The sequence below is a fragment of the Chenopodium quinoa genome, unplaced genomic scaffold (assembly GCF_001683475.1).
Source record: "Chenopodium quinoa cultivar QQ74 unplaced genomic scaffold, ASM168347v1, whole genome shotgun sequence".
NCBI lineage: Eukaryota > Viridiplantae > Streptophyta > Magnoliopsida > Caryophyllales > Amaranthaceae > Chenopodium > Chenopodium quinoa.
The window spans coordinates 7083826-7155914 of record NW_018742204.1 but is presented as its reverse complement, the minus strand read 5'-3'; the positions used below and the strand labels follow the sequence as shown (position 1 = coordinate 7155914).

The 72089-nt window shown below is 37.3% G+C and overlaps 1 protein-coding gene and 2 long non-coding RNA genes across 3 annotated transcripts; 2 read left to right on the top strand and 1 right to left on the bottom strand.

The window, feature by feature from the left end:
* Positions 1-36598: 36598 nt before the first annotated feature.
* Positions 36599-37651, top strand: LOC110692308. Its single transcript, XR_002505445.1, has 2 exons — positions 36599-36932; positions 37428-37651. It is a non-coding gene; the product is annotated as an uncharacterized LOC110692308 (long non-coding RNA).
* Positions 37652-54768: 17117 nt separating this feature from the next.
* On the bottom strand, positions 54769-55890 carry LOC110692249. Its single transcript, XR_002505442.1, has 3 exons — positions 55689-55890; positions 55252-55353; positions 54769-54994 (listed from the first exon to the last, which is right to left on the bottom strand). It is a non-coding gene; the product is annotated as an uncharacterized LOC110692249 (long non-coding RNA).
* Positions 55891-62297: 6407 nt separating this feature from the next.
* Positions 62298-63292, top strand: LOC110719872. Its single transcript, XM_021898876.1, has 2 exons — positions 62298-63018; positions 63147-63292. Exons 1-2 carry the CDS (start codon positions 62298-62300, stop codon positions 63290-63292), a joined length of 867 nt encoding a protein of 288 aa, XP_021754568.1.
* Positions 63293-72089: the final 8797 nt, after the last annotated feature.

Here is a 72089-nt window from a genome sequence, read left to right as displayed (position 1 = left end):
AATGCAAAGCAAATTAAAAGATTTTGATAATTTGCGCGCCATTACGTCTAATAACAAGCAAAAACCGTTGGAAAATGATCAAACGGATCAAAATCTGGATACCGGTCATTTTAGTGACCAGTATCTGCGCGCAACTCAATAGGTCGCGCTGGCCAGGCACGCGCATCATTCCAAGTTGCGCTGGTCTGTCACGCTCAAATAATTCAGTTGCGCGCAGCATTTAGTTCAGCAAAAAGAAATCGCTGAACGCGATTTTCATTTCGCACTCTCGCCTCCCTTTTCGCCATTTTCGAACCTTTCTCTCTCTAGAAAGCTTGTTTTCTTGTGATTTTTGAAGCTAAGGGAAGTAGATCTCGCTCTTAATTCATATTTGCCATAATTTGTTCATTCTTGGCTGAATTTAGGCGATTTTCGAACCGTTAAACCCCAAATTTTGAATTTGGGGTTTTTTTTATTTGACTTGTTTTCATGAATTTGTTTGTTTGTTGTTGTGACATGTTTAAGAAATATATTTTAACAAATTTCATGCGAAGTGATAAATTATTGATCATGTATGAGCATGTCAAGCATATATGTGTTGTTTTTTTTGTTCATTATAATTTTGACTTTGTGCTTGAACTTTATTTCTCTTTTTTGCTCACATAGACTATACTTGTTAATTTTAATGTAAATTGAAGTGTTTAGAACAACAATTATGCATTAAAATTATAAATAAAATTTTGAACTTTTATAATAGCATGAATTTGTTCTTGCGACTCATGTTTTTTTTTTCATGCGTAAGTTGCAAATTTGGTTTTATTAATGATAAAAAAATAACCGATGGTTATTATTATTCACTTATAAAACCGTGATTTCAAAATTTCCACAAAACTAGTTAGTTTTAGGAAATTCTTGAAGAGATCATCGAACTGGAATAGTTTGGCTATACTTCTTTCTTTTGAGCCCCCATTTTATGTTTTTGAATATTGTAGCCCCCAATGTGGGTGACTTCGATGACTTGTTTGTTTTTTAATAATTAGACCGTTTCTTGTTGCTTGAAATGGGTCTAGAAATCCCGTGTTTTGTCTTATTATGATAACAGCTAGGATCTTGGAAACGATTAAACTAGTGTGTTTAAATCGTTTTTTGACCATTCATTGTTTTAACAAATAAATTTGCTAAGTCTAGCAATATTGGTCATTCATTAGAACAAGTACGGAGAAAAATGAAATGTTGTTCAAATTTTTTGTCTATTCTTGCTACTTTTGAATTCTTTCTTTTGATTTCAAATTTTGTCACTGTTTTGAAGCTCAAGAAAGTAAATGTTATCCTCCTTACGAAAATCCAATGTGTGCAACAATGGAGAATAATTTAGAATGAAGAATTAAGGAGTCTTTGTTTACATTCTAACTCAAGAAATTGTTTGTCTTATGTTAATAATGTGTCTTGATACAATTTTCATGATGAATGATTGAGTACTAAACTTTCGTATGCGCAAGTATCATGATTTTGTTGCTCTACACTAGTCATACTCTCTAATATCTAAAGTAAATTGAAGTATTGAAACAACAATTATGCACTAAGATTAGTTCTTGAAGTTAAACTTGAAAATGGCTCGAATATGTAACTTGTTTCATGGCCAAGTTCAGTTGCAAACTTAGTTTTCAAAGGAATAAAATGATTATTAAATCATTGTGATGAATTTGAAAATTATAAGGCTTGAGATCTACAACTATTTAGGCGATTCTCGAAAGTAGCTTGCATTTTGTTTCTTTGTGGATAATGGAGCCCCTATGTGTCGGGTTATGCGCATTCTTGCTATTTATCAAGTCTTGGAACCCCAAATTTGGGGGAGTTCTAATGACTTGCTATTGTTTGGGCCATTCATATAATCATGATATTGAGATGGACCTATGTATATGTCCTATTTTTGTTTTGAGATATTTAGGACAATGACATGGCTTTCACATTTTAGTTAAAGTCATGTTCAAGAAAGCAAGTTAATTCTTTGCTTGTTTATAAACCAAAACAATTGTGTTTAAGGTTTAGTACTAGGATTGTTTGTAACCTTAAAGGTGATCCCACTGCAAGGAGGGTGATCCCATCGTAAGGGGGTCCTTCCTTAAATGCCCATTGACTCTTTAGAAGCCTAGGACTTTACACTTGTTAGGGTGTATTAGGATTTGAATTCCTGACTGTTTGGGAGACCTTAAGTTAGAAATGATACTCTCATCACGCTTTTTTGTAAGAAATAAGTAGGAGTCGCCAATGAGTTTTAGGAAAACTCATAAACCTCGTTCATGCCTTTCTCCCAAGTAGAGTTCAAGGGATAATTAGCACAAATCGTAAGTTTCCCATGCCCAAATTGGTCTACATAAACCAGAAATGAGTTCGGGAGCGAGGGTACTAAGATAACGTTCCCTTTAGAGGGGAATCGCTATCTTAGCTCTAGTACGGCCTCTACTAGCTCTTCCTTTTTCAACATTTCATTACCAAACAATATATGCAACGTGATACCTAAAGACTAAGTTAGTTGATTTTATTTACACGCATTAATCACGAAGGAATTACATTGCAAAAGTCGTTATTCTTTGTTTAACCAATATTCGTGAAAAAGAACAAAATAAACAATGTTCGCCTTGTCTTAAGTGATAAAACAACAATTAATTATCAAATTCAATTCTTGATTAACAAAAGAATACGATGTGAATTAATTAATTAAATTTTTTTTTACAGTGATCAAACAACACTATTTATTCAATTAAAGTTATTTAAACAATAAAGGAAAAGTGATTTATCTAAGTGCTCAGGAAACTAACCGTTCTTCTTTTATGCTATATCTCCGTTTAATGTGTTTATGGACTTTCTTTCTTCTTCGTACCTTCAAGAGCTTCAATGGATGGATTAGGGTTGAAGAGTAGTTGGGAAGAAAGAGGGAAAAGGAGTATGATAATAAGAGAAGTAGAGAAATTAGGTTTTTTTTAGAAAAATAAGGTTTTAATTCTGATTTTTCCAGTCCTCGTAATGCTGAACGACCCCTATTTATAGGCATAGGGATCTAGGTTTAGGTTTTTAGATCCGATCTGTCAGGTGGCGCGTGCAACTCTTTGAGTCGCGCTGGGTGCCACACGCATCTCAATGAGTCACGCGCGCGTAACTGATTGAGTTGCGCTGGTTTGCGGTTTATGAAAGTGCGTTTTTAAAACTTTCATAACTTTTGATTGCGGAGTCGGATTAAGGCGTGTGAGATATCATTGAAAATATATGAATGTCTACTTTCCAATGAAGATAGTATTAGATAAAAATATGTTATGGATCAAACGTTATGGCTGTTGGAGTGCAAGGGTGTCTGTTTTGGGGCCCGATTTAGTGTTTTGATCATAACTTCTTCGTTTTGGCTCAGAATTGGGCTTATAATATACCGTTGGAAAGCTCTTTGAAAGGGATATCCATATGTATAGGCCTTGAACTGGAATTTGATGGTTGGTTTATCTGTTTGGCTCGATTTTCAACAATGTAGGTTCCATTGGATCCAATCATTGTATTTGACGCATTTGGGTTCGTTATTAATTAATCAAGTTTAAATATGTATGAACATGTTTTAGGCCTAATTAGTAATCGGACAAGGCTCTAAGATAACTTGGTGTCAAATATGGGTTTTAACTTACTTCATAATGCTTTTCGTGGTCCATAAACACTTCAACTTTGACCTAACATGAAGAACGGATTTTTGTAACATCATCACACTTCCTTTTGGTACAAGAGGCCAAAAAAAGGTATCTACAGTACCTAGTCGCGTGATTCTAAAAACTAAAATAATCTGATCCGCTCATTTTTTTAATTTGACGGCTGTGATGAGTTCCTAGTTCCTATTATAGAGCTAGTTGTCATTATAACCTGGTCCTATATATATATATATATATATATATATATATATATATATATATATATATATATATATATATATATATATATATATATATACACACATATACAACCAAGTTATAATGAGAACCAAGGCTATAATAAGAACTAGGAACTAATCCAGGCCCCTAGATCATGTTAATTGGACGATCTAACATACTTCCCGTGTCATTAATGACATTTTTGTAATATTTCAACTTTACAAAGTGATTTCCAGTTTCATTTCTAAAGAGTAAATGAAAAGTTAGTGTAGATACCCATTTGTGTCTCCCCAAAACCAAGCCCGGTGATGAATATTTTTCGCGTCGAATCATATTCGAATGAAGTGAAAGTGTGAAAAGTCTAATGTTGTGGTTAGTTTTTAGGAAAAATTAGAAAAAATAATCCCAACTTTCATCAATTTTCGTAGAATAATCCCAACTTTGAATTATACTGGAATAATCCGAACTTTGGGGGTAGTTCTCTTTCTTCAATCCCAAATACTGGTTACCGGTTCAATGGGTTTTTTTTAATAAAATGACACGTGTCGTACAGTAATTGGATAAAAAAAATTTAAAAAAAAAACAAAATAAATTACCCAGCCTGCGAAAACCCCAACCACCCTAAGAACAACTCCGGCAACCCGCCACCACCATAGCCCAGCCACCCGGTCGCCGAACCTTCGTCCCTCCCTCACCACTAGACTTGCCGCTCCGGCGCTTCCCCTTAACCACCTATAAAAACCCTCCACTACCCATTTTGAAAACTTCCATCCAATTCGCTTTGAGGGTGTTTCGAATGGTTGGAGGGGGCTTTCGTCGGTGAGGAGGTGGTTGTTGGGGGTTTTCGGGAGTGGGGGAGGGGTTTTGAGGGGTGTTTTGAATGGATGGAGGGGGTTTAAAGAGATTTTCGGTTATGGAGGGCCGAAAACCAAATCGAGAAAAGAGGGGATTGGGGGTGGAGGTGGGTCACGACACCGGCACCTGGGGTTTGGGGTGAAAGAGGCGCACGGTTGGGGCAGGGGAAGGGAGAGGTTGATGCGGTCGACGATGGCAGGTGGTGGTGGTGGGGGTTACGGGGGTCAGGAAGGGGGGATAAGGGTTTCCTAGTTTTTAAATTTTTTTTTTCTTTTTTTGGACCAATTGCATTTTGACACGTGGCATATAACCTGTAATATCAGGTCATTGACTTTTGTTAACCGGTTTTGGATTGAAGAAAAAGAATTACCCCCAAAGTTCGGATTATTCCAGTATAATCCAAAGTTGGGATTATTCTATCAAAATTTACGAAAGTTGGGATTATTTTTTCTAATTTTTCCTAGTTTTTATTAAAAATCTTTCTTTGTGTTTTCGAAAAACCTGCTCTATTTTATGAAAATAGCCCATCTTGTTTAGTTTGGTCTATGACAAGGGTCCAATAATGGTATAGTTGGAATGGGCTCGAAAAGAGCTTTCCAACGATATATTATAAGCTTAATTTCGATGAATAATGAGGAAGTTATGGACAAAATACTAAACTGGGCCCGGTTTGGTTCTTATATGCGACCCAATGATCTAGAGGAGGGCCTTTGATGAAATATCTTTCCTAATGCAATTATAGTTGATTATAGTCTTCTAGAATATTCTAGAAGGTTCTTTTAAATCCGAATGGGATTAGGATTGATAATAATATTTTATGAGTTTTATTTGGAATAAAAGAAATGTTTTAAATGAAAATACGATTTTACCCTTCATACGAATTTTACGACTCGATTTATCAAGAAATAAATTCCGCGTTGAAAACTTTCTGCATCGCCAAATGACAGGTTTGCCGCCTGGCGACGAGGCCTGTCGCCTGGCGAAGAGCCCTGTCGTTGGCGACAGGGAGGTGTTTTATTCCTTTTCGAGCTATGATTCGTTTCTATCGATTCCAGACTATTTTCTTATAAATAGGGTCCCTGGAACTCTTTTTTTAATAACCAGAATTCTCTAATTCTTCTGTCTCTTTAAGCTAAAGCTTATTCTCTCTCTCCCTCTTTCTAGCCTAACCTTTTACAAACACAATTTCTCACACATTAGCACTGGACACACCTAGCCAAGTTCGAAGGTTCCTTCGCCCAAGACGTGAAAGGTTTGGTATTTCTGAGGGTTTTGTCCCAAATCTCTCTTTCAATTATTTAATTTAATTGTTTGATTTTATATTTTCCCTGAAGTTACTAACGCGTATATTTTGTTATTAGAAGGAGATACGAGGCATCCAAGTAAGTACTTTAATTGCTTTATTATTCTTTTGATATAGAAATCATGTTTAATTAGATTGTTATTTTGATTCCTAGTATCATGGTAGGATGTTTTATTGCTTCCTGATATCATGTTTAGGGTAATGAATATGTTTCTAATATCAATTATGATTTCTATGATGCTTCCTAGTTCTTTCCTAATATCATGTTAGTATCATGTTAGGGCTAAAGATTTGATCTTTTTTATTTAGTAAAATGCTAGGATTTGTTATTAATCATGTTAGTATCATGACTAGGATCTTGCTATTAATATTATACATTATTCTTAACATGATTTTGATTATTTTAATTACGATTATAATTATTTGGGTTATTATTTCGATTATGATTGTTATTATTATGTTGCTTGATGTTTGTTATTGTTATTGCTTGATCACACCTTTTATGCATGTTTGAAGGGAATTGTTACTTGTAATCATGCTTAATAAGATAATTAATAATCTTGTTTAGGTTAATATGATTATAATTCAAGTGATCGCCAATAATAGTTTTATTTGTACATTAATATTCAACCAACATAGATTAAACAGGTTTAGGGTTAACCTATTGGTTGTATGTTAGTCAGAAAGCGCACATGAATATGAGTAGAATAAAGTAGAGACCTATTATTAGGACATGTTCTTTCTCTTTAGATTGGATTTGTACCTTCATTCCCGAACACCAGTCATGGTTACAAACCTATTGGAGTTGACGATCTCATGGATCGTTAAGGGGTGTACCTTCACCCTGTGAAAGGTTTACAAGTTTCTAAAACTTGTTGGTGACTCTTTTGCTTTAGCTTCCTTCCCTTTGGACGCCACCTTGCTTTAAATGTATGATCACAGTGGGGTTCAAGTTTAGAGTAATGCTTGAAATATTCTCTACAGTTAATAAAAGTAAATGAAGTCAGTCATAAAGTAAATGAAATTGCCTTAAAAGTTAAAAAAACTAGAAGATAGTTTTAAAAATTGTAAAATTACGAAAATGCCATTAATGAATACGAATGACATGTTTTTTTTTTTTTTTGTAAAATAACCAATTATATTTAAAAGTTGATGCGGAGTATTATTTTTTAAAAATTAATGAGCGTGGCATGGGACCTAAATTATATATATATGTACATCCAGGCCATAAGACAGTGACACTTGACATTCGAATATTTTGCCCAGTGTCGCGCCATGTAGACGAAAAATAGGTATTATTGTGACACATATGATGATGATGTGAGCAGTTTTGGATAGATTTTTTAAGATAAAAATGTTGTATAGAGTTTGATTATCACTAAACTTCTAATATTTTCTATGTAAAAAATTAATCATAAGTTTTATTAAATATCATATAACTCGATTTTATTTCTATCATAATATTTGTTTCAAAAAGTTTTTTAAAATGAGATCCATTTATGATATATTTCATTTAGTTAAAATATTATTTCATTTAGTTAAAAAATTAATACAGAATCGATAAAAATGATTTTGGTTTTGTAAAAATAATTTCAATTCACTAAAAATAATTTAAGTTCATAAAAATAATTTCAAGTCAATTATACAAAGATACCTATTTACAAACAAAACTACAAAAAGTACACTATTCTATTAAAACAAACATTTAAGAAAATCGGATGTATAATAAAATATTGTACATCCGTTATAAAGTTATCTTAAATGATCAAAAGCTACCATGATATAAATAAAAGTACTTGTTTCGGGGTTTTTTTTGCCCCTCGGGAGAGTTACGTCACCAAGACCGGAATCGGTTGTCTGTACCTGCAAAACAATGGAGACTCCGAGTAGTTGACATTCCGCCTCCGATGAACAAGTAAGTACGTGTACGGAGACTGTAAAAAGGTGCAGAAAAGGTAAAAGTGAGATCTTCTCGGATTCCAAGATTGGGTGTTTTCTCTAATTTAAGACAATTTAGGTATATTGTAATAAAAGAATGTGTCCCAAAATGGGGGGAAATCTCCCTATTTATAAGGTCATTCTAACTTAAGTTTGGTGGCTACGTGGTATTATGTAGAGCTGTCAATTCGGGTAAACGGGTCGGGTTTGAGTCGGGTTAGTGTGAGTCGGGTCATCTAGGGTCGGGTCAATACGGGTTAATGTCATAAAATATGCGGGTCGCGTTCGGGTTAGGTCATGCTGGAGTTGGGTCACGTCGGGTCATACATCTTATCGGGTTTGGGTCGGGTTTAGGTCGAGTTAGTAAAAGGTCGGGTTACATTCGGGTCAGGTGAAAAATAGGCCGGGTTAAATTCGGGTCTTTACGGGTTTAAACGAGTTAGGGTCGTTCTCGGGTTCGAGTCGGGTTCGGTTCAAGTCAATTATTTACGGGTTATAATCAGGTCGGGTCATTCTCGGGTTCAAGTCGGATTCGGTTCAAGTCAATAATTTTTGGGTTATAATCAATTCGGGTCATTTCCAAGTCGGGTCATTATCGGGTTTAGTTCAAGTCAATAATTTGCGGAAAACATGTTTCATCCGTGAAATTCGTCCCTAAAAACATGTTGTGAAACTAACCTCTTAAAATTCAAAGTGAAATATTGAAGGAATAGAGTTAGGATTCAATTTCCATTCCAATACCAGCATTAGATAACGACCTATACATATTGATTCAATAACAAGTCGGGTTGAATTTGGGTCAGGTCAATAACAAGTTGGGTTGATTCGGGTCGGGTTTGTAACAGGTCGGGTTGAAATTCGAGTCGGGTTTATAGCACGTCGGGTTAAATTCGGGTAGGGTTAGGAACAAGTCGGGTTGAATTCGGGTCAGGTTAGGAACAGGTTGGGTTGAATTCGGGTTTTGACGGGTTAAAACGGGTTTGGGTCAATTTCGGTTAAGGTCGGGTTCGGTTCAGGTTAATAATTTACGGGTTACATTCGGGTCGGGTCGTCTCTAGGTCGGTTAATGTTCGGGTTCGAGTCTCAAATACTCGGGTCAACTTGGGTCTAGAGTTGGTTTCAGCTCGGGTGCAGGTCACCAATATTTTCGGATTCTGACGGGTCGGTTAATAGGTCGGGTTAGGGTCGGTGTTTCGGGTCGGGTCAGCTTTTGACATCTCTAGCATTATGGCTTTCTCAGGATTTGGGCCATGAAGGCAAACTTTTTCCCAATAATTATAAGGGACAGTACACGTGTCGATTAGGGATCAGTTAACTTAGTGACTCTCCTGGGGTTACAAGTTGTAAACACCTAATTGTGTCTCCCTAAAAACCAAACCCAGCGTTGAATACCTTTCGTGTCATTTGATTATCGAACGAAGTGAAAGTGTGAAAAGTCTTGTGATGCGATTGTTTTAATAAAAATAGCTTTCTTTTTGTTTTCGACATGAACTCTATTTATGAAAATATCCAGTCCAATTTAGTTTGGTTCTTGAGAAGGGTCCAATAATAGTGTAGTTGAATTAGGCTCTAAAAGAGCTTTCCAACGATATATTAATATTATAAGCCTAATTATGATGAATAATGAGGAAGTTATGACCAAAATACTAAATTGGGCTTGAAATAGTTTTATATGGCCCAATGATCTAGTGCAGGACCCATTAATTAATATTCCTAAAGTTATTAGGATTGATTTAAATCTTCTAGAATAATCTAGATGGTTATTTTAAATTCTAATGGGATATGATTAATAATTGTATTTTTAAGAGAATTCTATTTGGATAACAAGTGTTTCAAAGAGATTAAATATGATTTTCAAAGATAAACACGGTCGTTAATTAATCGAATTTAATTAGATTAAGGATTCCGTACAGTTTTTAGAAAACACGTGAACCATGCGAAATGACAAAACTAGCGCGCCACAACAAGGTTGTCGCACAGCGACAAAGCTGTCGAGTCGTGCTGGACTCTGTCACGCCGATACAGAGGTAGTTTTATTCCAGATAGGATTCGGTCTCTTACTGATCGTTTCCGGGCTAATTTTCTTTAAAATAGGGTTGTATTTTCCCCTTTTTATGGAATCATCAATCTCATCTAATTCTATTCTCTTCTCTCTCAAACTAATATCTTATTCTTTCCCCCTCTTTGTAATCCTTCCCTTTTTAAATAAAATGCCGCGTTCACGAGTCTTGGACACACCTAGCCAAGTTCGAAGTTGCCTTCGCCCTAGACGTGTAAGGTTGATAATTTCTGAGGGTTTGGTCCCAAGTCCCTGTCCCTATTTCAATTATTTAAATTGATTGTTTAATTTAATATTTTCCTTGAACTTACTAATGTGTATATTATTTTGATAAAAAGAGATACGAGGCCTCAAAGTATGTAATATAATTACTTAATTATTCTTTTGATATAGAAAGCATGCTTAGATTTTATTTATTTCTAGTATCATATTAGGATGCTTTTATTGCTTTCTAATATCATATTTAGATTGCTTCCTATTTTCTTTTATCATGTTAGTACCATGTTAGAGTTAAAGATTTGATCTCTATTGCTTAGTGACATGCTGAGATTTGTTATTAATCTTGTTAGTATCATGCCTAGGATCTTGCTAATATAATTATGCTTTGGTGAGGATATTATTGTGATGATGATGATTGTTGTGTCAATTAATGTTATTATGTTGCTTGATATTATTATTGTTATTGCTTGTTCACGCCCTCTCTTGCAGGTTAAAGGGAATTTGTATTTGTAATTACACTTAATTAGATAATTAATAATCTTGTTTAAGCTAATATGATTATAATTCAAGTGATCGCCAATAATAGTTTTGTTTGTGCATTAATATTCAACCAACATAAATTAAACAGGTTTAGGATTAATATATTGATTGTATGTTAGTAAAAAAGCGCATATGACTATGAGGAGAATAAAGTAGAGGCCTAATTTTGTAGGGCAGGTTCGATCTCTTTTAGGTTGGATTTCTACCTTTATTCCCTAATATCCAATCATGGTTCAAGACTACTATGGAGTTAGCGGTCTCATGGATCGTGAAGGGGTGTAACGTTCACCCTATGAACGGTTTACAAGTTCCTAAAACTTGTTGGCGACTCTCGTCCTCTAGATTCCTTCCCTTTAGACGCCACTATGCTTAAGCGTTTGTTCACAGTGGGGCTCAAGTGTGGGATGCTTGAAATATTCCTTGCACACGTGTCACCTTCTGATAGGGCCATGTGACCTAGGTAATTTTGCCCAAAACATTTGCCCCTCACAAATGTAACGTGGCATGCCATATATGGATTTTAATTTTTATTTTCGCACATTCATGAAAAATCCTTTAAGAGAATATTTGAAAGAATATTTGACTTTATGAGAGAATTTGATTCTTGTCGTTTGCGTTTGATTCGCCTACTATAGTCGGCCTAGATAGTCTTGAAAATACCTTTCTTACAAGGTAAACGCCTACTTTTTCTTTATCTTTCTTTACTTTTAGCTTTCCTCACTGTTTATTATTCCTTGTTTTTCATAAATGGTTTCACAAACACACATGACACGCCTAGGATTGCTGTCAGCTGGTTACCTAGGACGGCCTGCCCCATTCTACAAACGAATAAGTTATGGCCAAAATACTAAACCGAGCCCAAAATGAACCTCATCCCAACTTACCTACGACCCAATGATCATGTGGAGGGTCAAAAAGCTTTAATCCATTCCTAAACCAATTAGTATTAATTAGAAGCTTCTATAAGTTTCTACAAGATCTTAATTATGCCTTTTGAAAAGATAAGAAGAAAAGATAAGATTAAAGAGTTTGAAATTGAATAAAACTTTTCTTTTCGAAAGTCCTAATTCTATTCGAATTGAAAGACTTCCAATGATAGACAAATATGGTTTTCGTAACTTGTAGTTTTTATCCAAATTTTATATGGTTGTATTTCCCTTGAAATTATCTTTCCAACGATATATTATAATATCAATTCCGAGTTATAATGGAAAAGATATGAATGAAATATCAAACTCTATCCAAAACTGACCCGTCCCACTATTTCGGCCATATATTTTATTCTACAAAATATTTTAATCTGATTCTAATTGGGTTAGAAGTAGACTTCAATATATTTCCAACGACATATTATTTATTTTATTCCGATTTCTGGATCAAAAGATATGATAAAAACAAAAATTGCTGTCTATCGAGTTTTATTCCTATTTAATTCGGATCTTATCTTAATTCTTCGACCCTTGTTTTTTTTCATTATAAAAAGAGGTCATATCACCCCTTTTTTCAATCATTAACAAACTTGATCAAGTCATTCTCTTCTCCCTCTTTAGCCTAAACACTAGACTCCCTATTTTTCCATAATACTTCCCCCAAGCACTCCAAGGAGTCCATACTTGATCCGAGGTTCTGTCCTTAAACCAAGGCGTGAAAGCTATAATTAATTGAGGGTTTGGACCAAATCAACTCTACTTTATATTAATTTAGTTTTCATTTGATTTATATTTTATTATTGAAATTACTAACAATTTATTCATGATTTAGCAATTTAAAGGAACGCGCGGCATGTGAGTAATTAATTAATTCAATTACTTAATTTATTTTAATATTTCTGGTATCATGATTAGGTTAATTTATATATGATTTGACTAACTATATTATTGTTAAATTGCTTCCAATATTAATGTTTATTCTATTATTTTTTTGTATCACCATATTGCATGTTTAAAGGGAATATGTAATTGAAAATCACGCCTAATAAGATAATTTGGACAATCGGTTTAGGTTCCTTTTTAATCTTATTGTTTAATCAAGTGATCACAATATTTTAGAATTATGTGTTGCATTAATATTCAACCAATTTAGCTTAATAATAGTTTGGAGCAAATTGAATCTTTGTTTGCATGCCTTTGAGATCGAAGGAATCACTTTTCACTATAAGAATTGAGTAGAGGCCAATACGGGCGAATGTGACTTCATTACTCACTTCGTACTGTCATCCCCGATCCTCCTTTCGTGGTTCCAAAACATATGGAGTTAGTAATCTCATGGATTATGAATGGGGTGTAACCTTCACGGGTTAATCGTTGTTGCCTTTCGTTGTCCCTTTATTCGTGGTTGCCTTTTATGATCTGTGAACGGTTTACAAGTTCCTTAAAAACTTATTGGCGGCTCCCTACTTTCCTTATCCCTAATCGTATATGTCAATTCCCACTTCCTATGAGTGCCAAGCATATTCACCCATGCTTTACGTAGGCGCACTTCAAACGACGCCTACAATCTGGCGACTCCATTGGGGAGGATTCTTGGGTATTTATTGATCTGAGTGATCGGTATTTAATTGAGATGAATGGATGAGGTTTGAAAGATTCTTGAATTGTGTTCTAGCGATTCAATTTGCATTGTCACATATGCATATGCATTTTAGCTTACCTATTTTTCCACAATAGTACGTGTTCTACGTATGTGGCTAGCCCGGGGGATTTAAGCTCTATCAACCCGAAAACGTTCATGACAATAAGGGTTCCTCCGAGTTTTTTAATCCACCCAAGTTATGGAGTCAAGTTCGATTTCATTACGAACTCGCAGAGCCGCCCGTTGGCATACACCTTGAAGGGAGGCTGCCTTGCTAACGCATCCAAACTCTTAAGCATGGCACCCTTTGACACCCAAATAAACTTGACCATTGTCGAACATAGAACTTGACTTTAGGCTGCGAACTTCATTGCATCATGCGTGACAATGTGCTTATATTTTCATTTTTTTTTTTACTTTTTATTTATTTATTTATTTTCTCTTATCAAACCCCCCCCTTTTTTTTAGGAAAAATTGCTCCCATTAATCTGAACTTTGCCTCATCCGCCAAAAATAATCCCAACTTTCGTTTATTATCTATCACTCCCAACTTTAAGGGGTATTAATTTCTATTCCACCCAAATGACTTGCAACCGGTTAATCAGGTAAACATTGCTGACTTGTCATTAATTGCACACGTGTCGCATCATGATAGGCATAAAAAAAACAAAACAAATTAAAAAAAAAAAACCCATGCACAGCCACCTCCACCACCACAAGCACCCTCAGTCGTCGAAACCCTAACCCCAACCCTCAATTTCACCGGGAAACGGTCGGACAACCCCCCGACTTCCACTAAAAACCACCGGCCTTCCTCCACCACCTATCCCAGACCCTAGAAACCACCTTAGCATAGTTGTTTTCGTGGCTAATTGACGGGGAAGGGGGTGCCGTTTTCGTGGGAAGGGGGTGAAATTGAGGGTGAGGGAAGGGAAAGGGATGGATTTCGAGGGTGAGGGAGGGATGGGCGCCGTTTTTTCGGCAACAGGGGAGGGGTTTTCGGGGGTGGGGGAAGGAAAGGGGTGAATTTCGAGGGAAGGGGGAGTGCTGAGCGGCGGATCTGGGGTTTTTGGGGTGGTGTTCGAAGCAAGGGAGGGGTTTTTGGGGTGGGGGAGGGGTTTTCGAGAGTGGGGGAAGGGGTGGGGTGGCTGGGCGGCAGTTTCCGATGGCGGGGGAGGGGGCCGAAATTCCGGCGGGGTGGGGGTGGGGGTGTGGTGTTTTCCGGGAAAGGGTAGGGGGCTGGGTGTGGTAGTTTTTATTTTTATTTTTTTGGACCTATCACGTGTTGACACGTGTCTAGGTAACCTGCTACATCAGGTTGGCTGACCTGTTGGGTGCAATAGAAATTAATACCCCCTAAAGTTGGGAGTGATAGATAATAAACAAAAGCTGGGATTAATTTCGGCGGATGAGGCAAAGTTCAGATTAATGGGAGCAATTTTTCCTTTTTTTTTATAAGAGTCGAGCCATAGATTTTTTTTTAATTTTTGAGTCACCCGGATTTTTATTCCCTATTACTATACAAGAGTCAACTTGTTTTGGTCATAGCCGGAGTTCTAGAAAGAGTTACGTGTCGTGCCAACTATGGATCTGTAGCCCCAAGTTTTATCTTTCATTTAGAGTTGGCTTCGTCTCAATAAAAGTCATAGATAAAAAGTTATAAATGATGTACTCCAACCTGTCCAGTTTAGGTGTCTTTTTAGCGTCAACTTTCTTTCTTTTTTTTTCTTTAATATCTTTTCCTGTCAAGCTAGTCTAAGTCAATTCCTTTAATCCATGTCAACTCACATAACATAAGATTATAGATTTTTATTTTTATTTATTTATTTTTTATACCCATGAGTTCTAACTCTTTTAGAATTCTAGTCCTCTTCCTAGTTTCTTGTGATCGATTTTTGTGCTAACCTTAACATGTGTTCTTTGATTTGATTGTTGTTGATCTTATTTATGACTAACAATTTCCAATGGACTATTTTCACCTGGTAAATAGCGTAAACATTAAAATTGGACAAAATTAATCAAGTGAGTTTATCTTTTAGTCTTCCGTGCTATTTAGTCATTGGGTCCTTTGTTTTTCACAACGTCCTCATGTCTAACCATGCGATCATACCGCGAGTCTTAACAAACTCACCTAATCACACATGTTGAGTCATTGCACACACTTTGTCTTCGAGTAATGCACTATATTGTTTATGATTGTATACTAGGACCATGCATGCGTCGTTTTTCGTCGTAATAGGAATGAGTGGAGCATTTCCCATCAGTTTTCAAAATTCTTTCATACACTCTTCCTTTCCAATCTGAGTATTGAGTCAATGCATCAAGCGAGATCATTTTGTTCCATAGTTCTCGAGTTCAAGAATCACTAGGTAAGAGTTGGAAGAATAAGGGTAACTGTAGACACCTAAAAATGTCTCCCCAAAACCAAACCCGATGATATATAACCTTTCACTGCCACTGTTGGTCGGGTTTAGTATTTAATCCCAAGAGTGCTTGAAAAATCGTATTAAATTCATACCTTTGAAAGGTCCATGGATTAGTCTTGATGTTTGGTAAAAGCATAGTTTTAATTTTAGCCCAAGCTTGTTAATTAATTTTAAGCCCAAACCTTTTTATTTTATTATTTTATTATTTATTTTTGGCCCAAATATTTTATTTATTTTTATTTCATTATTTTTTTTATTTTAGCCCGAATAATAAAAGTCAGGAAAAAGCCCGAAATTATCAATCGGCACTTAAAAAGCCGAAAGAAATTAGGGTTAAAAATGAATTTAGACGGAAAAATGGACTGGAACTGACCGTGTCACGGTACAGCCTGACCGTGTCACGGGAACCCTTCCCGTCTGACGGTGGGACTTCCCGTGACACGGGAGGTCTGTCGTGACACGGGATGTTCCGTGTCCTTTCCGCGTAAACCGTTAACGCATTTTTCATTCCGTTTTCAGAAAATTTCCCGCGTCACTCCAAAACTGACCGTGTCACGGGAACTTGTACCGTCTGATGGTACAGTCTAACCGTGTCACGGTACAGTCTGACCGTGTCACAGGATACTTTTTTAGGGTTTTTATCATTTTAGGGTTTCGTGTGCTCCCTCAGCACATTTCCCTATAAATACCCCTCATTTCTGATGTACGGGGCAACCAGAATTTTATGATTCTTATTTTCTCTCTTCTATGCTATTAACCTAAACACTAGCCTACCCTTTTAACTTCAAAATTCCTTCTTCAAGCACTCAAAGGAGTCCATATTTTACTCGAGGTTCTGTCCTTAAGCCAAGGCATGAAAGGTAGAATCGTTTGAGGGTTTGGCCCCAAAATCAACCTTATTTAATTTAATTTTATTTAGTTATTGTTTTATTATTTCCTTGAAATTACTAACTCGTTTATTGTTTTGTAGTTGCAAACAAACAGATTCAAAGTAAGGATCATGCTCTTTTCATTATTATTATTTTTCTAACAATTTTTTATGTTGTTGGAATTACGATTAAATTGGTTTTTTATATTAATATTGATTCTATTATTTATTTTGATCACCATATTGCATGTTAAAGGGAATATGTAATTGAAAATCACGCCTAATAAGATAATTTGGACAACCGGTTTAGGATCCTTTTTAATCTTATTGTTAATTGAAGTGATCACAATATTTTTAGAATTATGTGTGCATTAATCTTGAACCAATTTAGTTAAATAATAGTTTGGAGCGAATTGAATTATTGTTTGTATGCCTTTGAGATCACAGGAATGCTTTTCAATATAAGAATCGAGTAGAGGCCAATACGGGCGAATGTGACTCCATGACTCACTTCGTACCATCATCCCCGATCCTCCTTTCGTGGTTCCGAACCATATGGAGTTAGCAATCTCATGGATTATGAATGGGGTGTAACCTTCACAGGTCAATCGTTGTTGCCTTCGTTGTCCCTTATTCGTGGTTGCCTTTTATGATCCGTGAACGGTTTACAAGTTCCTAAAAAACTTGTTGGCGGCTCCCTACTTTATTTGTCCCTAATCGTTGTCCCTAATCGTAATGTCAATTCCCACTTCCTATGAGTGCCAAGCATATTCACACATGCTTTAACGTAGGCGCACTTCAAACGACGCCTACAGTAACATCATTCCTTCCTTCTTTTCTTCCAATCAAAGCATCAACAATAGCAAACTTCTTGTCACTTTTGACAGTAACAATAGCATCCTTATGTCTATATGCTATGTTCCATCAATGAGAATTTCTTTCCTTTGCATTCGATCATGTCATTCGCAAAAAAAAAAAAAAAAAAAATATTTAATTGTCGAACTAAACAGAAGGTACACCAATGATTTGAGGCACCTTTCCAACCCTGTCATTCCCATTAACCATTCAAGCACACATTCCATTTCTTCGTCAACCACTTTGAGCCTCGTCTAACGTTTGCCCTTCATTTCTTCAACACATTCACTCGACCCTGGAATTGGAAGATGTGTAATTTGTGTAACATTCAAAAAGCAAGTAAAAAAAAAACAGCAAAAAAACAATAAAACAATGTCTATGGGCAAGTGTTCCAATGGCTTTGATATGAACACATCTCAAATTGCGTCTCGTATTGAGTGCTTGGTGCCGTGACTGAGAAACATGAATGCTAAGTGAGTGATGGACCGCATGATATGAGATTGCCCATATTGATTCAAAAGAATGAAAAAAAACGAAAGAGAAAAAAAAATCAAAGAAAAGAAATGTTGAAAATAAACTTGCAAAATTCAATATGTTCAAATTCACAGTTACACATTTTGGGGATTCTCTCGGGTCTTGAGCCTTGTACCCTTTTCTTCTTTAAACCATCAACTTAACCATATTATAACCCTTGAAAGTCCTCTTTGAGGTGTACATACACTTGTGCAAAGTTCGGTTAGAGCTACGTTCGGCCTGATTCCTAACGAATACACAAACAACCTCACATTGAGATGCGGCCACATTCATATGCATGATCGAGTCGAAGAATATCCAATGCTTATTCCTATGACCCCACCCATTTAGAGCTAGACTTGGGGACTTGAACCCACATCACATTAGCTTACCCAGCCTAAAGAGTCATCATCTTTGACTCTTCTCATATATATTTCCGTCACCTTAACCTTTGCAGCCAGTCTTAGTATCACATTTACACACTTCACTCACACATCCATATCCATATCATCCTTCCCTTTAAGAACCCCTTTTCATGAAATCTTCACTAGTAGAATAAACTTAATGGGCAACCACAAATGGCAAGCGGTTATTGAATTCCACTTGCCAAATGTAAATGGCAAGAGGTTTTGGATGAACCGCTTGTCAAAATGCCAATGGAAAGCGGTTTTGGATGAACTACTTACCAAAATGTAAATGACAAGCAGTTTGAGCATTGAACAACTTGCCATTTGGTTAAAAAAACCCTAGAAAAGTAAAACCCACTCACGCGGCCTCATCTTCTTTCTCCTCCGTCCCCTTTCCCCTCATTTTCACGCTCTCTCTCCTCTCTATCCCCTCATTTTTTCTCTCTCCTCTCATTTTCACGCTCTCTCCTCTATCTCCCCTCCATCACGCCTCAGTTCTCTCTCCTCCATCTCCTTCTCTTTCTTCTCTTATCACCTTTCTCAGCCTCCCTTCTTTCCTTTCTCAGCCTCCCTTCTTTCCTTTCTCAGTTTTTGCATATATTATGTTTGTGTATAATTTAAGATTTGAACCTGGTATGTTTGTGTATAATTTAAGATCTGAACCTGGTATGTTTGTGTATAATTTTCGAGTTTTTAGCTTTAAAATTTTGTTGTTTATAATTTAAGATCTGAACCCGGTATGTTTGTGTATAATTTTTGAGTTTTTAGTTTTAAAATTATGTTGTTTATAATTTAAGATCTGATTTTTTTTTTTTACATAAAATATCTGAAATTAAGTTAATTATTGTTGTTTGTTTTTTCAATTTATTGTTTGGCAGATACGGTGAATCGGGATAGGGAGGTGGTGGTGATACGGGTTAAGGTGGTTGATGGTGGCGGCTGGTGGTGCGTGCGGCTGGTGGTGCGCGCGGCTGGTGTTGTGCACGGCTGGTGAACAAGAGTAGCATCCATTTTAATACTTGTATTTTTTTTATGAAAATGTAATATTACAACAATTAATTAATAAAAATATTAATGTTTTTTTTTTTAATTTGTAATACCCATAATGGGCAGCTACAAATGGCAAGCGGTTCTGAAACGCTTTCCATTTAAAAGGCTAATGGCAAGCCCCCCCAATGGCATGCGGTTCACAACCGCTTTCCATTAGGGGGTTTGAACCGCTTGCCATTACGTTTCTTCTACTAGTGCTTTTTTTAACACTATGCATGCTTCATCATTTTTAAAGACAACATTCATTAAAAGAAACATTGTATACTTGCTTAGCTTCCTAACCTGAGCAATGTTCATTGTTTCACGCATCGCATAATGTGTTGAGCAAAATTTATGTATCAATGATTTTTAATCATACAAAGCATATCGTGCTTAGATTCTTGACCTAAGCAACATTCATTATGCAATAATCAATTCATCTATATACGTGCTTAGCTTCCAGACCTAAGTGACGTTCAAGATTGCTTCTTTACACCATATGATGCTTAGCTTCATGACCTAAATTCATTCATCTATCGTGTCACATGATGTAATTTTCCTTAGCCTCCTTGCCTAAGGACATGCATCATGCATACATTATTTTCGAGACAAGCAATTCAATCCATACGATTCATTTCGTCTTGCTCAACGAGGAAGTTCTAACTTCTTCCCTTTTTCATGTATTTTCTTTTGAGGAAGTTCAAAAAACTTTTTCAAAAATTTTTCATCAAGGGAAAGTAAAAAAAAAAAAACTTTTTTTCACGTCTTTCTTTTTTTTCGGAGAAAGTCGGTATCCTCCACTCATGACAAAAATAACGGAAAATTTTTGCTTTTTTGCATTATCGTTTGCTTGTGTCTGCTCATACACTCAAATCACACATATACACACAATCACAAGTCATACACATGTCAGGTCATGTCATGTTAATTCAAGCTTAGTCAAGTCAGTTGGTCAAGTCAATTATACTCAATACGAGTCCCTTGGAAAATTTTATTTTGGAGTTCTCAATTACAGCCCACGTCTGGGGGCAAGCGGACCATCTACATCTCACGTTTGGGGACGAACAAACCATCTACAGCCCACGTTCGGGGATAAGCAAACCATTTCCAGCCCACGTTCGGGGACTATCGAACCACCATCATTTCACGCAAGGTTCTCGATATACATAGACTTACAATCTTATTAGACAAGTTTTTCCTCAAGCATAGAAAATTGTTGGTCGTTGTCATCTGTCAAAGCGAAGAAGTCAGCAATTACATCATATGTCGACTTTCCTCAATCATGGAAAGTATATCATTCGGTGAATTTCTTCAAGCATAGAAACCTGCCAAAACCTGCAAAAATCATTTGTCGACTTTCCTCAAGCATGGAAAGTATTATCCGGTGGATTTCTTCAAGCATAGAAAGCCGCCAAATTCATATGTCAACTTTCCTCAAGCATGGAACGTATCATCTGGTAGATTTCTTCAAGCATAGAACGCTACCAAACTCATCTGTTGACTTTCCTCAAGCATGGAAAGTATCTCAACGAAACGTCATCCGGTGGATTCCGTCATCCATAGGAAGCTACCAAACTCATTTGTCACCGATACACTGGTGTCAGATAAACAATCTACCCCTTTACTCTTTTATCTGTGGAACTAACACTATTTTGCAGGTATCGGCGTATACAGAGTGATTTACGATCGCATTACGTCTTATATCATTCTCCATCCCTATCGACTACTTTGACTATCATTTTCGAAAATAACATGTCTACAAACTCATTCAAAGTAGGGGATTATGTAGACACCTAAAAATGTCTCCCCAAAACCAAACTCGATGATGAACAACCTTTCATCGCCATTATTGGTCGGGTTGATTATTTAATCTTGGAGTGCTTAAATCCATATTTCCATTTCATAAACAAACCAACTCCTAGCCCATTTCCCCAAACCCTAAATTATTTTCCTCTTTTCGTGCCTTTAAACCCAAAATAATTCATTTCGTGTCCTTTAAAATAATTCATTTCGTGTCCTTTTTATAAAAACGTTTATTCCAATTTATTTTGTTCCATAATCTGGGTTCAATAATTGAATAGTTGGATGGGAATTTAAAAGAGCTTTCCAACGATATATTATAAGCCCAAATCCGAGTTATAACGAATAAATTATGGCAAAAATACTAAACTGAGCCCAAACTGAACCTAAGCCTACCTTACCTACGACCCAATGATCATGTGGAGGGTCCAAAAGTTTTAATCCATACCTAAAAAAATTAGGATTAATTAAAAGCTTCTATAAGTTTCTAAAAGATCTTCATTATTCCTTTTGAAAAGATAAGATTAAAGAGTTTGAAATTGAATAAAACTTTTCTTTTTGAAAGTCCTAATTCTATTCGAATCGAAAGAATTCCAAAGATAGACACATATGAATTTTATTCCTTATAGTTTTTCATCCAAATATTAAATTTTTGGATAGTCCTTGAAATTATCTTTCCAACGATATATTATAAATATCAATTCCGAGCTATAACGGAAAAGATATGAATGAAATATCAAACTTTATCCAAAACTGACACCATCCCAATATTTCGGCCATATCTTTTATTCTTCAAAATATTTTAATCTGATTCTAATTGGGTTAGAAAGTATAATTCAAGATCTTTGCAACAACATATTATTTATCTTATCCCAATTTTTGGATCAAAATATATGATAAAAACAAAAACCGAAAAAACTACTGTCTATCGAGTATTATTCCGATTTAATTCGGATCTTATCTTAATTCTTCGACCCTTTTTTTTCCATTATAAATAGAGGTCATATCACCCCTTTTTAAATCAACTACAAGCTTGATCAAATCATTTTCTGCTCCCTCTTTAGCCTAAACACTAGCCTTCCTATTCTTCCATAATACTTCCCCCAAGCACTCCAAGCCGTCCATACTTGATCCGAGGTTCTGTCCTTAAACCAACGATGAGGGTTTGACCAAATCAACTTTACGCTATACTAATTTAATTTTCATTTGATTTATATTTTTTTATTGAAGTTACTAACAATTTATTCATGTTTTAGCAATTTAAAGGAACGTGCGGAATGTGAGTAATTAATTAATTTAATTACTTATTTTATTTTAATATTGCTAGTATCATGATTAGGTTAATTTATATATGATTTGACTAACGCTATTATTGTTAAATTTCTTCTAATATTAATGTTTATTCTATTATTATTTTTTATCACCATATTGTATGTTCAAAGGGAATATGTAATTGAAAATCACGCCTAATAAGATAATTTGGACCAGTTAGGTTACTTTTTAATCTTATTGTTTATTCAAGTGATCGCAATATTGTAGAATTATGTGTTGCATTAATATTCAACCAATTTAGCTTAATAATAGTTTGGAGCAAATTGAATCTTTGTTTGCATGCCTTTGAGATCGCAGGAATCACTTAGGCCAATACGGGCAAATGTGACTCCATGACTCACTTTTACCATCATCCCCGATCCTCCTTTCATGGTCCCGAACCATATGGAGTTAGTAATCTCATGGATTATGAATGGGGTGTAACATTCACGGGTCAATCGTTGTTGCCTTTCGTTGTCCCTTTATTCGTGGTTGCCTTTCGTTGTCCCTTTATTCGTGGTTGCCTTTTATGATTCGTGAATGGTTCACAAGTTCCGTAAAAACGTTTTGGCAACTCCCTACTTTCCTTGTCCCTAATCGTATATGTCAATTACCATTTCATATGAGTGCCAAGCATATTCACTACATACTTAACGTAGGCGCACTTTGAACGACGCCTACAGGCGTCCTCCTTTGTACAAGAAGAGTTCACCCCTTAAGTTACTCATATTTTTGCTAGGACCCAAATAAATATACGGAAGAAATTTAATGACTTCTGAGACACCTATGTCACGGGGACCGGATATGAAATACATGTCCCCACCCTAGATGACACAGTTGTCTGGCCACCTCGTCAAAGCTATGAGTAATCTAGACTTGGGTTTTATGAGGTAGCTATATAGGCGGGCCTAAGGTTCCCCTTGGATCAAGTAGTTGAAAGGCTCTTAAATGGGTACTACCTGGGGGTGTGGAAATTAGCCCCCAACTCTTGGGTGAACACACTAGGGTATGTATCCACCTGTAGAATGCAAGGGGTGGAACCAGGGTTTGAGGCTTTTTCCATCATGCATTATTTGAGCAAAGCTCCAAAGTTAGCCAGTCCGGCCTTGTACACCCTTACCTGTGACAAAGGATTTATGATGACTCTTGGAAAAGAGTCCAAGTAGAAAGATTGGAGAAAAAAGTTATACATCATCTCTTCTCCAGATACCATTTGGGGACAGGAAGTTTAATTCCTAGAACAGAGATCTGTACCTCCTAAGCTAGAAGGCAATCCTCCCGCGTGCCTGTACTTAATGAAGGTTGGGATCAAATTCTAACGTTTAAGATTTTTAAAGTTAAAATCAAGACGGTAGAGGAAGGGAATGATAGAGAAATTTTCCCCAGCAGTTATGTCCCTAGGTTCAAATGACTTAGGGATCATTTCTTCCTAACCGCTTGTGGCCATAGTTTAGAGAAAAGCAAAGGTAGTTGGCCAGATGAGTATATTATTAAGCGTGTTTTTTATTTGCTTATGCTAATCATACATTAGGCCTTTTTGCCGAAGAAGTAATGTCTGAACTCTCACCAAGCAAGAAACCAAGCAATTCTACAACCGCCTATCGCCTGATGATTCGGTAGAAGAGCCAGATCTTAAAAAAGGATTAGCTCGATCATGTAAGCTCCCATGCATTTGTCATTTTAAAACAAGCACATTACACCGTTTTATACTAAGTCCTTTTATAATTTTCCAGGAAGGGTCAGTCAAGCCGCCTGTGCTTCCAACCTTAAGTGAGAGGCCTCCTAAGCGGCGCGGCCATTTAATGGGGAAGAGTAGACGCCCTTTGGGCAGAAGAAGACAACTGCGCAGAAATAATCTGCAAGCAGTTTTGACTCTCACCCCTATACTGGCGTAAAATCTCCAACTGCCATGGCGGCTTTGAATCAGGCGAAGGAGTCCAAGGCCTCCAAGGGTAACAAGCAGTGTACTATTGCTGGAGCCTTAACTGACCCTGGCAGGAGGAAAAACAATCGCCCCCAAGACCTGGTGGTTGAGATTCCAAGTATCAACGCCTTTCACCCATTGCCTTACCCTTGCAGGGTTAAGACTTACACTTAGTTGCCTAACCATTCTGAAACCTTTTGGCCTATTAGCCGAGTCTATGCCAATCTCTCACCAAATATTGAATGTGAAGATGTTGTTTAGACGCCGGATGTCCAACAATTTTCCAAGAACATGCTCAAGGCCGTCTCTGCTGAGCAAGGACTCTATATTAGGAGTCAGCACTCTCAAATTTGACGCCATACTAGCTCTGCTTGCTAAGGTAACTTGTTTTAAAGTTTAAATTTTTTTCAATCTTTGCTAGTCGTCTACATACTAACAGGCTTTTTTTAGCCGGATGCAGGCCATGCTGAGGGTGAATGGGCTTAAGAGGTAAGTGCTTCCAACCAAATTAAAGGCTCGCTTCTTATCTTAACCAGGCACTGTTTGATGTTAATAAAACTAAGGCACTAACTTAGGATATTATGTACTCGCAAGAGGCTGCAAACTTGCAAGTCAAAAAAGATTTAAAGGCGAACTAGAAGAGGGTGACTGAGCTTGAGGGAAAGCTGAAGATAGCTCAGACTGAGCTTGGCAAGTTGCAAGATATAGGCAGGGACACAGACATTCTCCGCCGCTTAAATAAGAATCTGCAGAAAAAACTTGCCAACTAGGAGGAGCAGCTCATAGTCAAGTATGTAGCCGGGGCCGAAGCGGAGAAGTGGCAACTAATTGAAGAGAATGAGGTTGATTGCATCACCCAGATTAAGATGGCTTTGACGACTTTATTCCCTAAGGACAATTACTCCATCTAGGAGTATTGTTTTGAGCAGGCCACCGACGCACTAGACGATGAGCGACAACAGAAGAAGCGAGGGGCTGAAAGCGATAGGGTTAAAATCATTGACGAGGACAAGGGTAATGAGAACCAGGAGCACAATGAGGACCACCCAGCCAATTCTGGTGAAACGCCGGCTGGGAATGAAGTAGAATCCTCCCCTCAAATTGATTAAATTTAAGTTTCTGCGGCCGAATGACCTTTCAAATACATTTCCGGCTTGCGTGCCGTGTATCTCTTATTGATGAGTGTCATTTATGGCACTCATTTGTTCTCTTTTAGGGTAATTTTAGATTGCTTTTACAACTCTTTTCTTTCTTTTTTCCTTAGTTTTTCTCTGTATTTCTTTAGTTTGCGCTTTCCTTAGTTGATTTTCCATTTTCATGCATTTCTTGGTCTATTGTATCTTTTTCCCTTTTATTTGTTTGTTTTCTTTCATTTTTAGGTTAAGATCATTGTCCAAGGATTCCGGAGGTTTCTTCTCGAGTTTTGCACTACTTGGGATGCTTAGTGTCTTCCATTTGAATCCCAAGTATGGAGATGTGCAAGTTCCTAGTGACCTTAGGACGTGCATTCAAGCCGCGGGGCACCAATTCTGGTTTTGAAAGCCACCGTCAGGGTGTTTAGGTTCTTCCATACCCCGTGTTCATCAAGCACACCAAGTGGAGCGCACGAGGAGCATTGAGGTGAAGGGAAAGGAAGTTTCCCTGTTTCCAGGTGCGGGCGCGCGGCCTGGTGGCGCGGGCGCACGTGGCCTCTGTGTGGATGCGCCTGTTACTCCCCCTGTTCCGTACCCTCTTTTGCGCGGCCGCACATCCTCTTGAAGAAGGTCGCGCCTGTACAGGTTTATTTTAGACAATCTAACTAACTTCCCTTTGTTAGTTTTACTATATATAGAATTTTCTTCAATTTTTAGAGAGAGAAGGAGTTTTAGAGAACCAATTGTAGGGAATTAATTAGTGTTTTTAGAGTAAAGGTTTTTAGAGAGAGAAACACTTGTTCTTAGATTTTTAAAGAGAGAAATTCATGGTTGATAATTGTAAGGATGGTGTTCCCATCGTAGGGGATCCTTCCTTAGATGCCCATGGCCCTTTAAAATCCTAGGACTTTACACTTGTAAGGGTGTATTAGGATTTGAATTCCTGACTATTTGGGGGACCTTGAATTAGAATTGATTCTGTCATTACGCTTTTTTTGTAAGAAACAAGTAGGAGTCGCCAATGAGTTTTGGGAAAACCCATAAACCTCGTTCATGCCTTTCTCCCATGGGGAGTTCATGAGATAATTAGCACAAATCATATGTTCACCCATGCCCAAATTGGTCAACATAAACCAGAAATGAGTTCGGGAGCGAGATTACTAAATTAACGTTCCCTTTAAAGGAGAATCTCTATTTTATCCCTAGTGCGACCTCTAATAGATCTTCCTTTTTTTTTTTTACAGTTTCATCACCAAACAATATATACAACGCGATACCTAGAACTAAATTAGTTGATTTCATTTATAAGCACTAATCACGTAGGAATTACATTGCAAAGTCGTTATTCTTAATTTAATTCAAATTCAAGAAAGGAGCAAAAGTAAACAAGATTCGCCTTGGCTTAAGTGATCTTATTTAACGCAAGATACTATGTAGAATTGATGAATTAACTAACCTTTTAAAGTGGTCAAACAGCACTATTTTGTTAATTAAAGTTCTTTTAAACAAGAAAAGTAGATGTGATTTATCTAAGTGCTCGGGAATTTACTACTTCTTTGTGTTAGATCTCCGTTTAGAACACATTTGGACTCCTTCTTGTTTGGGAACCCCCATCGTAGTAACAAGATTAAGAGGGGTGAGTGTTTAGGATAAGAGGGTTTGGTAGCACAAGTTCACAAGAGTTTCTACAAGGATTTTAGGTTAATTTATGTGTGTTTAAACCTCGTATTAAGCCCCTATTAATAGGGAATGGGTGCAATTAGGGTTTTAAGAATTCTGCCACATCAGGTGTCGCGCGCATTTGGATGGGTTGCGCGCTGCATCCTAGCGCAAGTGATTTAGTTGCATTGCTATGGGCAGTGCAAGTGATTTAGTTGTGTTGCTATGGGCAGCGCAACTGAATGTCTTGCGCGCGACTTTATGGTAAGATTCGATTTTATATTTTTACAAAATTCTAAATCTTCCGCGAGCGCATATCTAGAAGTTACGCTGGGTGTTGCGCACGCTAGACCAACGCGAATCATTGATATGCACGCAGTTTTTTCTGCAGTAGTATTAAATTTAACCTAGGCGCCTCTAAATCCATCATTATTGATTCTTAAGCATGGGCTTACGCCTAATTATGATCGGGTTTAGTCAATTGGACCTTGTTTTTATTTGTTTTTGGGTTAGGCTAGTCCTTTTGTGTCATTGCGGTTTAGCCAGTCATCCATAAGCATTCCTCACTTTGACCCAACACAAAGATGGTTTTATTTATCGTCATTGCACTTCCTGTCAGGACAAGAGACAAAAAGTAGATGACTATAGTTAGTCCCCACTTTGATCGAGTCTAGAATAGACGAAGATCAAAGTAGTCCAGAAAATACATCCGAGACTTATTCTGCAAAGTTCTCAAAGAGTAGAGAATCTTTTAGAAATGTTAAGGATGTCGGAACGATCCTTAATTCGCTAAGTGTTTGACACAAGTAGCTATTAAGGCTAGAAAAAGTATTTTCTAGTCTTACCACCCTAAAGAATCTAGATTGATCCTTTGCATTTATAGAAGGATTTTACAAGTAAAGGTGTTCTGGTTGATGTCATGTCATGAGAAGAGATTGATTTAAAAAGGATTAAAAGAGGATGATTTCCTCCCAATCATGTCATCGTTGGTCTAAAGACCCTTGATATGTCATTAGAACATTAGCCTGATTTTAACAATTTGAAAAGATGATAAAAATAATGTTTCGGCTTTCGCAACCTTTTGGCTTTCGCAGCTTAAACATTTTGTCTTTCGCAGCCGGAATAGAGTTCTTGACAATTCTCTTGTCAAAACGCAATACTCGATGTCTACAAGATAGAAATACGTGTCTCGGGACTGGAGGCATATATCCAAATCTAGTGAGAATGAAGAAAATAGGCAACTCTCTCAGCACTTTTGTCCACAAGATGAGTACACGTGTCTCAAGACTAGGGGCACGTGACCACACAGGTGCGACATCATCTCATCTCTCTTTATACAGGGGGTGGACGACACCCTAATTATCCGATAAGCTAGTAATTAAGCACACTAACTACCGTATTTGCTTCCAATCAAAAAGTGTCTGTTTCCGAATGGTTCGGCGGGCCTGTCGACTCGTGAGCTAATTCCTAAAGTAAAGTGATTCTCTACCTTTTAGTTCCGAGAGGTAGATCTTGCTTAGCTGGGGAAGAAGTGAAATTTTACCCAACACCTACGCCATACAATTTTATGCTGTATGATAACGCCTTGCATTTTTACACTGCATGATGACGCCTTCCTTTTTGCTGTGGACATGAAAAAAGAAGAAAAGCCGGACATTATAACGTTAGTATAGTAAAATGACAAACCTGTCTATGAGAGCTTTTACATAAAGCACCACTACATAACGTCTTAAGAAACTTTTACGAAAAACGTTCAAAACGTATGCTTAGGGAAGGCACAAAGCACGATGTGCATGCTGAATGATGCAAAAAACAATCAAAGAAGAAAGCAAACTACAAAATGCAAAGCAATTTAAAAAATATTTTTATAATTTGAACGCCATTACGTCTAATAACGAGCAAAAACCGTTGAAAAATAATCTAACGGATCAAAATCTAGATACCGGTCATTTTAGTGACCATTATTCACCCGCAACTCAGTGGGTTGCGTTGGCCAGTCACGTGCATCGTTATGATTTGCGTTGGTCTGTCACACGCCACTGTATCAATTGCGTGTGACATTTAAGTAAGCAAAAAGAAATCGCTGAGCGCGATTGTCATTTCGCACTCTTCTTCTTCTTCCTTTGCCATTTTCGTTCCTCTCTCTCTCTAAGAATCTTGGACTTTGCGATTTTCGGAGCCAAAGGAAGTAGATCTCACCCTTAATTCACATTTTTCATAATCCAATGTAAGTTTTTTTGTTTAAATTCGTTTGTTCTTGGCGGAATTTGGGTGTTTTTTCGAACCATTAAACCCCAATTTTCAAAATTGGGGGTTTTTGATTCAGACCATTATTCTTGAAATTGTTTGTTCCATGTTATTATGATATGTTTAAGGAGTGTTATGCAACAAATTTCATGAAAAAGGTTAAGTATGGAACCTTGTATGAGCATTCCTTCGTTTGAGTATGTTTTTTGCACTTTTCTCTGAATTTGGTTTGTTTCTTGTTATTTTGGTTGCTCATTTTGGCTAACTTGTTGATTATAAAGTAATTATAGTATTAGAACTAATTATATCTTCATAAATAATGTTTTGAAAATTTTGAATCCGAAAATTGGCGCGAAGTGTGCACTTAACTTATTTTTGCCATGTTTTGAAGTTTAAGATTGTTTGGTAGATGATAATTGCATTATTGTTACTTTTATTCGCCTAGGCGTAGTCAATTCTTTGAGATTTTGGAACATAATCCCTTGAATTCTTAGTTGAAACTAGTATAGGATGGCTTTTATGGGTGTTAGAAGCCCCCATTTACTGAGTTTAACTGCAGGTTTCGTAGCCCCCTAGTATGGGTGGCATTCTATTTTTGTGTTTTGCCCTTTCGGTAGCCGTTATGCTGTCGAAATGGGTCAAAAACATGTTCATTGGCTTAGTTTAGAAAAATAAACTAATAAATAAACTATATCCTTAGCATGGATTCGCCTCCATTCGTCAATGCTGAGGAGATTCTAGGAGATCCCGTGCCTGACGAGGCGGTTCGCCATCGAAAGAGGGTGACCCGTCCTGGTGAAGAGGTCCGGGAGCGACGCGTCGGAGCTGATTGACGTCGCCAGGGGGATGTGGTTTGGGAGGCTTCTCCCACCTAGGACCTAAACCATCACGTCTCGATCAGGGGTTGGCGTGACATTGTGAGTCCTTTGCGCGTCCGTTATTTTTTCTTCGAAACAAGTTATAACCACATTTTTACTCTATTTTGTGCCCTTCTTTTTTTAGAGTGAACCTAGCATGCGTCTATACGGCTCTGGTGACCTGCGAGGTCGTTTGGAGAGTTTACCCAAGGTGGTAAAGGACATTGTGGAGCTTTCAGGGATTAGCTCCCAGATGGCGACTCTTCGGGATTTATCGAGTCAGCCTGCATTGTCAGCTTTCCTTTGTGGATTGTTGGAGTTTTGGTGGGATTCCACCAACACTTTTCACTTTCTATGGGGAGAGATGACGGTTACCCCTTACAATTTTTCTATGATTACGGGTTTTCCTTTTGGAGGTGAGCCCGTAGCTATGGAGGTCGTCAAGAGGTTAGACGAGATACTACGTGACCTCATGGAGGACCGTCTTGCGGCGGCCCTTCATATGTATGTGCAGTCTTGTCCGTATTCGGTTCTTACTGATGAGTTGTCGGCTGATGAGGTTGATCGGTAGTGTAAACCTAAGAAGCTGTCTCGGATATACATTGCTCACGTTCTTTATGTCACTATGTTGAGTGATCGGGGAAAGCATTTCGCCACTGGGTTACTTATTTTCCTTAATGATTTGGGACAAGTAGGTAACTTTAGTTGGGAAGAGGTGTCGTATGCCCGTACGCTTACAGCTATGGGTAAGGCGACCCGGGTGATGGATTCCGCAACAGCTACTGAGGTGCCTCAAATCTCCCTCACGTGGCATGATCATATCCTTGAGGTGCGTACTTATCGCCATTTTTGTTTTCTTTTTCTTATTTTTTTCGCTTCTTATAGGCTTGCGGATATTTGCTCCTGCCTTTCTTAGCCCCAAGGACACTCGGGGCTGCTTGCTTTCCTATTGGCCATCGACTGGTCACGATTAAGAAGAGGCGAGCCACTTCAGCCGGCAACTTTTGCTAGAGGATCCTTTCGGCAACTCTTGCGTCGGTGAGTATTTTAACAACACATGTGCATCTTTTTTTTCGATTACTATTATTTTTTGATGATTTTCATGTGGCTGTGTTTGTAGATCGATCTCCGTCCTTGGAGTTTGATCGTCGGAGTCCCTGAGGCTGTCCGATCTGACATGATTTGTTGCCGTTTTTGGGCTTACTATTACTATTATTAAAGGCTAAAAACTAAGAGTCTGTCCGATCTGGCTGTTCGATTACTATTACTATTATTAAAGGCTTCCAGTGCTCCAGAGGATAGACGTTTAGTTTTTAGGCGAGCGTGTTCTCTGGAAGTCTTCATCCGAGGAGCCTACGATCCTCCGATCCGGATGTTGCGTCCGGACTTGCTGTCTACCGAGGATCGAGCCCAGGCGATCCTCGGTTATCCACAAGAGCAGCTGGCGCTGCTGGCTGCATCTTACCAGGTTTTCATTGCATCCAGGCTGACTCCTTTCCCAGCTTTTGTTTCGGTTAGTATTTCACCATATGTTTTTTTATTTTTCTTTTATTTTCAGAACGTTAACTCTTTTATTGCGTTTTCAGCGAGTCGAGCTAGGTGGTTGGGTGCCTCCTATGGCGAAGGTCACGTATATCGATGCTTTTGGATCGGTAATTTGCGAGATTCTCCCAGTAGCGGAGGAGGAGGAGGACATACCGTTTATTCCTGAGACGGTTGAGTCGGTATGTTTATTTCGTATATGTATTTCTTTTTATATTTTTTATTCATATACGTTTGTTCGTTAATTGTCCTTGTATTTGGAACAAGTACCGCGGGAGACCGTGAATGGCATGGTGAGGACTATACGTGCTTTCCGAGCTACTTATCGGAGAGCCCTCGTGGCTTTATCATGCCGTGATCATCGGATGGTCGCGGTAAGTTTATTTCTTTTTATTTTATCAAAGTTATTACACAGTTTGTGTATTAATCTTTGTTTGTATTTTGCAGGATGTACATTAGCCATCCAGGAGTCGCCGAATATCATGACTTCCTTTGTATATTATTATTATTTTTTGGAAACATATGTACATATATTATTATATTTTTTGTTGTACATATAACACACATTTTGTATGTATGTTATTATTATATTTTTTGTTTCCATGATTTTTTTTTAGAAAAGCAAAAATAAATTTCCCGAGGGAGGGAAAAGGGTTCCCGACTTACCCTCCTTGAAAAAAATAACAAAAACGGAACATAGAAAAGAGGACATGAAAAGGAAAGTTAAAAAGAAGTGGGAAAAAAGAAAGAAAGAGAAAAGGAAAATAAGAAAAAAATAAGAAAATTAAAAAAAAAATTAAAAAAAAATTCATAAAAAAGGACACAAGAGTTAACAAATTTAAGCGTATGATTATTCATAAGATTTCATCAACATTCCGTTATTATGTAGTTCAAAATATGGAAATAAATGAAAACAAAATGTCGCGATAGACTAGACGCGCGCAACAGGATGTCTTGCGCGCGGCTGTAGCGCGCATGTAAATTGGTTGCGCGCGGCACTTGCGGGTGAACTTTCCTGGAGCAAAATTTGCCAAAAATTTGCCCCTCTTGGGTCTATTTAAGCGTGGTTTTGTGTAGTCTTTTGATCATCTCGCATTCATTCGCTTAGTAGTGCTATAAAGAATTAAAAAGAATTAAACTCTCTAAATTCTTTCCCCCTCTCTCTCTCTTTTTTTTTTGTTACACAATTATCAATGTTAAAAACCTTTGAATAACGGTTGAAATAATGGGTCACTTCCCTTTCAACTGAGGATAAACTAGCCTTCAAAATATACTACCTTGACCCTCAATTGAGTTATATGCAACTAGTTTTAAACTTTGATTTTCTCCATGCCGTTGTCAATCATTAGGACTCGAACCACCACCTCTTTCTTTTCAAAGGGGATGAAATTGTCCCATTACCTGGCGATTTTGAGGCTCTACTAGGCTTCCATGCAAATACTTTCCCTATGACATATGCCTCTAGCTTGTCAGATCCCAAACCTATTTTTCAAAGATTTTTTGGTTTGAGTGATAATGATATGGTTAACATTTGAAAAGAAGAAGGCGTGGATTAATTCAATTTATTAAACACTTTGTCTCCCCTTGTGACAACTTGACTAAACAACGTTTTAAAATTCGTGCTTTATGTCATTATCTTGTTGTCAATTGTTTACTTAGGACAGGTAAAGAATACGGAGATAATTCCATGGTGTCCATAGTAGAGCAAATAGAGGGATGTCATTCAACCGCTCCTTTAGCTTTGGCGGAAACTGTTCTATGCTTGAATCGCCTTAGAGGAGACCCTAACAAGAATGGTTTCACGAGAAGTCCACTCCTATTACACGTACGTTTTTTTTTTCGTTTTTTAATCGACGTAAAGCAGCGCAAGTTAGGAACTTCTTCGATGCGCGCGGATGGCGCACACAACAGATTTTGATGCGCGCGCCACCTGCTCGTGTAATGTCGCAAATTAATGTTCTACGTTTTTTTTTTTCTTCAGATTTGGCTCATGGAGCGTTTGCGAATTTTTGAACAACCACAAAATTTTGAGGCTCACAGAGTGAGAACATTCCCTGGACGTCGAATTCTCTACAAACACAAGTAAAAAGAAGAATGGACGTCGTTTTTCTATTATGGGGTTCCTAATATACGCTTTATGATTCATTGGTGGAACATAAGTAGTATGGTTGGGAATAGTTTTAATTGTCCCTATATTAGGCTTTTAGGCCTTTCTAGTACTACTTACATCTTTCCTTGCAGTGTGATGAGACAATACGGAATGAAACAAATTATTCCCCCTCAAGATTGTCATGCTCCCAAAGATGTGATCTTTAAACCTGAATGAATTCCTCGTTTGATGGAATATTGGTTAAGTCTCCCTAGATGGGTAGTACAAAGCCCTACTGCGAGTATTGTGTTATCCTCTATCTACAAGGCTTGGATGAATGCGGCGGACAAAGGTGAATTAAACAGGGCTCGATCACAAAATCAAGTCACCTCGGCTCGCAATCCACCCAAACCTTTGATGCATTCGGCCACCACTACTCCCAGTGGCCAAAAAAAGGAGAGAAGAAAATTAGACTTCTCATCTCCTTAGGATCGTTCAAAGGAACCAAAGAGAAAGGCTCCTCATAAACCTGCGCAACAAGGGGTGAAGATTAAAGAACCTTTACCAAATACTCGCAGGAAGACCCCAACAATTGCTAAAGGAAAAGGAAAACAAGTTGCAAAGACCCCAATTCCTAAATTGAAGAACAATGTTTGGGTTAAAAACAAAAGTGAAGGGGAAAGCTCTATGGTTGCTGAAATTACTATTACAATGGAAACTACTCCTCCGTCGACTGTGACGATCGAGGATACAGTAAAACCTTAGAGTGTTACACAATTTATCATTAGTTTAATTCGAATAAAGTGTAATCACTACTATGTTTTTTTAAAAAAAATTTATTATCAAGTTCAACAATTTTTTTTTCTTTGAATTTTGAATGAAAAAAAATGAGCTTTATTATATATTTTTTTATATGACCGAATCATAAAGATTGCCTACGTATTCGTATTACGAAATCATGTCTTTGCGTAGTTCTTTGCAATGTTTGTATTATTATTATTATTATTATTATTATTATTATTATTATATATATATATGTATATATATATATGTATATATATGTATATGTATGTATATATATATATGTATATATATATATGTATATATATATATGTATATATATATATGTATATATATATATATATTTCTTCAACCTCATATGTAGAAATTAAATGAAAAATTAATCAAACTTTGTTTAATAATTTAAATCAAAGCTTAATTTTTATTTTCCGAGTATATGTTATTTTCGAGAAACGCCCACTTTTTTATCGCAAGTAAAAATCGCAATTTTATTCTCGCGTAAAAAAATTCGGGGTTCGCAATTCGTCATCAGGTGGCGCGCGCAACATCCAAGGTTGTGCAAGCCTATCATGCTCAATTGATTTCGTTGCGCGTGACATCCGCGCGCAACTGTTTTAGTTGCGCGCGACACCTATTCTACGAGCGTTAATTTTTTTTTTCGCATTATTAACCCCTAAGTGTGAAGAGTTTTTTGTGATGTTCGAAAAAATCTGAACACTTGAACGATCTATGTTTTTTTTAAATTACCCCCCCAAGTGTTATGAACTTTACCGTGTTATTCGGTAAAGTGCGTAACACTTAGAATCTTTTAATTGAATGCTAAAGAAAATGATTTATTTAATGAATGAACGAACGAGTTTATCCGGATTTCATTTGTAATATTTTGTAAGTCGATAAATGTTTATTAATTGGCGAATTTCATCACCTCCAATATCCATTAATCTGACAGCTCCTCTTGATAGAATTTCAATTACATGGTAGGTTCCTATACAATTAGGTTTGAATTTCCCTCTTAGATCGGTTGGTGGACCCCCTAACCTCTTTTAGTACAAATTCACCTTGTTTGATATTTCTAGGTCATACCCTTTTGTTAAAATGTCACTCAATGCGTCGTTGGTAGACTTGTACATGATGCAAAACTCTTAATCGTCGTTTATCGAGGAATAAAAGCGTCGTAGGGATGGTATTTACAGTTCAACTGGTTGAACTGCGTCCATTCCAAAAACTAAGGAGACTCCTATTGATGTTTGTATGGACATTCTATAACCCCATAGAGCAAAGTGTAGTTTATTCGGCCAGTCTTTATAATTTTCTTCCATTTTCTTAATGATTACTGTTATGCTTTTATTTGTCGATTCTACAGCTCCATTCATTTGAGGTCTATATGGAGATTAGTGATGATGTTTTACTTTATAACGACTTAATAGGGTCTCGACTTCAGCTTTGAATTGAGATCCCTGATCACTAATTAGTTCGTGTGGAACTCCATATCTACAAAAGATGTTTCTTTCAAGAAACTTTGCGACATGTATAAAAGTTATACTCACGTAAGAAGCAGCCTCAATCCACTTGGTAAAATAATAGATGGCTACTAATACGTAGGGATGTCAGTGGGGCGGGGATGGGTCTAGCTTTGGCGGGTTGCGGAGCGAGGATGGGTCTAAAATCCATACCCGCCATGGGTGATGGGGCGGGGGTGGATTTAAAGTAATACCCGCCCCATCCCCGCCCCGCCCCGCCTTACCCACCCCATACCCGCCCCGCCTGACCCACCCCACACCTGACCCATACCCGCATTATACCCGACCCGTCCCATATAATGCAATAACATATTTCGTTAAATATTATACAGCAAAAAAAAATGTTACTGACTTGATTAAGGAAGTCTCTAGACACTAGACTTCTAGAAGAAAAAAAAACCATATTCATTTTCATTCTCAACCCTAGCCGACACTATCACTCATTCACTCTCCTCTCTCCTCTCCTCTCCTCTCCTCTCAAGCTCTATCAATCAGACAATCACCACCTCTGAATCTCGCCGCTGAGTTGTGCGCTGATCAACACTCCGGTCTACATAATCCCTACCTCTTCCTATATAATCGGTACTATCTCAATCTCTCTTACTCGTTTTTTTTTATTTATTTTAATTTCCCAATTATTTTTTCCCCAATTATTGATGAAAAATAATTTGACAAATCAACTAAGAAATTGATTAGCCATAATTCTGTCCTAGATTCTAACTAATCTATTTCTGAATGTTTAATTTGACTCCAATTCGTCTGATACTTTGAATTGTTTGGTGTTATGATTTATGAGTTACTACAAATTTTAGTTTATAGGATATACATGTTGCTAATTTGCTACTCCGAGTATAATGTAATTACTTGTACTTTTGAGTTGCATGATATTGATATTAGTTTAGAAAATGTTTTGATAATTTCATTTAATTTGAAGTTCTGGACAGAGGGCATACTTTTATTTTTATTACCCTTGTTCTGGTCTCTTTAATTGTGGGTGGTTATAAATCTTATTTAATTAATATTATTATTATTATTATTATTATTATTATTATTAATTAAGTCACATTGAATTTTCAGATTGTAGAGAATACAAGGATGATGAATATGCTAAATTGGTGGGAGAATTAGAGGAAGAATTTGAAACATGAGATATCGATTCCAGTACAAGTGAAGTTTGCACTGCACAGGATAATTGAAGGCTTAGAGTTATTATTATGTATTTTTAATATTTGGACTTTAGACAATTTAGAGTTACATTTATTTGTTTAGAGTGTATTATATTAGTTACTGTGTTTTTTTTTTTAATTATGTTAAGTATGTACTGCTAATTTTTTTTATTTTTTATTTGAGCTGTTAACTGTAGGCCTGTAGACTGTAGTACATATTTTTTTTTTTTTTTATAATAGGTTTAAATATGTTATTTGTGGTGGATTTAAGGTGGGGAGTTGGCGGGTACGGGACGGGGATTACGTGGGGTTGAGACGGGGATGGATATCCACGTGGGGATGGGGCGGGGGTGGTTTTGGAGTTGGACCCGCCGGGGCGGGGATGGGGATAATTTTCAGACCCGCCGTGGGGATGGGGACGGGGATGAGGATGGAAATGTGAGGCGGGGATGGGGATGGGAATGCCAAAACCCGCCCCGCCCCGCCCCGTTGACATCCCTACTAATACGTACTCGTGTCCTCCTGCTCCCATTGGGGAAATTTTACCAATTATGTCAATACCCCAAGTCGAAAAAGGCCAAGGGGAAGTGAGATAGTATAGTTCGGATGGTGGAAGGTGTTGTAAGTTAGCGAACATTTGACACTCTGGAAATTTTTTAACATATTGTATGCAATCATGTTCCATAGTGGACCAATAGTACCCTTGTCGCGAAATTATTTTAGCAAGCATTTTACCATTCATGTGAGGTCCACAAACACCTTTGTGAGTATTCTCCATAAGGCGTGTGGATTCAGGTTGGTCTATACACAATAAGCTTTGACCATTAGGCCCTTTTTTGCATAATTAACCAATGAATAGACCATATTGGGCCGCAAGTGTTCTTAGGGCTCGTTGGTCTTTCATGAAGTATTTTCAAGATATGTGCCATGGGTAATATATTAGAGGATATGATCATACCAAGGATTGTCTCCTTCGATGTCATTTATTTCCTCTATTGCGTTGCACTATGTTGGTTCTTCTCTTCTATCAATGCATAATGGCATTATATTTAAGTGATCTAGAATGTTGATCATTGTGGCCAATTTTGCTAGCGCATCGGCAAATTGATTATCATCCCTTGGGAGGTATTTAAAATCAATATGTTCAAAATGTTTGATGAGTTTCTCTAGGTGTGCTTGGTATAATATCACTGTGGAGTTCTTTATTTTCCATTTTTTTAGTATATGATTTATAATCAAACTAGAATCTCCATATAACTCTAATTTTTGCACACCTATGCTAGCTGCTGCTTCTAATCCAATAATGCACGCTTCACATTCCGCGGCATTATTAGTAACCTCAAAGCACTAGTAGAAAAATACAAAAAGGCAACCCCCAAATGGCACCGGTTCAGGCCAAACCGATGGCAAAAATGGGATAAAAAATGCACGACTTAATGAACCAGGACATATAGCACCGGTTCACTTCAAACTGGTGCCAAAAACATAAAGGCCACCGGTTTGAACCAGTGCCTTTGTGAACCGGAGCAATAAACATATTAAAACAAAAAAAACCCGTCCCATCTAAACCCCCCCAACCCTAACACTTCTCTCATCCTCTTTCTCTCTCCCCTCCTCCTCTCCTCTTCTCCTTTCTCGATCTCGATCTCCTCCTTCTATTTTATTTCTGTTTCTCGATCTCCTTCTTCTCCTTATATTTCTCCTTTTCGATCTCCTTCTCCCTCACCACCACGAAGACCACATGCAACACTAATTTGAATCGATTTTCTGGGTTTTTGAAGACTGAATGCAACATCGATTTCAATCGAATTTCTGGGTTTTGTTTTAATCGATTTTCTGGGTTTTTGTTGTAATCAATTTTCTGGATTTTTGTTTTAATCGATTTTCTAGGTTTTTGTTTTAATTGATTTTTTAATCGTTATTTTTAATTTTGATCAATTTTTAATTTTTTTTTCAGGGTTATTGTTTTGATCGAATTTTTAATCGATTTTAGTTTTAATCGAATTTTTAATCGATTTTTTTATTTTAATCAAATTTTTAATCAATTTCGATTTCAATTTTTTTTTGTTTTATGGGTTTTTTCGAATACTTGTTTTTTTTTTATTTTAATATTTTTCGCTTTCTAATTTTTTTTTCTGGGTTTTTTTTTATTTCAATGTTTTTCAAATTCTGGGTTAATTCGAATATTGTGTTTAAATGGATTTCAAATTTTTTTTTTTTGGGTTTTTTCGATTTCAATTTTTTTTCGTTTTCTGGGTTTATTCAAATATTAGGTTTTTTCGATTTCAAGTTATTTTGATGGGTTTTTTCGATTTCAATTTTTTTTGGGTTTGAATCTTTTTTTCAATTTTTGAGATTAAATTTTGGTTTTTTTTCGAAGCTTAATTATATTAATAGATTTTTTTTAATGGGTGCAGGTATGTTATTTAGTTCTGAAATCGAAGAAGCAAGATACAAGAATGAATGGGTTTTTTTTTTTTTTAATTTATATTGTATTTTTTTTTAAAATTTATATTGTAATTTTTTTTGTATTTATATGTTGTAATTTTTTTTTTTGATTATGTATTGCAAATTTTCGATGATATTGATGTTGCAAATTTTCGATGATATTGATGTTGTTTTAATCGATATTCGCTTTATGTTTTGATGTTGTTATGTATTTTAGTCTACTTAATTTTTAAGTGGAAAATAAAAAATTATATATTTTTTAGCACTTTTGGCACCGGTTAACCGGTGCCAAAAACAACAAAATAATTTTTTTTGCCATTTTTGGCACCGGTTAATCGGTGCCAATTCCGAGTTTTGGCACCGGTTTGAACCGGTGCCTTTTTAAACCACTTATTGGCACCCCCCACATTGACACTGGTTCAAACCGGTGCCTTAGGCCGGGTTTGAACCGGTGCCAATTTCATTTTTTCACGTAGTGAAGTCTAGTTTGACAGAGATTGGAGTATGTACTCCCTCTGGACTTATGAGTAACACTCCCACGCCACATCCTTTTTTATTGGATGCACCGTCGAAGCACATTACCCATTTGTCATCTTGAGTCATGAGAATCTCTACATCCAGAAGATGAGTAGTTTCTGCATGACTTGTTTGAATAGGATGTTGGGCCAGAAAATTGGAAATTACTTTCCCTTTTATTGATTTTTTAGGAATATATTTTAGTTCAAATACGGCCAACATTACCAACCACTTGGATATTTTTCCTTGTATAGGTGGTTGTTCAAACAAATACTTTATCGGATTTTGTTGAGAAATCACATGAGTAGTGTGTGGTAGCATGTAATGTCGTAGTTTTTAGTTGCCCACACTAATGCTAAACTCGTTTTTTCCAAGGTGCTATATTTTGTTTCATATTGAATGAATTTTTTTACTTATGTAGTATATTGCACGCTCGACTTTTTCTACCTCTTGTGCTAGCATGTCATCTGTGGCCGTGTATATAACTGTGATGTATAGCCTAAGAGGTAGTTTGGGTACTGGTGGTGCTAAAACTGGTGGACTTTTGAGATAATCTTTGATTTTCTCAAAGGCCCTTTGGCATTGATCGTCCCATTCATGTTTTTCTTCTTTTTTCAAGTTTTTAAAATTTTGGCTCACAAGTAATAGTCAATTTGTTGATAAACTGACTAATGTATTGTAGTTTGCCAAGAAACCCCCTAATTTCTTTTTCTGTTTGAGGGGGAGGCATATCAATGGTTTCCTTTATTTTAGAGGGATCGATCTCAATACCACGTGTGCTTACTACGTATCCGAGTAACTTACCAGAAGTTACTCCGAAGGCGCATTTTTGTGGATTCAATCGCATTTTATATTCTTTTATGCGAGTGAAAAATTTGCGTAAAACTTTTATGTGTTCCATTTTATCTTTGGACTTTACAACCATATCATCCACATACACTTCTATTTCTTTATGCATCATATCGTGCAAGAGAGTCGTAGCCGTTCTTTGGTACGTAATTCCTGCATTTTTTAGAGCAAATGACATGATTGTGTAGCAATATGTACCCCAAGAGTGATAAAGCATGTCTTTTCTTCGTCTTATTTTGCCATTAGAATTTGGTTTTAACCTGCGTATCCATCCATAAAGGATAACATCGCATGTTCAGCCGTGTTATCTACCAATATATCAATATGAGGTAGAGGAAAGTCATCTTTAGGGCTAGCCTTGTTAAGGTCCCTAAAGTCGACACACATGCTAACTTATCCATCCATTGTAGAGACTGGGACGATGTTCGCTACCCATTATGGGTAATTACATACGCGAATGAAACCTGCGTCTAATTGTTTTTGTACTTCTTTTATTTTTAAAGAGACATCAAGTTTCATTCGTCGAAGTTTTTGTTTTACTAGTTTAGAGGTGGGCTTTAAGGGAATGGTATGTTCCGAAATGTCCTTATATATCCTAGGCATGTCCTTGTATGACCAAGCAAACACGTCTTCGAATTCTTTGAGCGTCGATATGAGGATCGATCGTTCTTCCGGATTTAAGTTTAGCCAATTTTAACTTCCCTTTTGTTTTCATTAGTTCCTATATTGACTGTTTCAATTTCTTCAATTATAGGATTCTTTTGTTCTCGTTCATTCATTAGTTCAACCAATTTATTAATATTGTCATCTTCATTAGATTGATTGTTATAGAATTCAAAAGATTCAATAGAAGGCATATACTCGAAAATAGTGCTCATATTATTGAATTTAAAAGAGAGTACATTAAGAGAAGAATCCTTTTGGGATCTTCGTCCTTAGAACTAAAAAAAAGATTTAGTAATGGCCAGAAGGCTCAAATTTTCAGATTCCTTAAAGTCTAAGCTAAACTCGTCATCCGATTCATCAAACATCTTCCCCTCGCCTGTGACGATTTCCAACTTGTCACCTTTATGATTGGTCCACCTGAAAGATTTTCTCCATCCATGCTCGAAGGTTTAATTAGAATGGGTGATTGACGAGGTTGGGTCTAAAGCTTCATCTTGGATGGCAATGTGATTAGTCATTGTAGCAACATATTATATGGTTTTGCTCTAGTCCAAATATCAAGTTGAATGCTTGCTTATCATAGCACCCTGGGGTTTGGTGTTTTGATTCAACAATTTCAAGATCGTTATTCAAGAAGTAGAAATCATGAAATATCTCAAATCCAGGCTTCTTGATTCCTTCCAGAACTAATGGTTTTGGAAATTCATAGCACAGGTAATCTTCTCCCTCCCTAATGAATTGTCCATTAAGGGTTTGTTGGTAAGATGGGAGCAAAGTGAATATCCCTTTCTTATTGTTGTCTCTACGTGCTTTGTTTTTAGCATTGTGAGACTCTAGATCTTCCTTGGTTGGTTTGTATCCCAATCCAAAAGAGAAACTTTTCTTTGGGATAGGAAGTAAAAGTGATTTCTTCATTCCTATTCCCAAAGGCATACCAGGAAAGTAAATACTCTTAAACAAGATGTTGTTTACTATTCGAGTGGAATATGGATCAAGATTGAATGGTTCTTCAAGGCTTTCTTCCATTTCGATTGTGCAGATTAGCTCTGCGGAGAATCTTCACATGTCCTCTTCATCATTATCATGGTTTATTTCTAAAAGTGATTGGTCATTTATGGCTATTTTGAGAGGAGAAGCATGTATAGTCATAAGAAGCCCTTGATAGTTCAACCTAATAATTTCATGAAGTGAGGATGGTATTGCACCAAGCTCAGGTATCCAAGGACGTCCAAGTAGAAGGTTGAATGTGGGTTTAACGTCCATGACATAGAATTCAACCATGTTTTGAATTGGGCCTGTGGTAATTGGTAGCTTAACAATTTCACACACTGAACTCTTTGAGTTGTCATAGGCCCTAATGCTTTGTGTTGCTGATTAAAAATCTTTTTCTGGATTGAGGCCTAGATATTTTGTTGTTCGTAATGGGCACACATTTATAGCTGACCCATTGTCTAATAAAGTGAGAAGGATATTGTACCCTTTGCACCCCACAGTTAAGTATAATGCATTGTTGTGGGTTGTGTCCTTTGAAGGCAAATCATCATCAGTGAAAATGATTGATTTGTCGGATTTCTCACTAGTAATCAAGCTAACGAGATCATGGGGGTTGTGTATATACTTACAGACAAAGCCATTAGAGCCTTCATAAGAGAATTCCTATGTTCTTTAGAAGTACTTATGAGTTCCCAAATGCTAATATTGGCCTTAGATTGGCGAAGTTGTTTGACCAATGGATCTTCCACCTCAAGTGGAGGTGGTATTGGGTTTTGTAATTGACCTTGAGTTTGATTTTTTGTGGTCGAAGATCCATTTGATTGTGCTTGATAAACTCGATCAGAACGAGTTAGATGATCTATCTCATTTGGGTTAGTTGTAGGACTCCTAAACCAACTTTATTCTAGAGGCTTTGAATGTGCCTCCATTTCAAGATGTTCCAAGGAGTTTTGCTTGGTGCCATTGTTCATCCAAGGAGAGATTTGATAAATCTTGTGACTTCCCCAAGAAATGATCCTAATCAACCGCTCCATTTGTCTCATTTTGAAGACAAGATGGAGGTGGGACGGCGGTGTACTTAGATACATATAAGTCTTGGAAGCCTTTGTCCCATAACCCACACACTTCATTAGTTTCCCCTATGAGTGTTGTGGTTAGAGGTTTCCTTATAGGTGTGATATAGTCCGAAGGATGGAACGTATCACTTCCCATATGGTCCTCATTTATGTGAAATGCCCTTAGTGGGGATACATTGTTATTAGGTTTAGGCGTGGTAATTCTCCCATCGTCTACTAGATCTTGTACTTTGTGTTTTAGGACATAGCAACGTTCGGTATCATGCCCAACGCCCCTATGATAAGAACAATAAGCACTACCATCCCATTGAGCGTACCTTCTTTCTGGTAGAGTGGGTGATGTTGGCCCTATTGGTGTAAGTAGACCTTTTTCGCTCAATTTTTCTAATAATTCTTTATAGCTCACAGGAAATGATGTAAATTTTCTTTCTTTTGTCCATCTTCTCCGAGGATCATTACTGTTATTATATTGCATGGAGGTCGCAAATACATTAACAGAGGATGAAGTATTCTTATTCCCCTTTTTGGAGTTATTCCTAGGTTGATGATGATAAGGTTTGTTTGCTTTTTCTTTAGCAAGATCATCTTCTATCCTAGTAGCCACAGAATAGACCTTTTGAAAAGTGTCTAAACCAAGGTAACGTAGATGCTTGTTGTTCTTTTCATGACAATTCACTACTACAAAAAAGGGCTTATAAATTGGTTGAAATAGGCTTTATAAAACGCCTTAGGATCGTTCTTCTACTAAGCGATGTGTAAAGTATATAGAACGGTTAAAAGAGGCGTTTTGTATGCTAAAAGAGGCGTTTTGTATGCAAAGTCGGGAGAGGGCGCGACCCCAGTTAAAGGTAAAATCGAAATTTTTTCCAGATTAGGCCCACGGTTGCCCCGTGGTCTCTCCGCGGGCGCAGCGAATGCGGGAGAGGGCGTGGCCACCTAGGTTACATAGTAGGCCGGTTTGCTCCTCTCTCTCTCTCTCCTCTCTTATTTTTCAATCTCCTTTTGTTTTTCCCCTTTCTCTCTCTTCCTCCTCTCAAACCCTAACCCCCAAATCATCATTCTTACACAAATTCACATAATTCTTCCTTGTTTTCACTCAAATTTCCATCACATTTTCCATCTTACTCAATTTTCATTAACATTTAGTCTCTTTTCTCGTGGTTTTTCGGGAAATTTGAGTCCTTGAAACAATTTTGAGCTTTGTTTGAGTCTTCAATCATGGTATAATTCCAAACTTTGTTTTATTTTTGTCAATTTCAATTGATTATTATACATTGGTTTTGGTTTGCCTTGATTAAGCATGACTATGATGTTTATGGTTGTTTGTATGATGGTTTTGGAATTGTTTTGAGTTATTTATGCTTATTTTTTAGATTAATTGTTAATGTTGTTGGTTGTTGTTTGGATTTTGGGTTGTTTTGTTGCTTGTAACAGTTACTTTGTAGTTTGTGGTGGTTTTGGGTGGTATTGTGAAGAAGTTTGAAGAATTGGTGGTAGTGTTGGTATTGATTTTGGGTGATTGTGTAGTTTCTTGTGTTGATTGAACTTGTGACTATGGATTTGTTAAGGAAGGTTAAGTGGAGCAAGAAACGTTCTAACTTATCCCCTGGCCAATCCTCCCAAGGCCATTCCTCTCAAGGCCAACCTTCAAACACCGAACCTCCTCACAACCAAATTCCTCAAGATGATTCCCCATCTCCTCCTTTACCCCCTCTCAAATTTCACAATCGGTCTAAACATGTCCCAATCTATAACAAAATGAAAACCCGGAAATTTAGACCTACCCGCAACTATCTTCCCGATAATATGGTCACATTAGGAGTTGATGCCGATCTTGACATCCTACTCCGTAACCTTTGTTTGGATGAGTTTGTAAATTCATCTCCGAGAACCTATTTGGAACCTTGCATTGAGTTTTTCTCTACTTTTGAGTATAATAGGGCGGGGGATACCAACTATATCATCTCTTTCCAACTATTCAATGCCAAGCATACCATGAACCTTGCCGAATTCAATAAATCCCTAGGCTTTAATCCCAATGCCGACATCTATGAGCCCTTAGTTTCCCTTCTCAAGTCCGATTACAATGAGGTTGCATGGTGGAGACAAATTGCTCAAAAGAAGGTGTTTGACTCTAAAAATTTGCTTGCTAGTGAGATCATTCACCCAGCTCTAAGAATTCTTCATCGGGTTCTTGGCTATGCCGTGTTTAATAAGCAAGTTCTTGGGAAGCTTTCGAGGGAGGAGATCTTAGTTCTTTGGATGGCTACAAGGCCGGATTTGGGGTTGAGGTTGAATTTTGGGTACATTTTTATGGATTGTTGCAAGGAAATCATTAATGGGAAGAAAATGGGTGAGATACATTGTGGAGGTATGATTACGAGATTGGTGTATCATTTTAAGCAAGAACGTTTCTTGAGGTCTTGCACTCCGGTTGGAGGGAGTGAAGACATGTATCTAGATTTGAAGCAACTTAACACTTTGCGCTTCATTACTAGAACTAAGAGTGACGGTGTTTATTCTTGGCTAGTGCGTAATGTGCACCATTGTTTACTCCCAAACCCGGCCGCCACCTCAATTACTCGAGATGCTAGGATTGTTTGGAGGATTCCTTTGGACAATGGGAGATTTGATGATGATATGGATGAGGATGACGATGATGTGAATGATGGTGAAGGTGATGATGATGATGATGATGATGATGATGAGGGTGGAGAAGGTGGAGAAGGAGAAGAAGAACATGAACAACAACAACAATTTCAACAAGAACAACAACAACAACCGCAGCAAAGAAGAAGAAGAAGACAACAACATAAACAACATGAATACCAAGGAGTTGCCTTTCTCCGTGAGATGGAGGCTATGCAAGAGCATATGGAGCGCATGCAATTGAACATGCAAGGTATGTATTCCAACCATCAAACTTTGTCTTTTCAAACTAGCGCCTTATATGACGCTAGTGTGCGTAGGGGGGAGGTCAATCCTCCGGTGAATTACCCATATGTGCCGCCCCAACAAGGGCCTGTGCCATCTTGGGGTGGTGACAACCTCCCCACGTACCCCTATTGGCCCGGGGTTACACACCCCAATGAGCCAAGGCGAGACTTCCCATATGAGTCCAGTCATTATGACTACCGAGTTTCGGGGGGGGGGGAGTGATTATCGGGGTGACCCCGACTACTACTATGTTCACCCCACTCACCCCAAGATCTGTATGCAGCCCGAGCCATTTGACTAATTGTCCACTTCCCAACTTGACCTTTTCAAGGGTCGTTATGGGTTCCCTCCCGGTTTTACCAGAGGTTGGGATGTGGGTGATGGTGGTGCCGGACCTAGTGGCCAATAGTTCCCCCATTGGTTTTTTTATTCCCTTTTTGTTTCCTCCCATTTTAGCTTTGCATGTTTTTAGCATCGCGGTCGATGCCCTTATTTTGTGGGTGGGGGGGGGGATAAAAAAGGATGTTTTAGGGTAGGTTTTTGGGGAGCCACCTTGGACTCATGGGGATGTATTTGAAATGGCTTTGGTGGATTTTTCTTGCTTTGCTCTTGGTAGTCAAGTTGGTATGATGTTTGTCTTATTGTCTTGATTTTGATGATGATGTTTTTAGGTTTCTTTTGATCATGATGATGATGATGGTTTCTTTAGGTTTTTGTACATAGTTTTCAAGTAAGCTTTCTTTTGTTTGCTTTTGTTTGGAAGTTACTAACAATTTAATTTTGTATATAGTCCTTTACTTTTTCTCACCTTGCTCGTAGCTTATGCTTTGGTCTTCGAAGCTTCTTGAAGGAGGTCGTTCTTACCCCTTGGTTATTGTAGCATATTTTGGACGCTTGGTGTGACCTTTCTTGTTTTATCTCTTTTATTTTTTTCCTTTACTTTTCTTGGTTGCTTAGATTAGGATTATTTTTAGGGGAGTTGAACGGTTCGAGGATGTATGATTATAACACCTAGTGTGTTTGGGGTCTTTGGCGATGTGGCCATTTGACCGCTTGTATGTCGATTGGGAAATATGTGTTATGATTGCATCTTTGTCCTTTTATTTGTTCTCCTACTTTTCCTTTATCTTTGCTTTCTAAATTTTATTCTCTTTTCTTTTCTTTTCTCTTTGTTCTTGGTTTTGTACATAGCTTTTTGAGGTTTTATTTTTCACTCTTTCTATTTTGACTTGGACTTGTAAACAATGGACTCTTGCTTTTGAATAATAATCTTACTAGGTGGTCATGGTATGCATGGTTTGAGAATACGTTTGGTTGATTCTAGGATAAAGTATGCTAAGGTAGTTGTCTAGAACTAGGGGGATCATGAAGCCAGATTCTACTTGCTTGTAGCATGTTTGGTAGTTGCTCCCTATCTTTGATTTGACAACCTTAGTGAGTTTTTGCTACACCATGTGAGATTCATACTTTTTCAAGCTTTCAACATATTCTTGCATGAGCGGTGTGGATCCTTGACTTTCGCAAACCTAACCTAGAATCTTAACGTATGATTCCTAAGATCGAGACAGAACCACCTAGGGAGGACAAAGGCATCTTTTCGGGGAGGTATTTTTCCTTTTTCTAGGATAGTGTCCTTCTTTTTACTTTTGGTTTTTGGGATACATTTGCCTACTTGCTAGCCTTTTGAGCCTTTTTCCCTTCTTTTCAAGCCACATCTTTAGATCTTGAGCATTTTGATTCATTTTCATTTTCATTTTTGGTTTTTGTGAAGCAATGGTCATTGTTGTTGGAGATTGTGGTCTATAAGTTTGGAACTTGGTTCAAGTTTATGAGCAAGTTTGTATTGTATATTGTAGACACCCATTTGTGTCTCCCCAAAACCAAACCCAGTGATGAGTACCTTTCACGTCGAATCATAATCGAATGAAACGAAAGTGTGGAAAGGTCTAGTGTTGCGGAAAGTTTTATTTCTTTTCTTTTCTCTCTGTTTTTGAAAACTTTATTTTAAGAAAACAGCCAATCCAGTTTTGCTGGTCCATGATATGGGTCCAATAGTGGTGTAGTTGGATGGGGCTTGCAAAGACCTTTCCAACGATATATTATAAGCCCAATTCCGATGAATATTGAGGAATTTATGGCCAATTTACTAAGTTGGGCCTGGTTTGAGCTTTAAGTACGGCCCAATGATCTAGGGGAGGGCCTAATATGATTTATCATTCCTAATGCAATTAGGAATGGTTTTAGTCTTCTAGAACATTCTAGAAGGTTCTTTTCATTCTTAATTCAATTAGGATTCTTCAGAGTTTTAATCAAGATCAAAGCATTTTCGACTGAAATTATATTATTTTATCTTCCAGTTGGGAAATTTATCGGATTTTCAAAAACGCATTGAAATCCAATTTTGCGTCCAACCCCAGGCCTTGGCGCCTGGAATCAGGATTGGCGCCAGACGCCAGCTATTGGCGTCTGGCGCTAGCCACTGGTCCTGGCGCCAATGAGCCAGGGCTGACGCCAAGGTGGTTTTGTGGTCTTCAGACTCTGTTTTGATAAATTGTCTTTTTTGGATGATTTTCTCTATAAATATCGTATCAAAAACTCCGTTTTCATTCATCATCTACATCTATCATTCACCGGTTCTCTTTATTCTTAAGTCTTCATCAACTCTCAATCATTCATCAAATTCTTTGAATTCATTCATCTCTTTTCATCAACTTTCATTAACATTCATTCTTTCTTTTCTAAACTTTTTTTTTCATACAAAATTCCGCATTCACAAGATCTTGATACACCTAGCCATATTCGAAGTTGCCTTCGCCCTAGACGTGAAAGGTTTAATTTCTGAGGGTTTGGTCCCAAATCTTTCTTTCAATTATTTAATTTAATTGTTTTGATTTATTATTTTCCTTGAAGTTACTAACGTGTGTATTTTGTTATTAGAAAGAGGTACGAGGCATCCAAGTAAGTGCTTTAATTGATTAATTGATATTATGATGTAGATATCGTGCTTGGATTGTTATTTTGATTCCTAGTATCATGTCTAGGGTAACTTTAATATCAAGTATGATTAAAAGTACGATGCTTCCTATATTCTTCCTAATATTTATGATTGTTAGTATCATGTTAGGGCTAAAGATTTGATTTTTAGTGCTTAGTGACATGCTAGGGTTTGTTATTAATCTTGTTAGTATCATGTCTAGGATCTTGCTATTTTTATTATGCTTTAATATTATTATGAATATGATTATGATTATGATTATTATTATTTTGATGATGATTATTTTATTTATGATTGTAATTTTATTCATGATATTTATTATGATTATTTATTATGTTTCTTGATATGCATATTATTTTATTTGTTATTGCTTGATCACCTTTTATGCATGTTTAAAGGGAATTGGTACTTGCAACCACGCTTAATAAGATATTTAATAATCTTGTTAAGTTAATTGTGATTATAATTCAAGTGATCGCCAATGATAGTTTATTTGTGCATTAAAATTCAACCAACATAGATTAAACAGGTTTAGGGTTAATCCTATTGATTGCATGTTAATTAAAAAGCGCACATGAATACGATCAGAACAAAGTAGAGGCCTATTATTAGGGCAGGTTCAATCTCTTTCAGGTTGGATTTGTACCATCATCCCCGAACCCTTATTTGGTTCATGACCTTATGGAGTTGACGATCTCTTGGATCGTTAAGGGGTGTAACCTTCATCCTATGAACGGTTTACAAGTTCCTTAAAAACTTGTTGGCGACTCTTTTGCTCTATCTTCTTCCCTTTTGGACGCCACCGTACTTTAGTGTATGATCACAGTGGGGTTCAAGTTAGTGGGATTTTTAAAGGCTTGAAACTATTCCCTACATATATACATTGTGAATAATGGCAAATGTCTAGTAAAAAGTTGTCCCAATTCAAAAAGGCAAGGACAAAATAAATGCAAGTTTGAAAATAAAAGTCGTCCAAAGTTAAAAGAGGCGAGGACAAAGCACTACTAAAGACAAAAAATAAAAATAAAAAATAAATAAATAAATGCAAAAATTCAAAAATAATTTTATGTGAGTATTCTTCCTTTTTGAGCATTGCTCTATTTAAGCTTAGGGGGAAGCGTTCTCACACCTTTTGTGTATATGTTTGTGATCTTAGCTTTGAATTAGCTTGGGGGTGTTGCTATTTTTGTTTGGTGATTGTTTGGTTATGGTGTAAGGAAATGCGCAATCTTTGCTTCACAATTTAGTTTAACCACCAAATTTTAAATTTAGCCTACCTTAACCCTTTTTGCCTTACTTTACAACCTTTGGGAAGACTTTCTGACCTAGGGGTTGAGTCAATCATCGGTGGAGGGAATCATGGGTTATAGCATAGGGAAAGGGGATGCATAATCAAGATGTCGAATAGCCCAAAATTTGATCTTTTTCCGGTTCCTTCGCGGAACCTATGAGATGCTCACTAAGGGGAGATATGAGATTAGTAGGGGGAACGCAGTAAGATCGTTTGGGATGAAAGTGGAGTGTGACAACTAGTTCCTATATATGCTTAGCATATTTATGTTTCAAACAACCTTAGGTATCTGATAACGTGCATACCATAATTAACTTTAGAAAGGTTGTTATTCATTTGAATTATAGTCACTTTGTAAAGTCCATTTCACAAAGATTTTTTGATTAATTGTTTTTCAAACTTTGCTCTTTATTCTTGTATTTTGCCTCGTTTTTGCTTCTTTTGTTTTGCTTAATAAGAGTTATAGGTTATCTCTAGGAAAGCTTTACGAGAGCATCACTCGTCCTCTAGGGCGATCTTGGGGTTTAAATGGCTTGTATTTTGTTGCTAAAATTGACCGTGATTCGTACGAAAGTGAGTTAGTGTATATTCTCACCTCCCTCTTTTTCTTTTTAATTTGAATAAGCTCTTCTTTTTCCTTTTTAGCCTTTGTTTTTCTCGGGATGAGCAAAAGTCTAGCTTAGGGGAATTTGATGAGTGTCATTTAATGCACTTATAGGGTAGTCTTTTAGGATGATTTAATCCCTTTTTCATGCTTTCTTCTCTTATTTTTGGTCCTTTTTCTTTTAGTTCCTCTCTTTCCTTCTTTCTTTGAGTTTTCCTTTTATTTGGCCCTTTTTCTTTTTATTCCTTTCCTTTGTTTGCTCTTGTAGGTAACTAGGAGTTGTCTTTGCAAAGGGATCAAGATGAGCTATATTGACTAAGCAAGGAGGAAGCAATCTGCTCAGCGAGGGCTTGGAGAGGGCTCGGAGAGGCGTTGGAGAGGGCGTCAGCCTTTACCAGGTTGTCGCGGGCGCGGGTTGTGTTGCACCAAATTAGCCAAAATCGACCAGGAACTCACCGCAATCTGGCCACGGGCTCCCCGCGAGCGCGGTAAGCTTGGAGAGAGCGCTCCATATTAGAGAGACCGCGACCCTCTAATTACTCTTTGGGAGCAGGGGACTCGTCGCGCCCTTGCCGTGGGCGCGGGCTAGAAGACCCGCGGGCGCGAGTGTTTCCCAGATAGCCCGCGGAGTTTGTTGTGGGTTTTGTACCCATTTCCCTGCGGGCGCGGGATTTCTTAGAGAGGGCGTGGGGATCCTGTTTTCCTTCTTTGCTTATAAATACACTTGTAATTCCTTTTTAAAAAGGAAAAATTGCTCGCATTAATCTGACCTTTGGCTCGTCCACCGAAATTAATCCCAACTTTCGTTTATTATCTATCACTCCCAACTTTAGGGGGTATTAATTTCTACTGCACCCAACCGGTCATCTAACCTGATATAGCAAGTCGCCAGACACGTGTCAACACGTGATAGGTCCAAAAAAACTAAAAAAAAAAATAAGAAAAAAAAGTAAAACAAAAATTAAAAAAAAAAACCAAAGTCAGCACACCACCCCTATCTCGGTAAACACCCCACCCCCACCCCTACCCCGCCGGAAAAAACACCCCCACCCCGAAAACCCCTCCCCCGCTGCCGAAAAAACGGCGCCCACCACTCCCCCACCCTCCAAACCCACCCAATCTTCACCAGCCCCCGCCGTTTTCGCCCCCCTTCTCCATCTCCTTCACCGCAAAACTCAGCCACCACAACCCCCTGTTCTTACACCAACCCGCAACTCACACCCCCCAAATTCGCACAGCAGCAGCCGCAATTAGCAACCCATAGCCTCACCATGACCCGCAACCGCCCTCAAGTTTGACAATTCAAATAGAGCAGCCCGCAAATTCAAACTTCGAATCAACCCCAATTCGAGTTCGTCGCCGGCGTGGCCTCTGCCACCGCGGACGCCCCTTTCCTTTCCCCTGCTTTGGTGCGCGAGAGAAGAGAGATGGATGGGGGCATGGGGCTGCTGCTTTAGGAGGCCGGTGCTCCGGGGGAAGAGGGATGGTTGGCAGGTGGCTGCGGGCTGTGGTATTGGGTGGTTTAGTATTTTTTTTCATTTTTTATTTGTTTTTTTATTTTTTAACCAATCCGGTTGCGACACGTGTGCAATTAATCACAAGTCAGCAATGTTTACCTGATTAACCAGTTGCAAGTCATTTGGGTGCAATAGAAATTAATACCTCCTAAAGTTGGGAGTGGTAGATAATAAACGAAAGTTGGGATTAATTTCGGCGGACGAGGCAAAGTTCAGATTAATGGGAGCAATTTTTCCTTTTAAAAACGAACTTTTAGATAATTTTTATTAGCTTAGTTTTAGAGAGAGATGTTAGAGAGAAGTTAGAGAGAATTTCTTGGATTTGGATTTGTATTTCAACATTGGTTCAATCAAGTTTTGATTTCTTCATCTTCAATCATTAATATTAGTGAGAATCTCTTCTTTTAGTTCATCTCTTTACTTGTTTGTCTTAGATTCATGTTTGATTGTTTGATTTCCTTGGATTTGAATTTGATATTGTAGTTGATTTTGTTTTCTCTTGATTTTGATTTAGAATGATGATCAATGCAATTTCTAGTGATTTGTTCTTGCACCATGATTAGTGAGTAGATTAGTTGCTTGGGAGAAGGGGAAGCATGCTTGATTGATGATTTGTGCTAGTTGATGATCATTGATTGATTGAATTGTTGCAATTAAATTGGTTGACATAGTTTTGCATGTGATTAATTAGATTAGGAGTGATCAACCTATAAGATTAATCTAGATTGCATTGCAATTCTTAATGACATAAACCATCAATTTGAGAATTGCTTTAATTGATTGAGTTTGATTGTGATTTTCCTTGATTAGCCATTCATAGTGACCCCTAGCTTGGCCTATAGGAGATAGCTTTTGAATTCTTTTGATTGCTACTATTGTTTGTCCTTTGCAATACTTGAATCAATTGAATGAATTATCAATTAGCATGATTATTGAACTTGCATGTGGAACCTATATCCCTAGTGTTTAGTTTCTTGAATTACTTGATTAATCTAGCTTTGTTTCCATAGTACCAACCATTTTCTCACTACAATCTTTGAAGTAGCTTGACTTAGACTATAGTTAATACCGACTCACTCCTTTGGGTTCGACCCTTGACTTAGCTTATACTCGTATTAGGTTGGTTTAGGTTGTATAAATTGTATTTGATCTAGGGATAGACAATTGACGACACGTTTATTCTTTTATCCGTTGTTAGACACACTCGTTCTCTTTTCCCTTCCTAAAATATGGGAATAATGTTGGAAAAGACAACGGTTATCTTGCTTAACCGTTTTATTTTCCTTTTCCAAAGAGAACGGTTTTTTAAGCCAACGGTTCTCTATTCTACTTTTTTTTTTTTTTTGAAAAAAATGCACAATACTCAAAATCTAATGTATAAATAGAAAAAAAAAAATACAGAATACATAAATTTGATGTCGCACTAGCTACAAGAAACTTATATAATTAATGTAGAATAAAATGGAATAACAAGACATCAAAGGAAATTAAAAAAAAAAAAAAAAAAAAAAAAAAAGGAAAAAGAAAAAAAATAGTTCTTTAAACGATTTGTATGTACTTGAATTTCTCATCTTTATTTTATTAACCTGCATTAAAGAAAAAGGAACAATTACACAACTGATTAAAAAATATCAATTCTAAATATCAATAACTCAAATCCATAATCAAGTCCAACAATTAAACTAAATCTTGTGGATTGTACCCCAAACATTCCAAGTCGAAAAGCAGAAGACGAAAAAATGAATGTGTAAATAAAAGAATTTAGAATAAATAAAGGCCAACCCCAAATTTATATACTACGTATTAAAATTAAAATTACATACAAAAAAGCAAAGAAGCATACGGTTGAACCAGCATTTAAGTGGAGTTAAAGCACATCAGTTACGATCTATCAAGGGTGACCGCCGCAAGTTCTGCCAATCGGGTCACCGTAGACATGGACGAACTGCACAACACGAGTAATACCATGAATTGAAACAAACTATGTAAAATAATAAAACTATATTCTCAGCATGAATTTATTTATAAACCTTGAAAAAATACTTTCAAAATTAACCTCAAAATCAAGATCTAATTATGATAAATCAAGCACAATCAACAATTCAGATCTAAACCATAATAGTTTTGATAAAAATAGATTTTGGCACTAAAATTGCCGATCAAATAAATACAAAAACTCTTTTCGATTTTGGCACAATAAGATAATAATTGAACCTTAATCATGTCAAATAATTTCAAGATAATTAAACAATTTCGATCAATTGAAAGATATAATCGAACCTTTGAAGCCTCTTCTTGATATGTGGTTGTCCAAACCATAATTTTCCATTTCCTTAAAATAGCAACGGAAATGGGAATTTAGGATTTAAGAGAATATAAAACTACGATTGGGAGCAAAAATTAAAGATCTAAAAATTCTAAATATTAAAAAGGTCAGAGATTGCCTATATTTTCTTGTTTTAAAGGGAAAGAGTAATAGCATATCATTGAGAGAATTTTTGGGAAGAGAAGAAAAAGGCAACCATTTATTAGGTCATATTCTCTTCACCTTGATTTTGCTGAACTGAAATTATTTTTGCTGAACATAAATTATTTTTGCTGAAGTTAAATTAATTTTACTGAACTGAAATCATTTTTGTTGAAGTGAAATTATTTTTACTGATTTTCTATTATAATTCTTCTTTAAGAAAATTGAATTTTACTGAACTAAACTTATTTTTACTAAACTAAAATTATTTTTATTGAACTGAAATTAATTTTACTGAACTGAACTTATTTTTACTGAACTGAAATTATTTTTACTTAATATATTTTTTTTAAGGTGAATAGAACAGGGCCTTAGAAGGAGGTGGTAGTAGTTATAGGGTAAAAGACGCACAACAGTTGTCATTAAATACCGTTCTATATTCTTCAACAAATAGAACGATTGAATAAGCTAATAAAATAGAGAACGGGTGGATAAGCTAACCGTTCTATTTTCTTTAACATATACAACGGTTGGAAGAGAAAAGTGTTCTTTTTTGTTTACAAAACGCTTATCTCCGTTAACCGTTTTGTATCTTGCGTTTCTTATTCCCCTTTTGGTAGTAGTGATTGTCAATGAATTTTTGTACTAACTCGAGTTCAGGTGGCCTTTGGGCAAGGTGAGCCGCCTTTTCTTGCCATCTACCATAAAAACCAAGGAAACCTCCATCGTCGCCTTGCTTAAGCATTTCGAGTTCACCTAGAGTCGATTTGAACTCTACGTTACTCTCATATTGGGTAATGAAAGCCGAAACTACATCTTCCCATGTTGTTTTGAATTTTGGATCTAGCTCATAGTACTACACTCTCACGGTTGGGTCTAGAGATAAAGGGAAAGTCAAAGCATAAAGCTTATGATCAACTCCCTTTAATGCCATGGTGCCAGCAAAACACATTAAGTGGTTTTGTGGATTATTGGTCACCTAAAATGTTGGCAAGTCCGTAGCTACGAACTTTTCCGGTAAAGCAAGTCCTGCGGGAGGAGCAAAATTTTCTGCGTCGAAGTACTTGTTTCCCATTGTAGAACGAAGAACAAGCTTCTCCAACGATTTTTCCTTGACGGATAATTGTTCCATCTTTTGTTGCAAGGTTAAAGTCTCGGCATTTTTCTTTTTAGCCTTTCAAGTTTCTTAATTCTTCTTTCCTCGGCCTCTTGAGCCTTTTCTTCTCTCAAGCGAGCAATCTCTTCTTGAAGTTGCTTAATGGTCGACATTGTTGCTGGACTAGAACTAGTTGTCGAGGGAAGGTGGTTTGAAAGGGGTGGATTGTTTGATGGTAAACGTAGAATGCGAGTGCCTGGGAGTCTTCATTCCCAAGCTTGAAAACCAGATCTAAAAGAAGTACGAAAGGATAATTAAATCGATACAGTTGTTTAGAAGACAAAAAAAAAGAGGAAAGAACGCAAGATATATTCAAACGGATAACATCACCTTTAAACAATTCTTCAATGAAGATATTGTTTAAACGAACCAATTTGTTTACGCAAAAGTCAAAATGGCTCGTAACAGTAGGCGCGCGCAAGTGACTAGGCTACACGTGGCTGGCACGCGCATCCGAATCACTTGTGTTGGCTGGGGTCGTGCAACTCATTGAGTTGTGCGCGCCACCTGCTTTTTTAATTTAAGCATTTTTTTTTATATTTACCATAATATTTTTTTTTCGATTTTTTTTATGTTACCCTTCGAATATGACTCAAAATTACAAAGAGACAACTTCGTAATTGGGAACCTAAACCAAACTAAAGAGGAAAAAAAAGCTATCTTAACACGTTGCATTTAGTCACGTAATCACATAAGCATACCATAAGCCAAGATACACATAATGAAATTCTAAGGTCAAAGGCTTGGGTGTCCAAAGGTACCATACCTTAAGAAACGATGCATAAATCAATCACTCAACATGTTGACTCATGGCATCGCTCTCCCAACATTTTGTTGGCGACATGGGTTGGATGATTGTTATTGATTTCGGGATAAAAACCTAGTGTTGGCAACCCCTAGTCAATGAGCCAATCCCCAAACATTAAAGTGTGCTATGATTTATCATGATGCAATGTTGCTTGTTTGGTTTTTACTTTTGTGCAAAAGGAAGATATTATGCGTTCAAGTCTCGCTCTCTAATTAGAGATTATCCAAGTTAATTTATAACCCATAGGTAACCTAGTGTTAGAAACCTTGGACCATAATTAAGAACTAATCTTGTAACCTCTAAGTCCCCAGTGGAGTCTCCACTGTAAGGAGGGTGTTCTCATCGTAAGGGATCCTTCCTTAGATACCCAAGGCCCTTTAAAAGCCTAGGACTTTATACTTGTTAGGGTGTATTATGATTTGAATTCCTGACTTTTTGGGGGACCTTGAATTAGAATTGATTCTATCATTACGCTTTTTTGTAAGAAACAAGTAGGAGTCGCCAATTAGTTTTTGGAAAACCCATAAACCTCGTTCATGCCTTTTTTCCAGGTGCAGTTCATGGGATAATTAGCACAAATCATAAGTTCACCCATGCCCAAATTGGCCTACATAAACCAGAAATAAGTTCAGGAGCAAGGGTACTAAAATAACGTTCCCTTTAAAGGAGAATCTCTATTCTAACCCTAGTGTGGCCTCTACTAGCTCTTGCTTTTTTAACAATTTCATCACCAAACAATATATGTAGCACGATACCTAAAACTACATTGCAAAGTCGTTATTCTTTATTTACACGCATTAATCACTTAGGAATTACATTGCAAAGTCGTTATTCTTTATTTAATTCAAATTCGTGAAAGGAGCAAAAGTAAACAAGATTCGCCTTAGCTTAAGTGATCAATCAATAAATTAATTATTGAATTCTAATCTTATTTAACGAAAGATACTATGTGGAATTGATTAATTAAATATCCTTTTAAAGTGGTCAAACAACACTATTTTGTTGATTAAAATTCTTTTAAATAAGAAAAGTATATGTGATTTATCTAAGTGCTAGGGAATTTACCACTTCTCTTCACTAAGTCTCCATTTAAAACATTTATGGACTCCTTCTTGTTCAGGAACCTCCACCGTTGTAACAAATATTAAGAGGGGTGAGTGTTTAGGACAAGAGGGTTTGGTAGCACAAGTTCAAAGGAGTTTCTGCTAGGATTTTAGGTTAATTTTGTGTGTTTAAGCCTTGTATTAAGCCCCTATTTATAGGTAATGGTTGCAATCAGGGTTTTAAGAATTCTGCCACAGCAGGTGTCACGCGCATCTGGATGAGTTCCGCGCGGTATCCCAGCGCAAGTGATTTAGTTGTGCTGCCCATGGGCAGCGCAACTGAATGTCTTGCGCAGGTGTCGCGCGCATCTGGATGAGTTCCGCGCGGCATCCCAGCGCAAGTGATTTAGTTGCGCTGCGCAACTGAATGTCTTGCGCGCGGCTTTATGGTAAGATTCGATTTTATATTTTTACAAAATTCTGTATCTTCCGCGAGTGCATCTCTATAAGTTGCGTTGGGTGTTGCGCATAACTGAAGTAGTTGCGGGCGCTAGACCAGCGCAACTCATTGAGATGCGCGCGGATTTTTTAGCGGCAGCTTTAAATTTAACCTAGGCGCCTAAATCCGTCATTATTGGGTATTAAGCACGGGCTTAAGCCTAATTATGATCAGGTTTAGTTAATTGGACCTTGATTTTATTTGTTTTTAGGTTAGGCTAGTCCTTTTTTGTCTTTGCGGTTTAGCCAGCCCTCCATAAGCATTCCTCACTTTGATCCAACACGAAGATAATTTTATTTATCGTTATTGCACTTCCTGTCGGGACAGTATACCAAAAGTAGATGTCTACAATGATTGATGATTCTAAGCACATTTTCCTTTGATTTCACCAAAGTTTGTAAGGAGTTATTTTACTTTAACGCAATCTTTAGCTTTTGATTTCATTTATTTGTTGATTGTTCAAGTTTGTTGATTAGTTGATTGAATTTGTTTGATTGAAACGATGATGATGATATTGTTGATTAGCTTAGTTTTGATCTTAAATTTCTTCCATGAATTGTGAGTAGTTTACTAGCTAGAGATGTGGTGAAGCATGTTTGAGTGACGGATCATAGCTAATTGGGAGTTTTTTATTGGTTTAGCATTGTGATTTAATTGGTTGATTGATTTTGTGCACGTGTGTGATTAGTTAAAGAGTAGCTAACTTTAATTGTCATACTAGATAACATTGTGTGCCTATATTGATACGGACCATTGATTTGTAGCTCACATTTGTCGATTGAGCTTGGTTTATGACGTTCTTAGTTAGATTCTTTCGTAGTTGGAGCTAGTTAGACCTCTAGGAGATAGCTTGTTTAGCTCTTTGATTGCATTGTCTATCTTCCCTCCCAATACTCGAATTAATATATCTCCAACCCTATTAGTGTGTGTCCTTTGCAAGAATATGTGGATCCTAAATCCTTAGTGTCTTGATATATTGATTTACCTTGTTGATTAGTTGAATTTAGTTAACCTACACTACCTCTTACGTTTCGAAATAGCTTGACTTTGGCCGTAGCAAACTTCCCCCCATTCATAGTGGTTCGACCCAAGCTTGCCCTAATACTAGGTGTAGGTTTGGTTATAAACTAGTTTGATTGGAGGAATTTTAGTTTCAACGACCTAGATTCCACTTGTCGTTAAAATGGCGCCGTTTCCGGGGAATGGCGTAGTTGTTTTCTATTGTTGTTGAGTCTATTTCATTTCATTTCAAAAATACAAAAATATTTTTCTCTTTTAGACTACACTTGTAGCCGTGCTACTAATTGTTTCTTTGAGATTGTATGCATAGAACAAGAGGAAGGACTTTAGTACCTTTTGATCCGAAGATTGAGAGAACAATCACAAGGATAAGAGTTTCTAGACGATCCTTCAGTTCTAGCTCTTCAAGTGAAGAAGAATTTCAAGAAGAAGAACAAGGAAGCATGGGTGAAGTACCAAGGGTTTCTTTAAAGGAGTTGGGAACTCCCAGTGCCTATAGATTTGAGAGTGGTATTGCACCGCCAACAACATTGGCTAATGACTTTGAGATAAGGCCGGCGATGATAACAATGATTGAACGAAGGCAATTTAGTGGTGCCAAGCACAAAATCCCACTAAATCATCTCAAAGAGTTTGAAAAGTATTGCAACACAATCAAGGTCATTGGGGTCTCTGAAGAATTCATAAGGCTCAAGCTATTCCTATTCTCTCTAATCGGAAGATATTTGGAGTGGCTAGATAAGGAAGTGAAGCCTAATTCCTTTAGAACTTGGGATGAGGTCACCAAAGAGTTTCTTTCCCGCTTTTATCCTCAAAAGAAGACTCTCGAGGCAAGAAATTTAATCCAAAGTTTCAAGCAAAATCCTAGCGAGAGTTTGTATGAGGCTTGGGAAAGATACAAGGAATATCAACGAGAATGTCCTCACCTTGGAATACCGACCTACCAAATCATACAAATCTTCTATGGAGGGTTGAGTCCCCAAGGGAAGTCATGTCTTGATGCCGGAGCCGGAGGCCTGATTATGAACAAGACCAAGGAAGAAGTTGTTGATATTATAGAGGATCTAGTTCGTCACTACATGGATTGGCAAGAGGGAGAGGGAGAGAGAGAGAGAGAGAGAGAGAAAGAGAGAGAGAGAGAGTTTACAAGCAAAAGTGGCGCAACGGTCTACTCGGTTGATCATCTTAATGCAATTAATAACTTGTCCTCCCAAATCTCAAACTTGGGGAAGGAGATGACATTAATCCAGTCCAAGCTAGAGAGTTCCTCTTCCATTGCACCGAATCTTCCCTCCCATATTAAAGGGAGAGGCACATCTTCTAAGTCTATTCCTCCTTCTACTTCAAGTAATATTCCAAGTGGATGTGTATTTTGTGATGTTTGTGGGTCATATGACCATGATTCTTCTCATGCTTTTAAGAATTTTGATTATGTTGAAAACAATGATTTTAAGCAAGTGAATTTTGTTTCCAACAATAACAATGGACAATGATATGAATATCTAAGGAATTTTAGGACTAGGAATGCTCAGCAACAAGGGAGTTTTGATAACTACAACAACGGTGGTTATGGGAACTAAGGAAATCAAGGTTTCCGAGGTAAATATAATAATTAAGGTTATATTAATCAAAACCAAGGCCAAGGGTCTGGAAATCAAGGCCAATCTCAAGGTTTTTGGTGGCCAACACCAAAATTATGGCAAAAATCAAGGCCGAGGTAATTGGAACAATCAAAATAGGGGCAATTTTCAAAACAACAATCAAAGGGGACCCCCATCCGGATTTGCTCCAAGAACTCAAGGAAATAGTGATAGTTTTTATGCTCAACCCCCATCTTCTAGAACTAACTTAGAGGAGATCATTGAAAACCAAAAAAAAAAAAATTTGAGCACTTACATGGCGGTGAGTGACAAGAAGTTTAATGAGATGATGACACACAACAAAATGCTTGAGACCCAAATCACTCAATTAGCCAATACCTTAAAAGATTATGCTAGCCCTTCTACATTACCTTTTCTAGGAGTTGATCCTAAGAAACCCGTTTATTCTATTACCACAAGGAGTGGGAGAGTTCTTGAAGAGAAATTTTCTAGGATGAGTGAGGAGGATGAGAAGAGGAGTGACTCAAGTGAGAAAAATGAGAACAATGTGTCAAAGAGTGTGAGCGAAGAGGAAGTTCAAGAATTGAGTGAGAGTTCTAATGAGGAGACAAAGGAGAAAGAGAGGAAGAAATATGAGGATTTCAAACCAAAACTTCCATACCCCCAAAAGTTAATAGGTACAAATTGGATGAACAATTTGGAAAATTTGTCGAGATGCTTAGGAAAATTCATCTTTCTATTCCTTTCACTGATGTTTTGGGGCAAATGCCAAACTATTCTAAATTTCTTAAGGAAAATCTTGAACGATAAGAGAGATTGCAATGTGGTTGAACCAGTGAGTTTGGGGGAATGTTGTAGTGCCCTTATCCATAATGACTTACCCCAAAAATTGAAAGACCCTGGGAATTTCTTCATTCCTTGCAATATTAATGTGAAATTGTTTCAAAATGCCCTTTGTGATCTTGGTGCTAGTGTTAGCATCATTCCTTATTCCCTTTTCAAGAAACTTAAGTTAGGTGAGCTCCTTCCAACAAACATGACCCTTCAATTGGTCGACTGTTTATTAAGTTCCCAAAGGGTAAAATTGAGGATGTACCCCTCAAGATAGGAGAGTTCACTATTCTCGTTGACTTAATTGTGCTAGAGATTGTGGAAGATGACAACATTCCTATAATTCTAGGGAGGCCATTCTTAGCAACTTCGGGTGCTTTGATAGATGTGAAAGGTGGCATGATTACCTTGTGTGTTGATAATGATAACTCAAGTTTTAAGCTCAAGTCGATGCATTAGTATCTAACTTATGAGCAAGGAAATATGTACATAAACTCATTACCTTCGAATGATAATGATTCCATGTGTGTGTCTTCTACTAACAATATGCTTGTAGCTTGTGATAATGTTCTACAAGTATTGAAAGAAAGGTTGTTAGTGAAGAAGACAAGGATCCCTCAAAGCTTGAGAATGAGTTTGAAATGCCTTCTTGGTTTGAGCTTTCTTTGAAGGATGAATAAAATAGTTTTTCAAGTGGTGGACATGAGGATCTCAAAGATCCAAGGAAGAAGAAATTAAGGAAGGAAAAAAGAGTTTCCAAGAAAAATAAGAGGTAGTTGAAGTCTAAAGAGTTTGATCTGGTTTCTATGATTAAAGATGACATGGTGCATGATGAGATTTTTCCCAAACTTTGCAATGATTTAACCCTCTCCACAATTTGAACAAGATGTTGTTCTTTGACCCTCTATGATTTGGAGGAAGGGTCAAGCTAAGGACCTTAAGCAAGCGCTTCCCAGGAGACAACTCGGTTTTCTAACTCTTTTCTTTTGATTTCTATTTTTCTTAATTTTGTTTTTCTTTTCTTTCACTTGTTTTCTATTTGGATTGATAGGTTAAATTCATGGGATTTGGATTATTTCAAGCGAGCATGAGCACTAGAAAGGTTTTTTGTGTTTTTGATGAGAATATGTTCGATTTTATCGAATTTTGAGGTAAAAGGGTAAGGTAATGTAGTGAGGTAAGTTAGGGAAAGTTGTGCTAAAATTTGAAGTAAATTTGAACTTGGTGGGTTCATTGTGGTGCTCTAACTATTTTTGGATGTTGAACCCACTCTCATCATGTTTTAAACTTCCATCTTTAGTGGATTCAATAATCCCGGGATGATATTGGACAATGAGCCCACAGTAGAACGCACCGAGCAAACTTTCAAGAAGGCAGCCAAGCTGGCATGGGCGTGCCAGGCAGAGGCGCGGCCACGCACAAAATTGGCGCGGGCGTACAGCCAGGTCGCGCGGCCGCGCACCTTGTTAGGCCGAGCCTCCTTATCTTCTTTCTTTCTTCCTTTCTTTCCCTCATTTCCCCTTCACCCTCAACCTTGCACGCACCATTCTCCCTTCCCACTCTAAGAAACAAAACCCTAAGCCTTGTTCATCAAATTTCCATATTTAAATGATCATAAATCTATAAAATAAAATCATCAAATTCCTTCTACAAATTCATCCTTAACAATAAAAATCATACTACTTTCTTCAATTATCAACCTCCAATCTCTCTCCTCCATTGAAGACCAAATTTGGGGCTTTTTGGTTTGGTGGGAATTGGTGGCTAGTTCATGTTCAATATTACTTCTATTATTGTATTATAATCTTCTTAAACTCTTATTTACATTTTTATATCATATTGTTGCAAGAATTTTACTGTTCACGGTTGTGAATAGTAGTAGTATCTGTTTTGATAAATTTGTTGATTGAATATGATTTTTTGTTGATTATGTGTGTTTGTTGTTTATTGATTTTCGCTCACATTGTGTTGTTATATGTTTGTGTAGCAACTTTGGTTCATTTGGTGGTGATTGTGAGAAGTTGGAAATTTGGATTTTTGGTAGTAATTTGTTACTTTTGTGATTGGTGTTATTGATTAAGGAGTTGCAATTTTGGCGATTGGAAGTGTTTTGTGGTTTTATTGTGGTGTTTGTGGAGTTGATTAATTGGATTTTAAATTGGTTAATATTAAGGAAACACAATGTCAAAGCTTGTTCGAGCCCTCTCCTCTAAAAAACGAAAAACCACCATCACAATTTAAGAACTTTCTTCAAACCCATCTACTTCTCAAACACAAAGACCTACTCCTCTTCCCAAGATAAAAATCAATGACCCAATACAAGAATATTGATATGCCAAGATAAAAAAAAGAATCGATCCCTTAATCCCTCTCGTCACTACTTTCAACCGGATATGCTCAAATTGGGGATTGATGATGATTTAAGGGAGTTGTTCAGCAATCTTCGCATGAGCACCTTCGTTAACACATGTTACCTTACTTTCTTTGAGCCAACTTTGGAATTTTTGGATACGGTTTCATGCGAGGCGGTAGAAGGCGGCAACTACCAGGCCCATTTTCAGGTTTTTAACATTCACCATGATCTTTCTCTCGCCTAGTTCAATGGGGCGCTTGATCTTAATCAGGGGGCGGATGTCTTGGACCCCGAGTTCTTTTTCGATGAATATGACCAAAAGTCTTAGTGGGTTGATATTTCAAGGGGAAGGCAATTTTGTTACTCGGTATGCTGCGATAAGCAAAGTTTTTCAACCATGTCTTCGAGTTCTTCATCGGGTTTTGGGGTATTCAATAATCCCAAAGCAAGAATTGGGAAAAATGAGTCAATTGGAGCTTCGGATACTTTGGTTGGCTACTATGGAGGAGTACCGAGGTCGTTTGAACTTAGGGTTCATGTTCTTGAGATATTCCAAGGGGTTGCAATCTAGGGAGTCTGGAGAGATCCCTTTTGGTAACATGGTTACGAGGCTCGTGACCAACCTTCATCTTGGACACTACTTTCCCTCTTGTACTCTGGTGGGTAGTCCGAGCACCCTCTACCTCGACATTGCACAATTGAAGCAAGTGCAATTTTTGGCTAAGAATGATGATGATGAGTTGTTCGATTGGCTTAGAGAGAAAAAACATTGGCACTTTCTCCCTAACCCCTCCTTAACTTCTAACCACTGTGAGCATGTGCCTAATGTATGGCACGTTCCCTTAAGTTACCGTCTCCCACATGATGATGATGAGGAAATAGGAAAAGAAGAAAATGAAGAGGAAGATGAACAACAACAACAACAAAAACGACAACCGCGACAACAACATTAAGAGAAACAACAACACAAATTTACTAATCCTGATATGGATGCTCTAAGTGCGCAAATGAAGGGGATGCAAATTCATTTGGAAGGCATGTACGACCAAGATTTTGAGGAAATATATCATCAAATGAGAGGCATTTCGGAGATGCAACAAGGAATATTTCTCCAACAACAACATTTGTATAATGCAAGTGTTAAACGTGGGGAGGTCTCCCCCGTGCGTAACTACCCATACTTTCCATCCCAACTTGGTCCTATTCCATCAAGTGGGTATCATTATTGGCAAGGACCCCCGGGGTCCAATACCGAGACTCGCTATTTCTCGATAAGCACGGTAACTACAATTACCGTGTTCCCGATAGAAGCGATTATAGGGGTGATCCTAACTACCCCTATGTCCACCCCGATCATCCACTACCGCTCGCTTTGCCCGTGAAATATTCTCCCCTTGCCCCTTGGAAACAAGATAACTTCAAGGGGCACTATGGTTGGCCACCCGATTACACCGGGGGATGGAATCCTTATGGTCTCCCATCTGGGTTTTCCTATGAAGGGATGACAATGATAATGCCGGGACGAGTGGTATCTAGTTCCCTTATTTTGTGCCATTTTTCTCCGTCCCTTATTTTATGTGATGCTTGCTTTGTATTAATGGGACGTTGAGATGTATTCATGTTTAGCTTGGGGGAACTTTATTTTCTTAAGGGTTTGTCTCGGTGGCCAATATTGTTATTAGGAATTTCATTGTCTACTTTTTGCCTCAATGATTGATAATTGCATGCCTTGGTATCTTATTGATGGTGTTTGATTGTTGTTTCTATGAGCTTTCCATGTCTATTCTTTCTTTCTTGATGATAATGTTGTTGTTGTGTTGATTTCTATGATGATAATGCATGTTGATTGCTCCCATGAATCCAAAGCCCTAATATCTAAAACCCTTGAATCCAAATCCCTTCAATCCAAATCTTGTAGTTTAGGTGATTAGTTGCTAGTTTAAAGTATAGTTCCTTTAGTTTTCTTTGCTTATTCTTTCTTTTAGGTAGTCTAACTTGATTTTTGCCTTGTAGTTTCTTTTTGTTTAGTTTTTCTTTCTTTTATTTTGTTTTGAAGTTACTAACCGTTTTCTTTGTTTATAGATCTATTTTCTATTTTTCTTCTCACTTGGCTTTGATGATGATGCTATTGATTCTTGGAGCTTAATGAAGGTGGTTGACCTTTTGCCTTATTTTTATTAGCATTGCTTGGAAGCCCGATGAGATCCTTCTTGTTTTCTTTCTTTTATTTCTTTCCTTTTCTTGGATGCATAGATTAGGACTAGATTTAGGAGAAGTTGAACGGTTCAAGGATATATGCTTGTAACACCTTAGAGTGTTTGGGGTCATTGACGTTGTTGTCGAATGATCACTTGTTTGACGATTGGGAATTACATGTTATACTTGCATCTTTGTTCCTTTCTTTATTTTTCTACTCTTCCCTTATCTTTGTTTTCCTCTATTCTTTATTTTTTTTCTTTTATTTCTTGAAAAAATTAGAAATAATAATCCCAACTTTCACGAATTTTAAAAGAATAATCCCAACTTAAGATTATTCTAGAATAATCCGAACTTTGGGCGTTGTTGATTTTCTTCAATCCCAAATACCGGTTACTGTTTGAACGAGTTATTTTCAAATGTTTTTTTTTGTTAAAGTGACACGTGTTGCATATATACTCCATATTGGTTTAAAAAAAAAATTAAAAACAAAATTTAAAAAAAAAGAACAAAGTTAAAAAAAAAAAACAAAACCACCAGCCAAAACCCCAACTGCCCTAAGAGATTTGGTACCCCGTCATCCCAGCTACCTCCCTCGTCAGACCGCTAACCCTCCCCTACCCCTATAGTCACCACTCTGGTAGCTACCCTTTAAACCTCCACCCCCCTCCCCGAAACCCCCACGCAACCACCAACAATAAAACTCCCCAATTGTGCCCGCCAGCCAAACCCCAAAAACCACCAGCCTTACCCCCAAATATCGGCTGCTGCTATATCCCCAAACCTGCGCTGGCTTTCCCCCTCCCCCGTGCGGCGGTTCTACGACCCTTTCCCTTTCCCTTAAACCTCCCTTTCCCTTCCCCTACTTTGAGATCGATACGCTGGCGGGATGAATTCAGTGTTGTTGGAGTCGGGGTTATCTTGCGGGGCAAATGCTGATCGGGAAATACTTTGTGGTGGACGGTGTTGGTCGAATTTGGTTGCAATTTTGGGGGTTTTAGGGAGTGGTGGTTGAGTGGGGTGGTTGCGTTGGTGGTTAAGTTGCGTGGAATGGGGGTGATACAGCAGTCCGACGAACTGGGTAGTGGCGGTGGAGGTAAGGTGGCTTAGTGGTGGAAAGGAAGTGGTGGTGAGGTTAGGGTTGTAGTGGTTTTTCTGATTTTTATTTAGGCTTTTTTTTAAAAAAAAAAATATATTTAGACTAATCAGAACTTAACACGTGTCAAGTGACCTAACATATTAGGTTATTGACTTTTGTTGACCGATTAGGAATTGAAGAAAATTAACAACCCCCGAAGTTCGAATTATTCCAGAATAATCCAAAGTTGGGATTATTGAAACAAAATGTGTGAAAGTTGGGGTTATTATTTCAAATTTTTCCTTCTTTCTTTTATTCTTTTTCTTTTTGTTTTTGGTTTGTACAAAGTTTTTGAGGCTTTACTTTTCTTTTTGTTGTCTTTCTTATGAATTGGACTATATACCAACAGACTTTTGCTTTTGAATTAACATCTTCCTAATTGGTAGTGGTATGCACGGTTTGAGAATATGCTTGGTTGATTCTAGGATGGCTTATGCTAAGGTAGCGTGTCTAAGAACTAAGGGGATCATAAAACCCCATTCTACTTGTTTGTGGCATGCTTGGTAGTTGCTTCCTGTAGTCGATTTGACACCAATAGTAAGTTTTTGCTACATCCATGTGAGGTTTACTATTTTTCAAGCCTTCTATACTTACTTGCATGAGCAGCATGGATCCTTGACTACTATAGACCTAATCTAGAATCTTGACTCATAATTCTCAAACACGAGACCAAACCATCTAAGGAGGACAAAGGCATCTTTTCGAGGTGGTGATTTTTCTTTTCAAGGAAAGTATTTTTTATTTTTAGTCCTTGGGTTTACATTTTCCTACTTGCTAACCATTTGAGCCTTTTCCCTTCTTTTCAAGCCACATCTTTAGCACTTTGAGCCTTTTGTTACATTTTTGTTCCTTTTGGCTTTTGTGAAGCAAATGATCATGTTATTGAAGATTGTTGTACATGAGTTTTGATATTGGTTCATATTTATAAGCAAGCTTTCGTTTTGTATATCTTGTGAATAATGGCAAGTAAGTAAATGAAAAAGCCGTCCAAAGTTTAAAACAAAGCAAGGACATTCAAATGCAAAGTTGAAATAGCTGTCCAATGTTAAAAGAGGCGAGGACATTTGTTACGAATTTGAAAATACAAAAAGAAAAGAAAAATCGAAAAAATGAGAAAATGCAAAAATATTTTGATGTGCTCTTTTCTCCTTTTTCAAGCATTGAGGACAATGCTTCCATTAAACTTGGGGGAGAAGAGTTTAAGCTTTTTGTATATATGATTGTGATTATTGCTTTGAATAATCTTAGGGGTGTTAGTTTGTTTCTATTTGGTGATTACATGGTAATGAGGAGAAGTTTTGATCACCCTTTTGCTTCACTAATTAGGAATACCACCAAATTCTAAATTTTAAGCCTACCCTCACCCTTTTTCCCTTACGTTAAAACATTTGGGAATGTCCTTTTGACCTAGAGGTTGAGTCACTTATCGGGGGAGGGAATTATGAGTTATAGCCTAAGGAGAGGGAATGCATAGTCAAGACATCGAGTAGCCTAAAAAATGTTCTTTTTCAGCTTTTTTGAGGAGCTAATGAGATGATCACTAGAGGGAGATTTGAATAGGGAGAATGTGGTAAGATCGAATAGGATGAAGGTGGGTTGTAATTACCATTTCTCTACGCTTAGCTGATTCTATGTTTCAAACAACCTCGGATATCTTGGAACGTGCATACCCCTATTTGCTTAAGAAAGTTGTTTATTCATTTGAAGTGTAGTCATTTTGTAAAGTCCAATTCTTAAAGGTTTTGATTTTACTTTTCTGTTAATTTCTTTTAATTTTGTGTGCATAACCCTAACGAGAGCATAAATCATCCTCTAGAGCGATCTAGCTAGAGGTTTAAATGGCTTGTCTTTAGTTGCTAAAATTGATTGTGATTCCTACGAAAGTGAGTCTTAGTGTATATTCTCATCTAGTGTCTTTCTTTTTCGTTTTTTAATTAAGTCTTTCATCCTTTTTCCTTGCTTGTTTGGTTTTGTTCGAGGATAAGCAAAAGTTTAGCTTGGGGAAATTTGATGAGTGTCATTTATGGCACTCATTTTTTTCTCTTTTAGGGTGATTTTAGATTGCTTTTATATATTTTTCTTTCCTTTTTCCTTAGTTTTTCTCTCTATTTTTGTAGTTTGGGCTTTCCTTAGTCGATTTTCCATTTTCATGCATTTCTAGGTTTATTTTCTCTTTTTCCCTTTTATTTGTTTGTTTTCTTTCATTTTAAGGTTAAGGTCGTTGTCCAAGGATTCTCGAGGTTTCTCCCCGAGTTTTTCATTGATTGAGATGCTTAGTGTCTTCCATTTAAAGCCTAAGTATGGAGATGTGTAAGTTCCTAGTGACCTTAGGTCGGGCATTTAAGCCGTGGGGGCACCAATTCTAGTGTTGGACCCACCGTCAAGGTTTTTAGGTTCTGCCATGATCCTTGATCATCAAGCACACCTAGTGGAGCGCACGAGGAGCATCAAGTTGAAAGGGAATGAAGCTAACCTGTTCCTAGGTGCGGGATCGCATGACGATGGCGCGGGCGCACTGGCCTTGGCGCAGCCGCGCCTGTTACTCCCTCTATTCCATACTCTCTTTTGCGCGGCCACGCATCCTCTTGAAGAAGGTCGCGCCTGTACAGGTCTATTTTGGATGATCTAACAAACTTCCTTTTGTTAGTTTTATTATATATAGATTTTTCTTCTATTTTAAGACAGAGAAGGAGTTTTAGAGAATAATTTGGCGAATTAATTAGAGTTTTAGAGTAGAGATTTTAGAGAGAGAAACACTTGTTCTTAGATTTTTAGAGAGAGAAATTCATGGTTTATGATTGATGATTCTAAGCGCATTTTCCTTTAATTTCACCAAAGTTTGTAAGGATTTCTTTTACTTTAATGCAATCTTTTGCTTTTAATTTCAATTGTTTGTTAATTGTTCAAGTTTGTTGATTAGTTGATGGAATTTGTTTGATTGAAATGATGATGATGATGATGAATTTGTTGTTTAGCTTAGTTTTTATCTTTATTTCTTCCATAGATTGTGAGTAGTTTACTAGCTAGGGATGTGGTGAAGCATGTTTGAGTGATGGATCATATCTAATTAGGAGTTTTTTTATTGATTTAGCATTGTGATTAAATTGGTTGATTGATTTTGTGCATGGGTGTGATTAGTTAAAGAGTAGCTAACTTTAATTGTCTACTAGATTGCATTGTGTGCCTACATTGATATAGACCATTGATTTGTATCTCACATTTGTCGATTGAGCTTGGTTTGTGAAGTTCCGAATTAGAGTCTTTCGTAGGGTTGCGCTAGTTAGACCTCTAGGAGATAGCTTGTTGAGCTCTTTTATTGCATTTTCTATCTTCCCTCGCAAAACTCGAATTAATCAATCTCCAACTCGATTAGTGTGTGTCCATTGCAAGAATATGTGGATCCTAAATCCCTAGTGTCTTGATATATTGATTTACTTAGTTGATTAGAGTAATTTAATTAACATACACTACCTCTTACGTTTTGAAATAGCTTAACTTTGGCCGCAGCAAACTCCCCCCCCCCCATTCCTAGTGGTTCGACTCGAGCTTGCCCTATAACTAGGTGTAGG

What these genes read in the sequence shown, in the direction of transcription:
- LOC110719872 (XM_021898876.1), top strand. Translation starts at nt 62,298, where the DNA reads ATGGCGGTGAGTGACAAGAAGTTTAATGAGATGATGACACACAACAAA. An exon ending in TTTCAAGAAACTTAAGTTAG is followed by an intron (nt 63,019 to 63,146) that starts GTGAGCTCCTTC and finishes TAATTGTGCTAG; the next exon opens with AGATTGTGGAAGATGACAAC.